Here is a 72,089-nt window from a genome sequence, read left to right on the forward strand (position 1 = left end):
GTGATGTGTGGTAGCATCTCCCTTGAGTTTCGAGTGACAGGATGAGGCTCTGCGAGTCTAGAGTAAATTTTTATATAATTTAAATGCTGAAATCAAGAAATCTGTATCCTGCAGGTGCTGACTACCCCTATCAGTGAATTTATTCAATAGAAATTGTGTAGTTTTCTGCTTGTGGTAAAGAAGACATTGTACAGTACCTGACAAAAAACATTAAAGTTATAAAATGCTGCCTTAAATGCATAGTAGAGATTTTCTTAGGGTTGATAATTTTATCTCACTATTTCCTTTCATTACATGGAATCAATCATTTCCAGGGGGTTGGTTTTAGACAGTTCAGAAATTTCTGTTTTCAGAAGTAAACTGAATATTTTATAGGGTTTTAATCTGCATGAGTGGGTGATCCTTTCCCTTTGTTTTGTTTGAGTTTTGGAATAGAAAATAAAAAAGCTTGTCAAAGCCTTTTTTTTTTTTCTGGCTTCGTGTCAAACCTATCTAAAATTCTGCATTCAGGGTATATTTTCATAAAATGACCTGGATTTCATGAAATTAAAAAGATTTGTCAGTTTTCAGAAGATGTGCAGCTGAGATATCAGTTTGTAATTATATCTGAAATGTGGTTATCAGTTTAGCTCACATTTCATTGGAAACATTATTCTCAGCATTCTGTCTTTAAAACAGTATGTTTTGCCAAAGAATGCTACAAATGATCTGTTTGAGACTAATAAGCAAACCAAAACACATTAAATGAAAAACCCAACACAACTACCCAGCCTAATCAAACTCTATTCTCAGTGCTATTTTTCATGGGACTGAAAATATTCAATAGTTTTCTACAATGGCACCAGTCACCTCTTCAACCGTTAGTTTTTCACCAAATCTCTCAAGAAAGCTAACTGTTAGAAGGAAAAATGCAATTGAGAATAGTATTTAAAAAACCCCAACAAACCAGGCACGCTTTTCCAGTGATGAGTTTTTGGGTGATGGGATAAAGAATGATTATAGATTGGGTAAACAACTAGGAAACACTATGATCATTTGATATGAACTCTCAGAGTGAAAATTTCTTTCTTTAAAAGGGCATAAATCCTACTGATAATGAATCAAATTCGGTTCAGTGTTTTGTTTTTCTTCTATTTATGTTTGTTGGTTTTTTTAAGCTCTTCAGAGGAGATATAGATAGAAATCTCTGATTATTTTGGTATAAATAATTAAATTATAAAAACTTGATTTCATAGAAATATTTGTTATAGCAATGAGATACAGAGAGTCATGGTGACTAAAACATTTCTAAAGTTCTGAAGATAGACCACATAGGTTTGAGGCAGTAAGGAGAGAGTTTGTGTTTATTGTATGCTACCAAAGAACAAAGGACTTTTCACTTAGTTGTAACAGATTTTCCAGGGTTTATAGGAGCATATTTGTGTCAAATCCAAGTCCACCTATAATTGCTATAACCCAAAATTTCCGTATTTGGAGAAGTTAATTAGTTATATTTAACAGGAAGCAAAGCTTAAAAGGATTGTTGATTACATGGACACTAAGTGACTCACAGCTATAAACAATGGAGTGTTTTAAAGCTGATGTGATGAGATTCCTTAACTATTAATGAAATACCCATTTTAAAGTATTTTGTACATGAATTCTGTGTGGTGGGAATCTCTATATTCTAGAGAAAACTAATCAGGATTGAGTTAAACATACACATACATATTTTAAACAGAAATGCATACATATGTATTACAATATATATATATATATATATATATATATATATATGTATGTATATATCAGTTTTCTGATGGATAAGAGGAAGCCAAAATGTAACTTTTGGCACAGAGATCATGTCAGCCCAAACAGACTAATATTAGTTGATGATTTTCCAAGTATAGATTTACATATAAAAAAGAACAAAGCAGTTCAATTCTACATTTTTTGACTGGAGACCAATTTACGCCAGAGGGAAGAGAAATTCTTGAGCATGGCTGGCTGTTGTCCAAAACCATTTGAAGAAACTAAATGAGACCTTGCTGTGGTCATGCAAAAAGACCTACTTTTGTTTTGACTTTTACCTGATGAGTAGGTTGACAATTCAGTATCCAGTCAACTTAAAATAGTAAGGATCCACTAACAAGATTTAGAGTGGGAAAACATCCTAAAATGGTGTTATCAGGAAACTTATTTGGGATTGATTTAAATTCTGGTTTAGTCATTAAGCTGGCTAGTAATTGTGAGAGCAAGTTACGTTTGACATCCTATAACACAGTTTCACATTGTCCTTAAAGAGACCTTTCTTCATCACTGGATATGTCATACAACCTAAATGTTGTGTGCTTTGGTCAGGTATATAGCAAGGTACAGTGTTCAGCCTTTTTTCCATTTTGTGAAAAATAGTTTGCAAAGGAAAAAAAAGCTAAAAAACAAGACCTAAACACAAAAATTGTTCGCCTGCTTTAGACAAAAACAAAATGAAGAGTGAAAGAAAGGGTCATGTTAGTTTTTCTTTGGAAGAGCTTCATATAGTTTCAGGCAAATCCTTCCCACAGCAGAAATGGATTATGAAATTCTAAGTTAAGAGTGCTTTTTAAGGACCAGCCTGCATTCTGCAGCACCCTTGAATCAAAAGATTAAAATAGCAAATGACTTGCAATAAGAAGGAACAATTTTGGATGTCCCACTTTATCCACGCTAGACATTAATTGTAAATCCTCTCATTGAAAGTAAGTGTCTGATCTGACTGAAGTATGAGAAAGAGCTTCCAATTACTTTAAAAGTTATTAAATGAACATATAGCGGTAGCACATGACAAGGAAAGAGTAGACTTCAGATACCACTTTTTTATTAATATGGGAAGATAATTAGCCTTTTCACTCCCAAGCCTACAATGATAAAATTCAAAGGATTTGAATCAATCTTCCCCTGTTAAAAATGACATTTCTTCTATTCCTAATTCTTAGGAGAGGAAACACGCTCTCCTATTCCCTTCTTCTACTCTGACTTAATATATTTTCTTGTGGAAGTACTTTAGTGTGTTTCACCTTGGTTTGTTATTTAAGAAATGACGCACTATGCTCTTACATACCTTATGTGTGAGTGTCATGAAATCTTTGGCTGAAAATCCTACTTAAATGTAAAACAAGAAAACAAGCCTTCTTGGAGTTGTACCAGCAATATGTCAAAAGCAGAGGACAGCTGAGGAAAAGGGTGTTGTGTATGTGAAGAAGAAACTACAGTTTGGCACACGAAAACACACATGCACAAACACGGACTGTGGAGGCCATCACAGAGGAAGTGGGAGAACTTACGTTTGCTATATCTCATCACGATCTAATGTTGGTTGGCCAAGTCAGAGTAATTTAAAATGGAAAAAAGTCCATGACATAGTCAATAAGCCCTTTTGTAAGTCCATTCTAGAGAATAGGTAAATTCAAGTCAAGGGAAAAACTGTTAGGCTGGAAACCCTTGAATGCAAAGTGCTTGCTTCTGAGTTACTTAAATAGATATTTAGAGTATTTCCTTTTACTCTTTAATATGAAGTTCACTCAGAAGCATTGTACAAATAGAGAATTCTTCCTGACCTCAGTGTTACAAATAAAACATTATTTCACCGCAGACAGTAATTAGACAGAGAATCATTAGTAAAATCCCACTGTAAACTGTATGCTTGCTGGAGGAACAATCAAAGAGTCTCTACAGTGCTTTGCAGAATTGCTGTTTCCTGTCCCTTTTGAATAAGCATTACCCATTTTCTTCATCCATCTATCAGAACGATTCCCATGCACATACTGAGTGAATGTTTACCATAATCTGTCAAACCTCTGTGCTCAGCTCATGGGAAGTGCACATCTGCTTGCTGAATCTGAGGATGCTCAAGCGATAATGGAGTTCTTGACACAGGGAAATAAAATAGTGATCTGCTTTTTCAAAGCATCCCATAAATGTGATGTTACCAGCAAAGGAGCACTGTCCTAATAAGAGAATTAAGGAAAGACTGTACACAATTTTTCCCTCATTCCAGACTTTGAGTGCAAGTATGTAATTTTGGCTGTATTACACAATAAAAATACATTGATTTATGCAAACTTTTGCCTCCCAAACCCCAAGGCACTTTATGAGCTGTGCAACATATACAGAAACATTTTCACTTATGACTAAATGCAGCAATCTCTGCACCGTAGCTCTGCGTCTGTTAATTAAGGTTCATGTGTAGCCCAAATTTCTTTTTACAATACCCTCGTGTACCATCTCCATACTTCAGGCTGGGAACTAAAACAGTGAGGTTGCCATTAATCTCTCCAGATTTAGGAATTCTCCCAGAGAGATTATGAAACTAGATTAAATATATAGATAAATCTCATAGGGAGTGCAAATAGTAGATACAGGTCAAAGTCCTGTATTGAGAAAACTCCCATTGCATATCACAGAACCATAGAATGGTTTGGGTTTAAGGGACCTTACAGATCATCTAGTTCCAGCTCCTCTTAGACTTACGTTAGACCAGTTGCTCAAAGCCCCATCCAACCTGGCCTTGAACATTTCCAGGGATGGGTCAACCACAGCTTCTCTGGGCAACCTGTTCCAGTGCCTCACCACCCTCACAAAAAATTTTATTCCTAATATCTAATCTAAACCTACCCTCTTTCTGTTTGAAGACATTACCCTTTGTTCTACCAATTCCCCCTTGTCCTGTCAGGACACCAAAAAAGGTGAGTGGTATTAAACTTGCAAACTGCAACAAAGATTATACCTCTAGGAGATAAGAGTGGCATTAGGACTGTGAAATGTTCATTGAGTAGGAGGTAGGGCTTTTCAAGCATCATAATTGATAGATTTGTAATTAAAAAGCTATGCAGCAGGAAGAAAATGATTGCATGATGACTAGATTACAAACCCCGTCCTTTCATCCTGCTGCTTGTGATTTTGCAATGGCTCTGATTGTAGCTTCTCTGACATTTGCATATCTTCCTAAGCATTTGAGGTGCATGCTGATTTTATGTTTTATCTCCTTTTGATGTGTTGCAGGTGCTTGTCAGTGACTACTAGAATTTCTATTACCGTCAGCTTTTATTTTATTGAAATATTTGTGCAGAATAATACAACACCAAAGCGTGACATGAGTCCATCTTAAAACCACTGTGTGGAGAGACTTACAAAAGGCACTGAATGCGCTACAGAAGAGAGGTATTTTGGTCTGATCGTTATGGGTAGATGGATTGGGAAATTTTTTTACTGCATACAACAAATGGGAGAGAATTTAAGGATGGTTTTGCACCCATTTGTATTCAGCAGGCTATCTATGCATACAATTAATGTTGCCTCCCCTTTCCCATCAGTTGCTGCCTTTGCCTCATGATTAACACCAGTCTAATATTTTGTCACCACTGAGGTATCAGTGGGATTTCAGAGTGACAGATGTCCTCATGGCAAGTACACTCAAAAGTGACTGGAGCTAAAAGCCCAGTCTGCAAAAACAGGACCTGTTGACAGCTGTGGAAAGGTATCATAGGGTACCATATGCTATAAGGTTATTTGATCTTGTGCTTTGAGGTAAGATTTTGGGCAGATGACTTAGGACTATTACTCCAACTCATTATTTGTCAGCTTTCTTCACTTCTGGAACCTGCATTTCTTCACCAACACTGATGATAAGATCAAAATATTCAACCATTTGATGTATGAAGGTTTATTAATTCAGGTGTTTGTAGAAATTTAGGATCTTTCCATGATGATACTTGTAGAAAATGACTAGCAGGTGTGTAAGATTATTTTCACATAACTGTAAGTACGGCAAGTATCACATAATATTTTTAATGTCTCTTCCAGTCATTCATTCATTTCTATTTGTTATTTTAGGCCTCAGTTCTGCAATGACAAATAGGTATGCAAATCACTCAGACAAAATTCCTACAGAATGACCTCTTTTGGCACAGAACTTGTTACAGAGTGATGATAAGTGGGCATTGATATAATATAAAAGAATCTGTATGAAAGAAATTCTTCATTATGATTGGGAAAAAAAGATTAAGAAAAGTGTGCTCAAAAATTTGATTGCCCAGGTTATCTCATGACAATAAGAAATGTTGCTAGCATAGTCTTCAGTTTAGAGGAGTCATGGAAGTACTCAAACTCCCGTTTTTCTACCCTTTTGACTAATAACATGGAACAAAATGCGAATTATCAACCCCCAGCACTGTATTTTTGTTCTTTTCCTCAGTCTTAGAAGGCTTTTAGGATAGCAACAGGGCTGTACCCTCAAAAAGGAATGAGATTAAAGTCACCCTCCTCCATCTCAAACTCTAGTTTGTGGTTGGTGCATATGGAGGGATCATGGTAATTAATTACACGTGGATTATGCTACTGTATGCAGTAGTCAATGATATATGATACCATTGTATTTTTACTGTTTCAGTACTTTTTGAGACTGGGAGAGGGTTGTATTTATTTTTCCATCTGTGATGGCTAGCTGTAAAGACACTGGTTTGACACACAGGTATGGTTGGATATTTGGTGTGCTTTTTTTCATTTATTTTTAATAGCAACTCCTTTTGGTAACCACAGTGAGGAGACTTGAATAAAGCCTGGTATTATCAGATTATTATTTTTTACATTAAAAAGAAAGGTCTTTCAGTATTTTGAAAGATTTTTCTTGGGCTTCAGTACCAAGTTATATTCAAATCAGCAGTTCAAATCAGCAATCACTTTTAGTAATATTAGTCTTTTTTTTTTTACTGTGCTTCCTGGCCACAATGGAGAAGGTATTTACTTATAATTATGCCATTTTTATTACTAACCAAGTAGAAGACACTGAATATTCATATTTCAAATGTAAAACCAACCTCCGGAAATAAGTAATACTTAAATCTTTTTTATTTCAGTAATGATAACAGATATATTAGAAATATGACTTCTTTATAAGAAATGGCTAAATTTAAAATAACGGGTTTATGTGTTTTTCCTGAAGAAACTCTCTGTGATTTGAAAATAAACCTTTGCTTTTTTATGTTCTGCATTAATAACTGCACCCAGAAATAATACAGACAGTTGATGTAGAATATACACCACACAAACTCATTTATAAATAAATCTAACTTTATATATGAGAATAATGTCAAATGGGAGGTGTTTTGGAAGATAACTCATTTTTATAGAGGAAATGGCTCAGCTGCACTTGACAGTTTTTTTGAAAACAAAAGAATCAGACTCTGACCATCAGCTCAACAGGGATTTTTGGCAAGGCTGACATCATAGTTTGTGAGGGCCAGCTACTCTCTCTGCCACATGCACTGCACGAGGAACAGTAAATGAGTTGAGGAGGGCTTTTATTTGAAGGAAGGAATGACAGTGCCAGGACCACTGAATTTTTAAAAAGACAAAGATAAAAAATGTGCTTTCTCTGCCCCTGCTTTAATGTACTGACATGCCAATGTCACTTTAACAGATTAACAAAATAGTGTTCACAGATATTGAACCTGCCTTTTACATTCTCAGCGATACATTTTCAAACACCCACTCCTAGCATTCCCCTTCATTTCCTTGCAGAATTTAATCTCACACAGATACAGTAAACTTGATGGACAATTTATGCTGGATTCCCTCCCTAACAGGGTATTGCACCTGCCAGTAAGATTCAGAGTATTAGGATCTCTTGTCCTGCTTCTCACAAAGAATCATTATACCCACAGAAATGCTTTCACAGGCTGTGCTACTCATAATGTCTTGGAGTAACATTTCTGTCCTTTCTCCTCATTTGACTGACCCATACTCATCACTTGCCACTTTCCTTCTGACATTTTCCCTCCTCTTTTGTTTCCCTGTAGATACTTTCCTCTGGACTAAATGACCCTTTGTAAATGTTTCTGTCTTTATATTTTGAGTGTAAAATGACGTGTATGAGGGGGTTCACTCTTACATTTGAGAGTAAATTCATAGCCTGCCTTATTACTGACAACAACAATACAGTATTTCTCCCCTTCCTATTGTTCTCTCTCTTCGGCTGTGTTTTCCAGGAGGCTCATCTTTATTAGCTACTCAGTTTCTACTACTAATAAGACTTAACTTAGAGATACTGCTACTCATCTCAGTGCTTTAGGCTTAGTCCTCTGAGGCAGAAAATCATCATAGTCCCATTTACTGATGAACTTTGGGCACCAGGTTTGAATGTCTTGTCAAATGCTATAGAAATGTTCCCTGCAAAAACATGGTTAATATTCAGAGGTGTATGACCTCTGGTTTTGCAGTCAGACAAAACTTGACTTCTTTTTTTCCTGTCTAAGATTACAAAGGTAAGGAAATAAGAAGATGAGGTAAATTGCATATTTATGCTAATTTCCATCTCCCACAAGGAATCTGAGAGGTACTTAAAATGCAATTATTTGGTTCAGATATTCTGTCCAGGAAAATGTTTCCACAAGCATTTTACAGACTTACTGTAAACAATACAATCACACACTTCAATCATAAATAAGTGAGGAGGAGCAGAAGAGAGAGAACTGAGGCATAAACAGAGATTTGAAGCCTGCTGCTGAATCTGCGAGGCAGCAGAACACAGACTGATTGCTCCAGGTGACAGAGGAGAAACCAGAACTACCAAGGATGACAAGGCTGGGTTAAAGACAGAATGGAGAAGCTGAAAGTGTAGACAAAGCCTGTACAGGAACTTCTGGCAGCTCTATTTTAAATTAGTTTATGGAGGGTATTTTTGTGGTGGGGAAAATTTTGCAAGTTTTTTCCTACTCTTCAGCAATGCCTTAAAGGAATATGCCAGACTACAACTTCTTTGTTTAGTGGTTTTTTTTGGTTTTGGTTTTGGTTTTGGTTTTGGTTTTGGTTTTGTTTTGTTTTGTTTTGTTGTAGTTGATGGTGAAGTGAAGATGGGTCACTTCACAGTAAAAAAACCTAAAAAAATTTCAGTACACTCTAGGGCCATGGATGTGTTTCTTGTTATAGAAAAAGAAAACAAGTACCAGCAGACCACAGCTGGACGAATAGGAACAAATGAGTATGTTCATGACTTTTATAGGGTAAAAGGATACTGAATCATGGTGTCTAGGGAGCTGCCTCTTATTGTGGTCCTGGTGATGGAGATGGGTGAAGAATCTCTGGAGAACAAGATGGGTGGCTGTTCTAGAGTGAGGGTTAAGGGAAGCAGGAAGATTTGTTCAGTAAAGGTATAGATGTACATAATTACACAACAGTAAGTCCTGATGAAACTAAGTACTTTCAAGAACAGAGAAAAGCTGTTCTGTTACTCTCCTTGTGTTGACTGAACCATAATGGTCATTGCCAGAAAAAAAAAAAAAGAGAGCTGTGGAGATATATGCACTGCCCCAGTCACACATCAGAAGTCTTCTATATATATATCCAAGAGTGATCCTTGTTTCAGATGCCAACTGACACATAAGAGAACATGTTTGTGAGGAAAATAGCTATATGTAAACTGCTTGTGATCCCAGTTGCATAATAAATCCTGAACTATACCCAGAAACAATTTGGGGAACAACAGTGTACTTAGATCCCAGTCAAACTGTTGTACCATAGGACAAATGAAATCCAGTGCCTGTTTCTCCTTTACGGTTTATTGGTATACACATAGTTATTATCATCAGCCCTCATGAAAGATCTTAGATGAATTTTGAAAGCAGGTACTCCTGTAGCTCCAAACCAGCTACTGACGTGGATTTCCATATCCTTAGAGCTTTTTTATGTCATGAGCAAAGCGTTATCTACTGACCTCAGACCAAGACACTGAGAACTACAAACTTCAACTCACTGCGCAACACAAATACGTTTCTAACCTCTGATCAGTCTCTGACTCAGTTTCTCTCTTTATGGGTGTTTGTAAAGATTAAATCACTGCAAAAAACCTTTTTGAAGATAAGAATTCTTTGATTCTGCTTAAAATAAGAAAGCATAATTGTCCAAGACCATTACAAAGACCCTCTGCCTATAAGCCTGCCAAGTGAACCTGGTTACAGCAAGGAATGTCTTGGCCCAATTACAACCTTTTACCCAACTGCAAAAGATGTAAAAAAAAAAAAAAAAGTGTCAAACTGAATTTTGGTGACTATTACATGTAATGACTTTGAGATTTCTGTTATAATTATGCTTTCATAAAAATTTGAAACATTAAGATTTAAGTTTTGTATTTAAATGAACTGTTGAAAAGGCTCCAGATGATATATCCTGACATCTTTTTAAGTATTTTACAGGCTTCTGGCCACAGATGGCTTATATAGGCCATCACTTTTTCTTAGATGACAGCCTTTTCTATGTCTTCCTTGACTTACTCTCCTATCCTTCAGTTTCCCATTTATCTGCCTGTCTCAGTTCTTGGCTACACCATAACTTTTTCCTACTGAATCCTTCAAAGCCTGAAGACACAATATGGATAGAGTTATTGCTGTCCCATGTCTCTAACTCTGTGATTGTCATCTTTACTTTGTTTTCAGGAATAGAAATTCCAAGATTTGCCCTTGACTCTGAGGTTATTTTTTTCCTCTCACAGCTTTTCAGCCTGTTTCCATGCATAGAGCTTTCTCTGGAGTGCTGCCAAAAGTTATCTTTATCCCATCACCCTCCTGCTGTTGCCAAAACCCTTACTCATACGCCAATTGCAATTCAGTCATTTATTATCTCTTTTAATTTCTTATACACACACTTTACAGAGTAATGCCAAGCTACTGTCAAAGAACATCCATTTCCAGTCCATAAGTACCATCAATGCTATCCCCATGACCTTATAGCCACTCTCTTGCTGTCATATAATAACCAGACTCTCCACTGACTAGAATTCAGGAATAGGACACAAAAGTTAAACAGGGGAAATTAAAGGAACTTTTCAACCAAATACTAAACTAGTGGTCTTTATGCCTTCATAAGTTTCTTACGTTGTCCACAAATTAGTTGTCTTGAAGATCACCAGGTTTGGGTCCCTACCTCCTCCTAGAAACCATTTTCAGTTTGAATGCATATATCATAGTTTAAAACCACAACAAAAATCTTGTGCAAGTTGAAAATGTGAGAGTTAAAAATAGCAATGCCTGATGTTGAGATCATCCCAGTATCTGACACTACCTGCCACCTGGTGGAAAGGTTTTCTGATTGCACTTTTCTCTCGATTGAGTTGGTTACAGGATTTCTGGGAGAGTTCCTAGTTTTTCATGTACAGTGCAACCCAGAAAGGCTAGATCTTGACTAACTGAGAAAGGTTAGAACTGTCTTTCTGAATTCCTATCCAGACACAGCATGACAACACGGACTGGGAAATCTGCACAAGATAACTCTGATGGTTACTCACAGTAGGCTTCATGGTGCCACTGCTACTCTGAAGCCTGGGTTGTCTTAAAGCTGGATTGAGCTTGTTTCCACGAGTCAGTCACTGCATTTTAGGTTTACTATAAAATCTGTCATGTGCTAATTTAAAACAGATTGTCCTGTGGCTGTTTAAATTGTGACAACAGTGGGTGTTATGTCCTCATCGATTTGAGCTCTCTTCACCCTGTTTGTGCTCTATTCCATAAAATGGGCAGGATGGTAATATCAGTGAAGGCTCCTTTCAGTGTATGCAGTATATTTTCTTCTGTGTTTGCTCTGCAGTGAATATCATGGTGAACAATTGCACTGCTATGTAAAGATGCTGCGTAAAGATGAAGATCTATTGAGAATGAAGGTCACGCTCCATCTTGAAAAGTTGAATTCAGGCCTTCAGGCAGATGAGGGGCTTAGAGATTTCAGGCTCCAGTTACTATGTTCCATTATGTCTAAAAAAAGGTTTTGTAGCTGATTGTGAGCCATACAGATATGAGAGGGATACAGCTCAAGGCAAGGGCATTTTTAGTTTCTGGATTGTGGTAAGGACGTTTTTAGCAACATGCTAAATATACAAATTCTACATTTCATCCAGTGACTCCTGAAAGTAAAACAAGCAAACTATTCTGAGAGCAGATACAAAACCTCAGGACTGACATTTCCCAGGTAAGTATTTCCTATCTTTGGGATGCAAAGCTGTGCTTCATCTTGACTTCTTTTTTTGACCTATTACATTTCTGATTGCACTGTTGTACAGATTAAACAGCAGAGATAGAAGGTGTTCCTCTTTTCTCACATCAGTCTAAACTCAGTTTTATCTCTAACTTACCTAAAATGAATGCTCCCTTTTGGACTGGAAGGATATGAGATATATTTTGCAAATGAATTCACTAAGCCATAATGAAAAATATGAGAAACACCTCTTTTTCTTGATATCACCCTACTACTACTACTACTGGTATCAATGACAGTGACACTAATGACTGCTACTAGAAGTTTCTTGTTTGTGTGTCTGAATCACTGGAAAACTTGGTGCTTTCAATTTGCAGTGACTGAAGGAAGGTGTTGTACTGCCTAAACTTCAGACATTTAAACAAACAAATGGATGTAAGACTCATTACAGAATAACTCAAAGTAGCTAATAAACTTCACTGAATTCCGGAATTTCACTTCAGACGATATTATGGGCACTCCAGATCATCTTATCAGAGCCAGTAGCCAAGTTTATAGGTATTAAAACAATTAGTAGACCTAGGAGTCTTAAAAAAAATGTTTCTACTAGGACTTAAGAATGAAAATTAAAATTACGCAGCTAAATTCCATGGAAGATCTGAGCTGAAAGTGGTGAGAATGCTGTGTTGAAGAGCAGAATTGGATCTTGACCTGAATTTCAGGCCAGAGACATAACAAGCTACCTCTCTTCCCAGATACTTTCTAAGGTGAAGACATCCAATGTCTGTCACAACACTGCAACCCATAAGGTAAAAGCACAGCTTTTTTAATATTGCACCCACTCAAATGTCAGTCAGGGAGCCTCATGCAAAACAGCTCTATCATCCTACACGGAAAAGAGGTGTCAACCAGCAGTACCTTGCTACAAAGGGTTGTTCATTTTTTTCAGCAAATTTCCTTGATTGTGAACAAATAAAAAACCTTTTTAACTTCCTGATTTGTTGCAACTGTACTACAAGTAAAATAAAAATTTTCCTCTTCAACCTGTGAATGTTGAAATATTTATAAGATTATTCATGTGGCAAAGTGAGGAGCTCCAGCCTGAATGTTCTTTAGCTGAGATATATGCCATCTATGCTTCCTTTGTATTTTAATTTTTTAAGGAAAAATTAGGGGAAGAAAACCTTATATGGAAAAAAAATATCCACAACCAATTTACAGTATTACCTAGAACTGCCCTGTCCTTGCTAACATTATAAATATCTGTCAGCCAAAGAGAATTTTATTTTTTTTCAGCAAAATGGCTCAACATCTATACCGGTAATTAGCCTCGTCATGAGAAGTAAAATTTGCTTCTGAAAATCAGCTGGGTTCACCTAGTCTAAACTGTCCCTACATTTTAAGTTATATTTTTACTGATGTTTAAAATTCTTATCAGAAAAAAAAAAATCAAAGGGAAGAAGGAACACTCAAATAAGTTCATCCTGATAGAAGTTCCATAAAGCATTTTTTAATCGATAAATCTGACCTTCTGTTTACTTGCCTCTTTACTTAACCTTACGTAGGAGATGGCCTAAATTACCCTGTTTACTTAGTGGATGGTTTAAATTTACCATTTGCATGCTACATTTAAGGGCAAGTGCATAAGTTCCTTTTGTTCTCTGTAAATCAGATGTTCTAAAGCTGGGACAATTTAGTGCAATTTTTCCGTGTTAATTATGTATTGAGGTAAGCGCCTAATAGTGCAGCATGGCCATTTTTCTGCCATGGATGTGCACTGAGGTCTTGGGAGTTCAAATTTTCATCTTTAGTCTTTCTGGAAGGACAGTTTCCCCATCGAAAGAGCTGTGTGTACCGTCACTGGCAAAGTCAAAAGCTTCAGGTAAACACAGACAGATTTTCCCTTGCCTTTATCATGCTTGTGCAGGTACGAATTTACAGCAAGATTTTCACAGCAGTGTACCTTCAGTACACAAATAGAAAACTCTCCAAAAATGAAATGAGGGAGATGCCTAGTGAAAATGGAAGTTTTCGGAGGTATATGTTAGCTTCCATTGACTTTTCAAAGTAGTTAACCTCGATTCCTATTTCATTTACATTAAGAGTTATCTAAAGTTCAGCTGAACTCTAAATAGAGGAAAGGATAAAGGATAGGAAGAGAGATGCAAGAAGCAGAAATGCAGAGAATGTATCTTGGAACTACCTTAAACAAGAATTGTAAAATTCCTTTGCAAATGGCTGCTGTACTTATTCAGGAAGCCAACAGCTGTAGAACCAGGCCGGTTATTAAGCTGTATCTAAGGCTGAAAAGATGAAGTCAAAGGAAAGCTCAGTGTGACTTAGGTCTTTGTGTTTGGGATGACAGATATAAAGAAGCAAAAGATCACAGAAGAAAGAACTACTTGATTGTCAGGAGTGATGCCTGACAACAAAACAGACAGGACTTATGCATTTAAGTCAATTGAACTGCCTGCACCTTGAAAATTAGGACAAGGAAGAGAGCAGCTCTGGGGGAAATCTGCAGATGCTGACCTCCCAAAGAAGGAGAAAACAGAAGGGACAAGAACAGATAAAATGAAAACACAGGAGAATGCAGAATTGAAGACAAGTTCAAAGTTAATTATATTAAAACTGTCTTGGCATTCTATTTTAATCTCAACAAATGTTGACCATGTTTGCTATTGCTGAGTTTCACCTACTGTCTCCTTTGGGAGACAACTCCTTGGAGAAAACACTGTATTTATGTTATATTGCATAGAGTCTAACTCAGCAAGGTAACAACAGTAAAGACTGCTAGAGGCTACTGCAGTATAGGTGATGAGTGTTAATGCATTTATATTTTTAAGGGTACCATATTATTCTCTTCATATCAAGATAGCCTAGTGTCATATGCTAATATTTCTCTCTCAGTCTTATTCCATTCCTCACATCACCTGGACTTATGAAAGTGACCCAGGGTGACTGAGACAGAAGAATCCTTCACAACCATTCATTATGTTTTATTTGACTTAAGTGATTTTTAATTCACTAAAAGACTATGCTCCCTACCCTGTGAAGATTTATTCTCTCTGAGAATTCCTTATGAAGAAGTATCAAAGTAAGTTATGTCCATTGAGTCACCTTTATATACTGTTTTATTAACTTTTTCAAGAAATCTGAACAGGTCAGAGGTGCACTTTGGTGCACTTTTTTTTCTTTTAGGAACTTATGAGGCTATTCTCCAAATACTGTTCTACTCTCTCCCTAATTAAGACCCTGTCATTTCCTTGTTTCCAATTTGTGCCTTAGCTGAGGTAGTTTATGTTCCAGTGTATTTGCAGGTAGGATTTTGTAGTGTCAAACCATGACAGATTTCCAAATATTTAACCAAACTTTGTGGTTTGCCTTCGTTTCCTCACTCAAAGGTATGACATAATTTATATGCATTAAAAATGTAAAAGATCTAATTTCACAGCAGAAAAATTCCAGTTTAAAAGCAATTATTGGCTTGACCAATTTTTCCACTGGGAATCACTGTATTCACTGGAGAAACATGACCCCAGATTCATAGACCAACAGATTCATAGAAAGGATATCTGAAGGAGACTTCTGAGTTCACATTCCTGCTTGAAACAGTGCCAGTGTCCCCATCACTAAGTGTGACACACCCCATGACTTTGTCTAGTAGATTCTTGAAGTCCTCCAAGGATGGAGAGTTCACAGCCTCTATAGGTAACTTATGTTACCCAGTTATGTACTACCTTCCCAGTGACTTTTTTTTTTCAAACTAATATCTGATCTGAACCTCTTAAGCCACAATGAGTGGCTATGATTTCATTTTACTTTGTTTTGCCATCTTTCAAGAAGAGTCTGGGTCTCTGAAACTCCCCTCCATGTAGTTCTTGGTTAGTATTAGATTCACTTTTTTGCCTCTATTTTCTATTGAACCAAAGAAGCCTGGGTGTTGCTACCTGTGGACCAGCCATATGCCCTTGGCCTCTGCTGAACTTTACAACTGCTCTCCACATTCCATCAATGTGGAATCTCACCAGTGCTGGGAAGAGAATGATAGCTTGCTTTGATCTGCTGGCCATGCATTTCAGTACGCAGAATATAGAATTTCTGATGAAAACACATTCAGTGGCTCATATTCCACCTTGGAGACCACTGCAATCACCAAACTCTTTTCAGTAGGGCTACTATTCTGTCAGACTCTTGCCATCCTGTCCTGATGCTTAGGATTATTCTGCCATATATGTAGAACTTTCCTCTTTTTCTTGCTGAATCTAATAATACTTTTGTTACATCACCCCTTAAGTGATGTAAGGCCACTCTGACTGGAAGCTCTGACATTTGTTGTAACCCTCTTTTCATTTTTATAGTCACCTGCAAATTTGTTGAAGGTACATTGTTGTCAAGGTCTTTGATGAAGATGTTGAACAGTATGGGTCCTAGTACTGAACTGTGGGAGGCTCTAGTCATTGCCGTCAGCCAGCTGCATGGTGAGCCATTGATCTCCATTTTTTAACTCTAGTGATCCAACCAATTTTTTCCTCATCTTACAATCTGTTCATCCATCCTATATTTCCTTAGCCTCCAAAAGAAAATACAGTGGGAAACAACATCAAAGAAAGCTTTTGACTTGCATGCTTGAAATAAAACAGAGTTCAATACAAGATAGTTCCCTTGCATCACTTCCTATAAACCTCAATAGCTGACATTTCTTTTCATTATTCTATCTCAGGAAACCGTTAACTACATTTCCCAGCTTAATACCTTGGAACAATCTTTTTTTTTTTTCTTTGTGAGAATCAGGTCCTGGTCACCACAGATTTTTGGCTCTTCTTGTGTGCTGACTCTTGTGGGATGATTTACACAAGTTTCTCTGTGAACAATGAGGCTAATGAAATGTGTATTGCTATGAATGTGTGCCCAGAAACTCTCAATATGCCAATCCCTCAGCTGCCTTCCTTATACTTTCAGAGAAGTATTGCAGAATACAGAGTTTTAGTTCCTCACTTTGTGTCTTCTCACTATGATCAAAACTCCCTTCCCCTTCCATGCTGCTGGGGCAGGAGGAAAGTGCTGTGGCTAGTTCAGATATGTTTGTAGATGGGTGTCCACATTGCACATGTAACAGACATTCACCAAAGTCATCCCAGAGCTTTTCTTTGATAAGGACCTTTTTAAAGTTTCCTTTCTATACCCAGTCACTAGATTTCACTGAAACTTAAGACTTGGTATCTATTTCTTCCTCTCTAGACTTATCACTGGGTTTGGAATTAGCCTGGTGAGGTTGGGGGTAGCGGGAAATACAAATATGGGCATACAAGAAAACTTATTCTTCTAAGTACACACAGTGAAACACTTTTAAGCTGCACAAAAATACAAACAGCAATTGACTAAATTGTCTTCACTTTGGGTTTGTTTGGTTGTTTTTTTTTCTCCTAATACAAACCATTTAAACTTCTGCTTAAACATAGGAGTCACATCCACTAATCTAGATAAAAAATATTTACATTATGCTTTACTTGCTCTCTTGGCCGTATCTCTGACCTTGAAACTTTAATATTAATATGTGAGTCAGGCAGACACCATTTCGGATTTTCTGCAATAGTTGGCAAAGTACTACTTATGCTGAACACTGAATCCTCCCTTCATATGCTAGGCCACCTTGCTCCTAAATGGTACCAAGATTTCTATAAAGGATGTCTCAGTCATGGCCACTATGTTATCCCTGTTTCAGGATGTTGTGAATTCACCCAGTTTTCTCAGGTGAATGCAATTTTACAGGAAAAAAAGATACCAAGACCAGGTATCTGAGACCAAACTAGTTTTTTTTCCAGGAACTTTATTAAAGTGCAAACATTAGTAGATATCACATCCATTTTAATAAACTGCCTAGCATGTAACAGCTGACAAACTAAGACTATCACTCATCCTCCACCAAAATGCAAGCATGATGATATGATTTCTGTACAATGTCTTCAAATTTTGTGGCTCTGTAGGTAAAAAGAAGTAAAGAGATTGTTAGAGGCATGAAACACATCTCCTATGAGGAAAGACTGAGACAGGGTTATTCAGCCCCGTGAAGAGAAGACTCTGGAAAGACCTTATAGCACCTTCCAGTATCTAAAGAGGCTACAAGAGAGTTAGAGAGGGACTTTTGAGCAAGGCATGTAGTGATAGGACAAGGGTTAATGATTTTAAACTAAAAGAGGTTAAGTTTAGATTGGATATTAGGAAGAAATTCTTCACTCTGTGGGTAGTGAGACACAGGAACCAGTTGTGTGGACAAGCTGTGGATGACCCAGCCCTGGAAGTGTTCAAGGACAGGTTGGATGGGGCTTAGGAAAGCCTGGTCTAGTGGAAGATGTCCCTGCTGATGGCAGGGGGTGTTGACACTAAGTGATCTTTAGGGTCTCTTCCGACATAAAATGTTATATGATCCGATGTTTCTATAAAGTACACATATAACCACAAAAACTGAGTCCAAACCAGTGGCAGTGTTATCTCTGAGAGCTGGAGCACAGCTTAGTATTCCAGCATTTGCAAGTGAAAAGTAGTGAGCGTAATTAGTCAGAACAATACTTAACAAATGACCTGTACATTCATAATCCTGTGCAAACACCCAGATGACTGTCTCCCCACAGTAACTCTGATGACTTTAGTATACTTAAAATGGATTTAGCTCATCAGGAGAAATGCTAGACATGTCTCACTCTTTAAATATATTCATTTCCCTTTGAAATTGATTTAATGAGGAGTCTGATTTGGCCTATACAGAATCAACAGAATCAGACTTTAAAATTGCATATTATATTACCTTATATATATGTATACATATGCATGCACAAGCACATACACATCTATATTTGTTTATAGACGTATATATAGACAGACACTGGTTCTACTCTTTTGGCACTTCTGGTCATCTTTCCACAGAAGACAGTTAAGACAAGAAGCCAAGAACCCTATGTTTCCTTAAAAAAAAAAAGACTATAATGTGGCTTTCCTATTAATGGCTTATAATACCTGAGGCCCTGAATGTTAGCAGGGATTTCTGTAGAAAAAAAGTAGAGAGTAGTTGCAAAAGGCAGCAGTAGGTTTTGTATTTTTATCAGATTATATATTATATTATAAATTCACCCTCACCAAGCAAGCAAAAGGAATACTCTCCAATTGGTTTCAATGATACATCCCATTCTGCATTTGAAAGAAAAGCAGGTTAGGATCTACTGCAATGTGCCTGCAGAGTGTTTAGAAACTGCTTGCATTGTAGGCAAAATTGTAGTAGCTTGTTTTCTCTACTTACTTAATTTTGAATTTTATGTGCTAAGACTGAATGATTTTTATTTCCTTCTGGGGAATAAGAAATTTGTGGCAATAGTAGATTGTGAAGCAAAGTAATTTAAATGCCATGATTACCAGGTAGTAAGAAGAAGGGCAAAAGTTCAGGAAGTCTTTGTTTGAGGTAGTGTGTGCCGTTTAAGTCAGGAAAAAATTGCTAAGAGATATTAGCTGGTTTCTATGGAATGTGTGCAAATTTTATGCAGAAAATGTGCAAAATGCAATTTTTCATACTGTTACTGTATAAATCACTTTTGTAAGCAATTCATTATCTCTATTCTCATTTTTTGCATAAGCCATGTCTTGTTTACAACGCTAGTTTACATGTAGTAACCTAAAAAAACCAATCCAATACCAGCGATCTATAGTCATTAAATGTCACCTTTCTGTTCCCGTTCTATTCACTGTTTTTAAGAAAATAGCAACATACCTAGAGATGTGGAGAGGAAAATGATAACTGCCTGAAGTTATTTGAAAGGTTTTAGTTAAAAAAAAAAAAAAGTATGAATTAATTTAGTGTAATACTGGATATGGCTGTGAGTTATTGCATAAAGCTGAGAAATGGAAAATAATGGCTGACTGTTGAAAGGAGAAGTGGGAAAAGAAGATGAAGAAAGAGAGTGAGACCTATTAATCTGTAGAGTCCTCTCCAAAGCGGAATAATATAAGCCCTATTTCTTGACATTTAAAAGTAGACTGAACAAAAAGTGAATAAAAGTACATTAGGGAACAATACTGCATTATCAAAGAGATTAATGGAGTGATCTAACAGAGCTTTGCTACCTGAGTGACTGTCCACTGATACACACCAATAAACTCTTATGGAATGATCTCTTTCCATGCAGATATAAGACAGTTAGGACTTTTCTTATCTGTGTTCAGAGATACAGACCCATCATTTTAATGAAAAAATATTATAACCTTCTCCCAGTTCTTTTCTCCAACTCCTCTCTTTCCTCTGTCTGTTAGGACATGAGCTGTATTGCAATGCATCAGGGGTAGAAAGAGGAGCCCAGAGCCCCGGGGAGTCAACAACATCAACCATCCTTCTGGTGAATCCCAAAATCATAACCAGAGCTCAAAACTAGAAGAGGCCATGCAGATGGTAAAGGAGCATTGATGACCTTACTAATAAAATCTTTGTAAATATATTTATCTCACAAGAATTATCATGTGAGTTTAGTGAATGGGCCATTTATGCTGTATTCTTCAAACCAACTGACAGGACATCTTACAAGAAGGATACCAAAATCTTCAAGGAACTGCCAAAAGTAACATTATCTTCAGTGAGATATTTGATCAATTGTTCTCAAAAGCATAAGAGATGGGACTGGATTATCAATTTCTTTTTTTTTTCCCCTGCCCTATCAAGCTGCTGTACAATTATTATTGTAAATTGCTCAAACTTCTTAGATAAAACAGTTCATGGTATCATAGAATCATAGAATGGTATCGTTGGAAAGGTCATTTAAAGGTCATCTAGTCCAATCCCTCCTACGATAAGATGGAATGCCTTCCAGTAGACCAGGTTCCTCAGGCCCCAGTCCATCCTGATCTGGAATGTTTCTGAGGATGCGGCATCTACCACCTCTCTGGGAAAACAGTTCCAGTGACTCACCACCTTCATTGTGAAAGCTTCTTCCTTATATTTAGGCTAAACCAACCCTCTTATAGTTTAACCATTACCCCTTGTCCTATCACACCAGACCTTGCTAAAAAGTGTGTCCCCATCTTTCTCATAAACCTTCTCTAAGAACTGAAAGGTTGCAATAAGGTCCCTTCCAGAGTGCTCTGTTCTCTGGGCTGAATAAACTCAACTCTCTCAGTTTGTCTTTACAGTAGAGGCTTTCAAGCCCTCTGATCATTTTTGTGGCCCTCCTCTGGATCTGCTCCAACAAGTGCATGTCTTTCCTTTGCTGAGGATCCCAGAACTAGACATAGTACTCCAGGTGGGGCCTCATGAAAGTGGAACCCTTTGACCTGGCTACACTTCTTTTGCTGCAGCCCAGGCTTTTTGGGCTCTAAGTACACATTTTCCAACTTTTCATCTTACAGCCTGTATTGATACTGGGGGTTGCCTTGACTCAGGTTCAAAACCTTGCACTTGTCCTTGTTAAACCTCATGAGGTTCCCATGAGTCCACTTCTCAAGCTTGTGGAAGTCCTTGTGGATGACATCACATCCTTCAAGTGTGTCAACCACACAACTTGGCTGCATGTCATCTGCAAACTGATGGAGATATTAAACATTTGTGGTCCCAGTACAGACCCGTGAGGGACATCATTTTCACTGACATCCATCTGGACGTTGAGCCATTGACCACAACCCTCTGGATGTGACCATCCAACCAACCCCTCATTCACTGAACAGTCCTTTCATCAAATCCCCCTCTCCAATTTAGAGAGAAGGATGTTGTGGGGGACCTTTTCAAAGGCCTCACAGAAGTACAGGGAGATGACAGCCACAACTCATTCCTTGTTCACTGATATAGTCACTCCATTCTAGAATGCCACTATGTCGGTCAGGCCGGACTTGTCCTTGGCAAAGCCACATTTGCTGTCTCAAATCACCCCCCTGCTCTGAATGTGCCTTAACAGAACTTCTAGGAGGATCTGTTCCACTATCTTCCAAGGCACAGAGGTGGGGCTGACAGGTTTGTATTTCCAAGGGTCTTCCTCTCTATCCTTTTATAAAATGTGTGCAGTGTTTCCCCTTTTATAGTCACCAGGGACTTTACCTGGCTGCCATGACTTATTGAATATCATGGAGAGTGGTTTGGCAACTATATCAGCCAATTCCCTCAGGACTCTGGGATGCATCTTCTCAAGTTTCATACACTTATGTATATTCATGTTCCTCAGCTGGTCACAAACTTGATACTCTCTTGCAGTAGGAGAGATTTTGTTCCCCTAGCTCCTGTCTTGTGGTTCATCCACTGGGAAGTGTGGGAAGAGAGTGTGCCATTGAAGACTGAGTTAAGTATTTTGGTTTTCTACTCTGTTTGGATGCTCTTCTAAGAACTATCTTTTTCCTAAAGTTTAGTGTAAGTTTCTTCATAAGCAAAGGATATTTATATATTCTCTTATCTTTCTCTGGTACTTTTTACATATTTGTAGGTAGAAAACATGCCCTCTGTCAGCTTTCATTTTGGCAGACCAAACGAATCTAACTAATGTTTTCTCAGTTCCACATATTGTTTGCTTAGCCATTTCTTCATCAGTTCCAATTTGCATTGAAAATTATTAAATATGAATGTCCTAACTGAGAACTAGGCACAATATTCTAGAAGAGGAATACCTGCTGCAAATGCGTGAATATTTTCAAATGATGGTGGTGTTAGTACTTTCCTTAGTGTGGCTATAGAATCACGTTTGGTATTTTTCACAGTAGTATTGCACAAATTACTGAAGGGTATTCTGTCATTGACTGGTAGAAACATAACTCTCCTTACCAATTCCAGATAATAACATCCAGTTTAAACTGGACTTTATGTTCCAAGTTCCTAAAGGTCTGAATCTCAATTTTTACTATTAAATGTCCTCTGTCTTCCTTTTTTTCCATCCTCAAAATGATCCAATTTACCCTGTATGATATTCTGCCTGATGACTGGTCTTGCAATCAATTTATTCATGAAATGAAAACCCCTTAACCACCTGCTCCTTTAATATCTTTCAGCCTACAGCTCTTTCTCCAACACACCTCTTATAACTATGCCAGCAGCCTGTTCCTTACCCACCCTAGTACTGACACTAAACTCATCTTCACTGCTTTAAGTAATGGTTTACTATGTGGTATTACATCCAATCCTTCACAAAGATCTTGATAAATTAAATCGTCCCATGAATCACAAAGTTTTTTAAACTCAATCCAAATTAACTAAATATTGATATGATTTTCTTTTTTTTTTTTAAAGGGAAAATAAAAATTCTTTGATTTACATTCTGAATCATTCATTTGATGTACCCCAACTGAAGTCATCTCAGCTTCAAACTGGGAAACACAACTTGTTTCATTATCTCCACTTCTCTATGATCACGCTAATTGCCAGTTTTTTAATTCTTTTTATAGATCCTGCATTCTCTTGGATGCTGGATACATTGCCTCCAAAGCAAGAAACTAGTATTTAAGCATCTGTATTGGCTTTCAGGATTTTGCACACCAAATCATGTATTCATATCCTAGGTCATAAAATTTATACTGTTGGCTTCCAGTGAGGAGGTGCTGGATTACATAGGGAATCAACTCTGTAGGGAGAAACACCTGAGATGATTGGCTTCCATTTCCAGGATAAGGAGATTGGGGGTAGTCTACACTAATTTATGAAAGTGAAATCCTACTTTACAAGACTAATATTTTTTCATAATGTCATGATTGGCTCAATGGATGAGAATGGTGGTTGCTGTTTCTCTTAATTTTAATAAATTTTTTGGCATTATATCCCATTAAAAACCTCATGGAAAAGCTAATGAAGCATAGTGTAGGTAAGTGGACACTGAGAAGGATCAGAAACTGGCTGAATGGCCAGGCTCAGAGGGTTGAAATCAGAGGCACAAAGTCTAGTTGGAAACCAGTCACTACTGGTGTGTTCCAGATGTTGATACTGGCACCAGGGTCATTCAACATCTTTATTAATGACCTGGATGAGGCTGAAGTACACGTAATTCCATTTAAACACTAGAAACCACAATTTTTATTATGACAATGGTTAAACATTGAAACAAAGAAGCTGTGGGGTGTACAAACTTGGATATATTCAAACCAGAACCGGACACAGTCCCCGAACGACCTGCTCTGGCCATCCTTGCTTTGAGCAAGTGGGCTGGATTATGCCATCTCCACAGGTTCCTCAGAATAACATCAACAACAACAACATCAGTTCTGTGATTCATGATTTTGTGGTTCAAATAATTCACATCTGCATTGTTGAGAAAGGAAGTTTCCTGTCAAAATGTTATTAGCCAGGGTAAGTGTGAAGTTCTCCTTTCATTTTGCCCTGCAAGTGGCTCTAACTTTTACAGCAAGTGACTATAAGACTTTTATAGTGTTGTCATTTTGAGCTACTCTTTGTGGAGTTCTGAAATTTCTAGGAGATTTTTATGTAAAATATGCCTTCTTCCCCTCTGCAGTCCTCTCAGAGAAATGCAGATGGGTAAATTCAGTATTCTAGACATGTGTTCTTCTACAGAGAGAGCAAAGCAGCCTTTCTGCTCTACTTTTGGTAGAATCTGAGACAGTTTGAACAAAAACAAAAGGTAGTAAAATAGAGTTTTCTTGTTAACAGTGTTTGTTTAAATAGATAAGGTTTTTTTGTGCAGTTTTGCAGACAATGTAGTTAAGTTTCTACCCTTACCCCTTCCTAAGACAGAGGGTGACATTTCAAGGTAATACTCACACTGAATAGCCTTTCCACATTTTTTTTTTTCATTCTTACTATTAGTTAAGAAATATTTTCTTGAGTTCTTGAGATTTTAAAAATTTTTTCCTTATTGCATCCATGATCTGGAATACCCAAAATGTATAACAAATGGTCACATAATTCTGATTTAATGGGATGTTTTTGGTAAAATTTGTTTCATGTCTAGGACTGGTTTGGTTGGTTTAGAGAACTGCATTTTTAATACACTTTGAGGAAGGAAAGAAAAGTTATCTCAGAGACAGACAAACAGGTGATCACAAGTGTACACATGCACACACACAAATTAGAGTCAAAGATGAAACAACTCCTTTTTTGTTTTCTCATGTAATTATAGCTATCTATATTTTGGTAAGGAGACAGGTCTTTTACACAGAGGTCTGCAACAGGATAATGACTTTTAAAAAATGTGACTGACAGTTACTGCACTACCTCTTTAATCATGCTTTTACTTCTATCAACAATGCTTTATACTTTTCAAACATGTGTTAGAGATGAATCTGCTACTGAAACTTCAAAGGAATGAATAAACAGAGTGTTTCAGTAGAGCTAAATGGGCCTATATGTTCAGTGAACACATGACAAAGGGAACAATGCTGTATCATACAGTCACACTGTAAAGGGCTGCTTTACCTTCTGGACCTGGTGTTCACACAGACTGCACTAGAAATGATATTTTAGGCTGAATTTATTGCTAGTGGATTTCTGTGCTGAATATCTGTAGCAATTATTTACCTCATTGTGTTTGACAATGCTCATAAAATCACAGATTGTTTGAGTTGGAAGGGACCTTAAAGCTCATCTGGTTCCAACTCCCTTGCCATGGGAAAGGAATCTTCCACCAGACCAGGGTGCTCAAAGCCCAATCCAGCATGGCCTTGAACAGTTTCAGGGATAGGGCACCCCCAGCTTCTCTGACAATCTCTGCCAGCGTCTCAGCACTCTCACAGTAAAGAATTTCTTCCTAGTCTAAATCTACCTTCTTTAAGTTTAAAGCCATTCCCTCTTGTGCTATCACTGCTTGCCCTTGCCAGAAGTCCCTCTCCAGCCTTCCTTGTATGCCTCTTTAAGGTACTGGAAGGCTGCTCTTGCCATACCTGTTCTTACCCTAACTGGTGTGATATGTTTTCCTGGAAAATAGCAGTTTCAGACTCCAGGGTATCTTTCTCTCGTGTTCAAGAAAATAGGAAATAAATAAGACTGATGGGAACTTGGAACTATTACTGTACATGGATATCACAGGTTTGGTAGCAAACTCTAAAGTTCATCAAGCTTTGGGGTCATACAGTTCCAATCCTCAGGAAATTATCATCCCATCATATTTCTATTTCATTGATATTCATTGTAGAAATGTGAAGCAGAGTTACAGTAGGCACAAGTGCATTAGTGGCTCCTTAATTGTCCAGTCCAGCTTCTGTAGAGGACAGAGGAGTTTTAAGCCTTATTAACTCTAATTTCCTACAATGGAATTGCTTTCAACCCACCACTTCTGTCACTTGTACATGATCTACTACCCAAGATTTCTCCTTGCATTGAAGGGACAAGAGAGCCCTCTCTGGAACTAGGATTTCAAGTCCTTCAGTTGAAAATGGTAATATAATTATATTTGCAGGTTTGGCTTAACAAAAGTTTGGATTTTGGGATTCAAAATTAAAATCAACTTGAATCTCGTTATTTTGCAAGTATGGAAATGTACATATAAATCCTCTAAATAACTGCTTGCTCCTGCTTTACGGTGTGAGTGCATGAAAACTTAAATTGATACTAGAAGTGATGCCTCTTCACAACAATCATTCACAATCATTATATGTTAATGATTCCACAAGGACAGATTTAACTGAACATTCATCAAGAGTTTGCAAGAGATTAGAACTTACCAAAATTTGCTTTGATGATGGCAGTGAAATAGAACAGTCCAAGCTGGAAGACTGTATTGAATTTTAGGAACTTCACATTTTTAGAAAAATCATTTTAGCTGAGCAGTGGCCATCTTGAAGGTGGGGTCTTGTGTTCAGTTGTGTTACCTTCATTTACTATATAATTTTTGATCCTGATCCCTACACCTTCTGGTCTGCAGATCACACTTAAAATTATTTCCTAGATGTGCACTCACTTTTTTTCAAAGGAAGGTAGGAATATGAAACAAAGTTCGTGTATCCAGGTCTCATCCTACAGGGAGTTAGACTATGAACAGCAACATAGTCATTAAAGATAAGAAAAAATAACAGAAATTCTGAAGAGGTTGTTCATCATGAAATTCTCTCTAACAATGTTATCCATCATGCTCTGTCAAAGGCCCAAGAGTAATGGCAAAAAAATACTATCCACCTTAAAACAATTTATTCAAATGCGAACGCCGCACAAAGTACTGTATTTTAGCTACATGGGAAATTGAAAGGGCCCACATTATTGCAATGATAGAAGACAAGATATAAAACATGGATGTGCTTTGTAAAGATTAATTTGCAGATTTACTCAAGGCTTATTGTATATATGAATTTTGTGGTCTAACTTCAGTCTGCAACTAAGCCTTTTGCTCACTACTCATTGCAATAGGATGGGGGGAAAAGAATTCAAAGGGCAAGAGTGAGAGAACTCCTGAGTTAAAATAAGAGCAGTTTAATAATTGAATAGTAGTAGTAGTAATAATAATAATAATAATCACAATAAATTGTGATGAAAAGAAAAATAGCACAGAGGCTTCAGATCCCCTACATTCTTGGCTCCAAAACCCTACAGTTATTAACCCTAACTAGCATTTTACATATCTCACAGCTCACTTAGGGAAAGGGATTAGGGGTTTTCTGTCACATTCATGATTTCAGGCTCTTCCTCCTGTTCTTGTGACTGCTCTGCAGCAGAACTGTCTGCCATTTCTGGTTCTTTCTCCTGCTTCCTCTTAGAAAAAGCTTCTTCATGTCTTATTAAACGTGTTGACTTCCACTTCTTCTTCACAGGAGATATTCAAGAACCATCCAGAAGCAATCTTGTGAAGTGTGCTGCAGGTGCCCTGCTTGAGCAAGGATGTTGGACCAGATGATTCCACCATGGTCCTTTCCAGCCTTACCCATTCTCTGATTCCATTGTGTTTGTCTAGTTATAAGGGTGACTGATTTAGCATGTGGTTTAGCCTTAGCATTTGTTAGTTTGTTTCCCCTCTCTTCTAACTGAGGGTGATGCATAATATTGAGCAGTGTTGGTAGATGCTGGAGAGGGCTGAGCACACTATGATAAGTTGTGCCTCTTTGGAACAGCAATGGCATTCTATTTTCAAATATTCTATCACTACATCCAGGATCCTGTAGCTTTTGGGAGTGAAGTTCCAGACCATTTGAGCTAAGAAATTCTCTAGATATCTGCCCATATTCTCCCACATGTTAGAGAAAAGCAAAGCAATGTTTCTAAAGAATATTAATAGAAGTATTTTAACTACTGAAGGTAGTTCAAGATACTGAGAAGTTACTGCGGCATTTGCAGAATAGGGTAGCAAAGGTTCCATTCTGTATTTCCCCCAACAAACAAGAACTCATAAAGGAGAAGGTATAATTGTTAATTTTCTCCATGAGATTGTACCTACAATTCAGAGCCCAAATACCAGATTAAGCTCAAGGTCAGTTTTTTCATAATGAATCTCCCTGGCAAAACATCACTAATCACTACAAAACATAGCAAAGTGCAAAAGCCAACACCAACTTTTAACATGTGCAGCAAGAAAAAGAGCATGGTACAGATCATATAAAGTAATATCAAGAACGAAAAAATCAACGCTGTGACCCAAAACTGTTAACAACAGTTAATACACTCTGGTCAATCTGTTATTATCTCAAAGCCTTTGAGAATCACATTGGGTGTCAGAAAAGACTGTCATGGTTTAACCCCAGCTGGCAACTAAGCACCCTACCACCACTTACTCGCTCCCTACTCCAGCAGAAGGGAGGGTGAAGAAAATTCAAAATGTAAAGAGAAAACTCATGCATTGAGATAAGAACTGATTAGTAGTGGAAATAAAATGAAATAAGAAATAATACAATAAAATACTTCTACTATTACTACTGCTGCTACTACTACTACTTTTATTGTAATGAAAATTAAAATGAAAATAACAGAAATAAATAAAATCCAAGAAAGACAAGTGATGAAAATGAAACCCATCAATTGACCGATGCCCAACCAGTCCCCAGGCAGCAGCCCCTTGACCAATCTTTCCCTAATTTATTGCTGATCATAACAATATACACTAGAAATATTCCTTTAGTCAGCTGTGGTCAGCTTTCCCAGCTCTGTCCCCTCCAAACTACTTGTGCATCCCCAGCCTCCTTGCTGGCAGGGTGGGATAGGAGCAGAAAAGGCCTTGACTCTGTGTGAGCACTGCTCAACAATAATGAAACCATACCTGTATTGTCAACACTGTTTCCAACACAAATTCAAAACTTAGCCCCATATCAGCTACTACAAAGAAAATTAACTTTACTCTAGTAAAAACCAGCAGAATAGAAAAAAAAAACCCAACAACATTTTTCACTTTGGGAAGATACACTACATTTTTCATTTCTCCCACACCTTTTGCATTTCAAAGCCTAAAATTCAAATCCAATCTAAGTATAGAACTCTGAACTATGCTTATGGCAGAAAATAATTCTCCCTCTGAAATTTATTTATAAGTAGAAAGTTTTGGAGAATGTGTTCTTTGCCAATTTCTTCTAATGGAACAGTAAATGAACATAATGGTGAGTGTTTCAAAAGGAAGGCAGCATTAATTTCTACAGTGGAGAATGAGTGTCCATCATACCATACTTATACTGGAGGTATAAAAATAGAGCAGATTCATCTTATATTTTGGACTCATCCCCCAATAAGCTTCTAATCCAGCAATTTGCTGTTCAGGGACTTTTGAGACCTCTATGCCCCTGCAACATGGTCAAGGATTCTTAGAAAAATTAGGACAATCAAGTAGTTCCTTTGGAGGTTATCAAAAGACAAAGGTAATTTTCTCCCTGTGCTCCAAATTTTAAAAGAGAAAAACTTGTGTTAGCAGGTTCATCTTCTAGGGTTTTTTTGAAATCTTCATTTCTATACTTCATCCCTTAAATAATAAGAAAGACTAGTTTCAAGCATTGGTACATATTTAATACTTTTACACTAATGGAGACTGGTTCATATATTGTGTTGAAGGTATCATTTTCTCTCACCAGTTCATTCCTTATTTAGCATGCTTATGAATGTAACTAAACCAGCTGGCCAAATATAATAGTAAGAGCTCTCTTCATGGCAATTTCTTTCTTCCTTAGATGTTTTCTTGGATATTCATAGATATTCACAGAGAATTAGAGTAAATAAAACTTGTAATATTATATTGACTATAACATTCATTTAGTCAACAACCAGACCAACCAGCCTGTATCTACTCACTGGTAAGATGCAACTGTCTTATATTCTTTCCAGATAAATATAGTAATTCCTGATACATATGAAAATACTGTAATATACTGTTTTTTGAAATGGTCACATTAAATTAAAAGCCTTGATTTGGTTTGTTGTTTTTGTTTGTTTTGTTTTTTTTTCCTTAAGGTCAGGCAAACTTTGTGAATGCATCAAAGACACAATGTAAAAGATAGTAGAATCACACATTTATATCTGTGTATGAAAATCTTTTGTAAACTTTTTTAGTTCAGCATATGCCAAAATTCTCCTCTCCTTCCTAGTCTTTATTGTCTTGACACATTTTATACATGCTTAAAGACATGCAAAATTATGTGTAAAATAATGATTATTTTGTACACAAGTCCTACTGTCTAACTACAGAAATGTAGCTCAGTGTGAAGCAGATTGGTCTTTTTCTATCTGATTTGATTTCTTTTCCAGGTTTGATTGTTGACTGTAATTTGCAGATATGTAGATGTGTAGAAGTGCATGATATATAAATTAGTAAAACCAGAAAACAACAGACTCATTTGGAACTCTTTTACTCTTACAAATCAGCAATTTAAAATCTCCAGCCTAGGAGACATACAGGAGTTCAAGCAGCATATTACTCTATATAAACACCTTTTTACTACATTCTGACAGCTTTTGACAAATGTAACACAGAGCAAAATCATTTGCAATGGCTGCATCTGCCTCTTTAGAATCCATGATGAGAACTCCAAAGACTAGTTATTTATTTAAAAGTCAAGTCTATGTTCAGCAGATTCTGTGAAGTGTGAACAGTGAGAGCACTTCAGTGCCATCTTTTCCTGTGTCTAAGTGGAATGCAAGCAATTTCTAATTTTTTAACTTTTACCTTTGTTATTTTAGCTTATTACCAAAGAACGTTTGGCAAATAACTTTTGGTAACAAAAAACTTGTGAATTAATTCACAGCATCACCTCTGAAATGAGAATGTACTGGCTTGTTTTACCTGAGTAACATTGTTATACCCTGACTGCATAATAGTTCTCAGGATCACTTGGATGGTGAATACTTCAATCAGTGCTAGTGTTTCATTATTTATTCTAAAGTCACTATTTGACTGAACATTTCTTCCCAAGATACCTCAACACAGAACTTAGGATCTCCTGGTGCTGAAAAATTGTAAAAAATATTTGCACTGGTTGACCAGCTCCAGTGTTCAGTGTGGCTTATGATGGTGAAATTAGCAGGAGTCAGTTACAGGAAGAAAATCAATGGATTCAAACTTCCAGGCTTTGATGAAAAACTAAGTATAGGGATGTCTCTAGTAAGGCAAATGAATCAAGTTTTCATGAATGATCTGATTTTTCTCTATGTAAGGGTCTTTTACCAATAATCATTTTTATCATCTCACAAGTAATCAATTCTAGAAATAAAAAAAATCAGGCTCTTTTAATTATGTTGCTGAGATATGAAATCAAAACAGATTTTATTCAGACTCCTAGTGTTAACCTAGTTATTTCCCTTTTCTCCATTTCCAAAAGGTACTTTAAACTGTAAGAAAAAAATAATATTATGTATCCAATATCCTCAGTCAAGTTGCTATTAGAGACACAACAATAGAATTATCTCAATTATCTGCTAATTTAATCCACTGACCTTCTTTCCCCCAGCTTCTTGCCAAGGGTTCTAGCATTTAAGAGTTTGCAGGAGTATAGATGCCTGTATCTCTTGCGCAACACTTCCCAGCTTCAGGGGCTATACCTGGGTGAGATGATTCCTTATTATCTGTCCCCAGGAGATTACCTCCTTCACAGCCTTAAGATTAGTTTTTTTCTGATGCTGAATTTCTGAGTATACTGCAGGCATCATTCTTTGCATTTTATACTACCTGCAAAAAAACCCCAACCCAACTTATTCTTCCTCATAGGCAGAAATGCAAACCCTTATTCATTATCTCCAAAGACAACGTTTACCTCTGGAGTCTGCTCTTCCATATATTTTGTAGCTCTCAAGGCAGTAAATAGTAAGAGTTTCTCCTCTACCTGAAAGCAGAAAGTAGTCTTTTACTAATATTTTCAATTTTTTTTTTTCTGGAAAGAATGCAAGTCTTTCTAATTGTCTGGGTTTTGATCCTGTAATAAAAATCACACATTTTACAGAACAGATAAGAAGAAGCCTTGAGTTTAATGTAGAGGAAAGAAATTTGGCTAATGGATAGGACGTGGGACCGGAAGGTAGGAGATTTGGGATTAATTCTTATCATTACTGTTTGCTTTTACGTGATCATTGTCAAGTCATTTAACCTCTGTGTCTCATGTTTCTCTGTATGCAGAATAAAAAAATATCATTTCTCTATTCCAGGCAGATATTGCATGGTGTGAGGCCTAATTAAAGCCAGTAAAGTGTTTTGAGATCCTTGGATAAAAGGTACTATAAAAAGTTCCAACTATTAATTGCTTCATGCTCCCTAGAAGATTTTAAGTCACATATCTCTTTGAATCATGGATCTCTGTTAAGTGAAGATTGCTAACTGCACAATCATGCAGTTGTTGGCTTTTTAATTTCAGAAACAGATGTCTTGTGAGACTGAACCATCCTTGCTTATGAACTAATCCAAAATCTCAGCTAATACCTACAGACTTCTGATATAATGCAGGAAAACAATGCACCAATAATCCACTTTATTGTCTTTCATAAGTTTCTGCATATTCTTCTGACTTTCTGTATTATTTCCCCCACTGTAGAATATATGTTTTTTCCCAGGAAGATCAGATCTAATCTGAAGTAGGTTTCTGTTTTGTTTTGTTTAATTTCCTCCCTCTCATTCTGAATAGAGAATCTTCAGGAGGAGATGGAGTGTGTATTGAATGAAATCTTCTGCTTCTCAGATTACCAAGCTGTAGGCTATGATCCACACAATGGTAGCATTTGAACCAGCACAGTCTTGCATGAATTTGAGCAGTCAAAGAATTTCTTCTAAACATGTGCATGGATGTAAACCACTCTGTAACACAATCACCACTCCTTTGATTACTTTTTCTTTCTACAGGGTTGAAATGGGAAAAAACGCTTAGCAGACACCCAAAAGCTGTGTTATTTCACTTTAAGGAATGCTCTGATTTCTTGCAACTCTGTCAAAACCTGACCAATTCTTTTTATGAAAACTAAGAAATTTACAGACTCTCACCTTACATGTAACTTCCTAGACTCTGCTGGAAGGTATCTGGTTAACTGCTGTATTGCTTTGAGATGAATGAGCTTTTTAAGAAGAACAAATGCAAATTAAAACACACCTTTAAAAAAGCAAGCATTCTGGAATTATACCATACACCTATCATCTCAGACTAACGATAGCTGGGGTTTTTCAGTACATATGTCCAAAACCAGTTAGCTTCACAATCACTTAGCAAAAAAGTTTCCGCTGAAATATATGAAAGCCTGATTTTCTACAATTTTTAGAAGTCTTTGATGAACTGGATTTGTGTGATTAAATGTGAAGCTGGTAAAATATAGATGGTACAAGAAACATTTCTTTGAAAAAAAAGGTGAAACCACATTACTACTCAGTTTCGAATACAACATTGATGCTGCCAGCTCTCTTTACTTGAACATAATTTAGAATCATAGAATCATAGAATGACATGTACTGGAAGGGACCTTTAAGAATCATCTAGTTCCAACCCTCTGCCATGGGTAGAGACACATTTCAGTAGACCAGGGTGCTCAGAGCCCCATCCAACCTGGTCTTGAACATTTCCAGGGATGGAGCAGCAACAGCTTCTCTGGGCAACTGTGCCAGTGCCAGAATTTCTTCCTAATATCTAATCTAGACTTACCCTTTTTCAGTTTGAATCCATTCTCTCTTGTCCTGTCACTACCTGCTCTGCTAAAAAGTCTCTCCCCATCTTTTTGTAGGCTCCCTTCGGGTACTGGAATGCCCCTGTTAGGTCACCCCTAAGCCTTCTCTTTTCCAGGCTGAACAATCCCAACTCACTTGGACTTTCATCAAGTCATCTTGGTGGCCCTCCTCTGGACTTGCTCCAACAGGTCAGTGTTCTTAGTGTGCTGAGTACCCCAGAACTGCATGCAGTACTCAAGGCAGGGTCTCATGAGATCTAAACAACTGCATTGTTTCTGCAAGGGAGCTGTGAAGAGTCAAATCCCAAACAAATTTTCACATAAAAATTGACATCTACGGGTGATCCTGGACTGGAGAAAGAGATCGTTTGTCACCAGACAGTAAATGTCCATAGATGTCAGAAAAACTGCAGTGCTGATGAATGTAAATTTTCTGAAGTAAAACTGCCTTTTTTAAGGTAAACTACAAGTTTTTCTCAGTCAGAAGCAGGACTAATTACTTCTCCTTGACCTGGGTTCTGCAATAAAACAGGAAATATCTTGTAGTGTTCAAGTTCTGGATAGAGCTCCCAAACTCTGCTCTGGGTTGTATTTAACTCTTTATTTATTGAAAATGCTCCAGCTGCAGCTGGACTCTCTTGGTTCAATATTTATTATTATTTAACCCATGAGGAAATGGGAATGATAAAAGCATTTTTGATCAACGAATTCAGTTCCAAAAGGCTTTCAGGTGTGGCTTCCTATGATTTCTGCAGAGGGAATCTCTACTTCTAACTCCACTCTCCAATAATTTGCAACTCAAAAAAATGTTTCCGAATGGATATTTGAAATTTCATTGTCTTTTTCATTACTATAGCAACTGTTTTGGTCATCAGACAGTGAAAGACTAGAACAGGATACATGTTCAATCTTGCAACTGCCTTTACCTAATGCAGTGGTAATATTTTCAAGGTTACCAGTCCTATTTCAGTGTTTTATTTCAAGCTGTTTCCAGTAATTACATAGTAGAGCACCTGTGCTGGATGAGTATCAAAGATATGAAGGCCAGAAATTTTTACAGACAAAAAGAACACTTGTTTTTATCTTAAATTGATTTTTTTTTTAATTCAAACAATCCATCAGAACAGTCAACACCCAAATTTCTGAGTATGTTAAGGCATAAGAGGCGGAAAATTAAAAGGTGACTATACAGCAGCAGCTCTAATTGGCATTATTCAAGCTGGTGAAGTGCAGATAAAGAGTACAAAACATGAAAAGTTGGAGTTCAGTTCTAAAGAGACCTTTTCAAAAGATTTTAGATTCTACTAGTTATACAGAAAAGGACTATTATAACTACTTATATTTCTATACGGTTAAGATATACAGAGAAGTGTGTCATCTACCAATTCATATACCCAAAAGTAAGGCATATAAACAACATGATTATTTGCTAAAAAGGTTACAATTCCCAGTGTTTGGAAACAGGGCTATTATTTCTTGTAATTGTCTATTGAGTTCATAATAATTTTATTTCCAGCCACAGTACTAATTTCTTGTACATTCCAAGCAATATTATGCCCACACATGTGATACAATTTCTGTGTATGTCCATCATAGCTATTTTGTGGTGTGTTTTGAAGCCTTCACATCCCCAATATTGCAGTGGTTTGCTGCCAAAACCATCAGTAAGTGTGTCAAGTCTGATCAGGTGTGGAATATAGGGGCTGTTGATTTTAGATAGGGTATCTAAACCACATCTTAAAGCAAACAGGGCAACCAGATATTGTCTTTATGTTTTTCAACACATTTAGAGTGCAACTTGGGATGATTACAGATGAAAATCTGTCAGGGATTCAGCTTCCACTGAGCTGAAATTGGTGCTGTTTACTCCTGATATAGACAATACAGATTTTACCTGGTGCAGATTGCTTTCATGGTCCACTATAACATACAGAACTCACAGAGGTGAGTTTATCTACACTTTCCTTTTCCTCCTCATTTACCCCCTTCCCCTCTCCCCTTCCTCTTTCTACACAACTCTTTCCTTGAGGAAGGGCAATTTTGCATCTGGTAATTTCTGCTCTGGATCCAGGGGCAGCCTATTAGAGACAAGCAAGGCTGGGAGAGACCCTGGGATGTGACTTAATCCACATTTTTATCCCAACAAGGATTAGTTATATCTGACAGAAGATTCTTCAACCTATTCTGAAAATCCTCCACAACACATCCAAGCAGTGTGTTCTGGCACTTTGTTTTCCCAACCTGTCTAAGCTCTCTGCTCATACCTGCCTTGAATTATCTTCAGTTTAATTTCCCTACCTTTTTTCTCTCTTTAGTATGAATATAGTGAAGAGAATAAAGCACTAGTTCTTTTTTTAAAAGCCTGTTGTATATTTGAAACTCATCACTGTAAGCCATATCAAACTTTCACCTTTCTTTTCATTCTTGCTCATGAACCTCTCATACTCATCCTTGTTTCTCCTTGGAGGTCTATGTCCTTCAGGTCCATAGCTTTTTTTTTAAAGTGTCCCAGGATTGTATCAATAGTAAACTGAGCAGGGCAGAAGGTTTATTTTGCATTTTTCAGGCTGTACTTTTATCCACACTGCAAAACAGCATTTTCCCTTTTTGCAGAAATGCAGTATTCTTCACTCATATTCCCCTGTGGTGTTTCATAGCACCCTGCTAGGGAGACTGGACAGAGTTCCCTCTGTAAAATCAGTCACAATTCCCAAAGTGAGCTTAAGTTTTACCCAGCATGTAAAAATCTGTGCCCTCCAGTGATCAAAGGAGTCAGTGATCACACAGACTTCTAAGAACAAGTCATACTCTAAAACAAAAGCATTTAAAAGAAAATCTTAAAACCACAGGACAAATTATGTGCACATCTATGGTATTAGGTACCTAATTATCTCCCGCAGTTGGATCCTAACCTTACTAAAGAAATCCTTCTTACGCTTTTCTGGCTCCCCATCTTCCCTCAGCATCTTTAAAGTTGCTCTCATCCATTGAATATTAAGTCATGTAATTTCTCTTGGAGATTAAGTAGACTACCTTACTGTGTCTATATAATATAATATAACATGTCACATATCTCGCTTAACTACACAGATTCCCAGACCCTTGGAATAAGTTAGATTGGAAGGAACTCCGGGATGTTGAGTCCATCCTTACTCAAAAGCAAGTCTAACTGGATGAGGTTGCTGTGGAATTTGTACAGTTGACAACACTACCTATGGAAATAACCTCCTTGTTGCCAAGGAAAGATTTTTATTCCCTCCTCCTGGTACATATCCAGATAACATGTGAAAATACAGCACAAATATATTTCCTAGATATTTTCTTTCTTCTTGATAAAGACATAACAGAGAAAACCAATTTGTTTTTAACTATTGACATTTCAAAGTGACAAATATTTCAGCTACTGTGGCTAGCAACAAATGATATGTCCTTTGTGTTTCATTAGTCTGTAGAACAGGTATATCTTTATATAGCAACCTAGCAACTCAAATATGGTGATTTTACCTCTGGTTTTTTTACTTTAAATCCATAAAAATGTTGCACATTGTAGATACAAAATCCCCGACAACATTTCAAGTGAAGATTTGACACCAAGTGGATGAAAGTAGCAATCAGCATTGAGGACAGTATTGGAAACATAAGAGTTAAAGAAACTCCATTAGAAACTAAAAGTTATATTTTATATTATTTCACTTTTGGTAAGTTTTTAGGAATAAATAAATCTTATCAGGCTTAATGGAGTTTAGTCATTCTTAACAGCTACCTAATGAGCTCTCCAATTATGTAAAGAAGAGTAATTCATTTCACAAGCTACTGTACATACACTACTGAATCCCCTCATAGAAAGGAGGATACAGTAGTCATTCAGAAATGACTCACTTAAGGTCATACAATAAACCAGAGGCAGCAACAGGACTAGAGCTCAGACGGTTCTGGCTAGTGACCTTATCACTAATCTTTTACATGGTGTGTGATTTTCTTGATACTCTCTATTCAAATACTTTTAATATCTGACGTATATTTAGCAGCTGTGAATAAAAGCTACTCTGATGTTTATTGCCCCACAAATACTCTTTAGCATCAACAATAAACCAAAAGCAAACCTACAGTACATACAATCAGAACAATCCAAATATTAAAAAACCCACAACCAAACAACAGAGAAAAAAATAATTAAAACTCTATGACTCCTGCATAAGTCTATGAAACTGAATTTTGCACATTTTTGATGAGGGAGTACCTGTAGATAAAACAACCTATAAAGCCTCATGATACACAATGGCATAAAGGGGAAACTGAAAAAGCTTTTCTCAAGGGAGGGAGGAAAGATAATATACTAATACTGAAGTTATTTGGTAAAAGGAAAGGGGACTGTAAATATTTAAACCATATTATTAGACTGTACTTTTTTATTTTAGTAAACATCTAACTGGACATGATATAAGCCTTTCTCTTCATTGCTTGACATGAAATGTTGTAAAAGAGAAGAAAGAATACACAAACTACTTACCAGCAATGCTGTTTGCTAGGTAAATATTTCATCCAATACTTGTATGATACTTTATCTTCAGAATCTATATACTATTACCAATGTCCTGTAAAATGATAAAGACAAAAAAAAAATCATAATTCTTTGAGGAATATTGTAAATAAGAAATACAAGTACAGTGTCAGTAAGAAATACCATATGCTACTGAAATTTCATATCATATTTACTAGGAGAGTAAAGCTATTATTACAAGGCATTTTAACTAAGATCACTATTGAAAATAATTAGATTTGAAAATAATTCAGTAAAATACTGACAGATGGGTAAGTTTTGCTTCTTCAAAAAAGGTTGGTAATCTACATTGTAAAAAACCCATTCATGATACAAAATGGATAAAAACTAAATTGGGTTCTACTTAAATGAAGAGATTTTTCTGGTGCTGCTTGAAAATCCAATGGCAATCTCACTAGAAAACAAAATTGTTGAAAAAAAAGTATAAGTTTTTGTTGCTTTGATTTACCTCACCTCCTTAAAGCTTAGTCTAAGCTAGTTAGACTCTCCTCTGAAGCTGGTAGAAAAAGACAAGTACCTCTGAAACCAAGGGCCTGTACAGATGTTTTTCTCTTCACACAGGTTGTTTAGATGGTCAGTTCAGCCTGCACTACCAGCTAGTACAGTTAGACAACACGAATCCCACCCAGAAAATGCAGGGGAAACAAGAATTGTCTCTTTTTATTTCAACAATGTTTAGCTGTCTCCCGCTCCTGCAGTCTGCAAACTGGCTCGGAAGGCAGACTTCTCCAAGGTTGTGAAGTTCTCTTAGATGAGATTTCAGGCTCTGATAAAATTAACTCTCTCTGAACAAAACCATGGTGTTAGGGTCAGAAAAGTAGTGCAGATTAGACTTCAGACACCTTTCTCAAGGTCTCCCCTGAGATGATGAGAAATGTCAATGGAGCAACCTTAAGGCTCTTGTTTCGGAGTGAAGGATCAGAGTGCACAAATCCCTGTACAGGACCCCTGTTTGAATACACTTTTCATCTCCTAACCATTAGAAAGATGCATAAAGCTCAATGCTTACAAAGAAACTGCAGTATATGCAGGGTACAACATAAATATTTTACAAGTGTGCAGAACCTGCTAAAAAAGATCTTTTCTCACTTTTACTAATGCATCCTTCATACCAATAACAGCCTTAGTACATTTAACCGCTTTATATAAAAGGAATAATCTTGCCAAATATGAAATGGTTGCTGAGATACAGCCTGATCTGCCCAGTGAAAAACAAATATTACATTTCAATCTGCTTTTAGTGAGTCCAGGAGCATCCTCGTCTTAAATGCTCTTTAAGAATATTTTCTCTCTTAACACACACCAATTAGAAGGAGGAAAGGCAGATGGTCAAACTAAATTAGAGACAGCATACCAGCCCTGCCTGAGATCATCACCATTGGCAGATCTAAGCAGCATCACCATCCAGTCACTAGTTAGGAAGAGAAGTATATGTGCTTTTTTTCCTCTATCTCTTTCCGGAACAAAACTGGAGAGGCATTGCAGCTGTCAGAGTACTCAGTTTGCAGATCTGAAGGAAGCAGAAATCTGGCTGGGGATACACAAATCCTTTTGGTGAAGGAATTTATTTAATATCCAATCTAAACCTCCCCTGTCACAACTTGGATCCAATTCCTCTTGTCCTATTGCTTGTTACTTGGGAAATCAACCATCGCCTTGCTGCAACCTCCTTTTAAGTACTTGTTGAGAGTGAGAAGCCCCCCTAAGCCTCCTTTTCTCCAGACTAAACACCCCCAACTCCCTCAGCCACTCCTCATGAGACTTGTGCCCCAGACCCCTCACCAGCTCTGCTGCCCTTCCCTGAATAAGCGGAATAACATGTCTAACATGATGTCTGTGTTACTTATCAAAAGGAGTCCAAAGGAGAGTAATTTAAAGTTTGGGTTTTTTGTTTGTTTTATGATGGTGGCTCCAGCTCCTCCATGGTGATGTCGTTAATGGACAGTCATTCTAGACTGTAACACAGCATCATGGACTAAACACTTGAAGACACTGAGGCACAGTGGAGAGGGGTAAAATTTCCTGCATGAGAGGAATAAAAGACTCAAACACTAAAATGACACCCAATCCTAATAAATCCTCTACAGGATTACCTCACCAAAAAAAGAGAACCCTCTTGGAGGAACCTGTTCAAGCAGAAGTTTTGAACAGAACCTGGAACAGTCCTTGAAGTCTCGTTCAAGAATTCTAGATCAGTATCTTTGAACCAAGTAGAATATTTTTCAGGTCTTTCCTGTCACTAAATTTAAATGAATGACTAGATGGATGTATCACTTCAAAATACATATTAATCCAACTTCCTGAACTGACTAAAGAATTCAGTTCTGCCTTCCCTGAGATACTGGCTTCTCTACGCTTCAGACACAAGCCTTCTTTCCTTAAGTAAGAATATGTGAAAGATTATATAAAATAAATAATGAGTACTAAGAAATTTAAGGAAGTTCTTTCAAACTAAAAAAGTTCCCTCCCAGGCTGGCTAGAAAGTGCAAAAAATTCTCACAATCCTCGCACAAAACAAGTGTGCCTCACTTTGACCATATGATTGATGAAGCATATACACAGATGGGAATGTGAAAGAAAAAAAAGAAAGGTGGTAAAAAGGGTTACAACAGTGAGCGGTGGAAAAGACTCACTACAATGGTGCAAGGTGAATTGCTCTCTATGCTCAAGTCAAAAAAGACTTCATAAGGCAAGGAGTAATGACAGCTTTAGATGGAAAAAAGGAAGGCAAAAGTAAAACAAATTAAGATTTAAAATGAATGAGGATAGCTCATTCTTCTCTCCTCCTTAAGCCCATTTGTACATCAAACACAAGCCCAAAGGAGTGAAACAAACTAAGGACTTCTTAGGATGTGCTTTTGTCAGGTAATCTGTGGCAGGCCTTAAGGAAAAAAATGGGATGTTAGGGTTTTACGTCATCCTGTATGTTAGAACACCTGAAGCTGAGCTAAATGATCTGCTTCTGCGTTTGTAGAAATTAGTCACAACAAACACAAATTTCAGCACCCCCAAATTACTTTTTGAAAGCCTTTTGCCTTTCTGGTGAGAAAGTAAGAGTTCGAAGAAAGATATAAATGCATAGTTTCATTATTGGACCAAAATAACAGATCCACATCTACCAACTTGGAAAAGTTATTGTTTGCTTTATATATTTACATAAAAATCACCTCAACAAGCTATGAAGAGTATTAAGTAGTCTGAATGCTGAGTGACTCAAGAGAGTGATCTTTGCAGTTGCAGAGCAATGCAAGCATGCCTGTAAGGTTTTGGATTGTTTTGTTTTGGTTCTTATTCTACCTTTTAAATTGAAGATAAATTGTAGGCCACAAATGTACACAAATTATCAGCTGTTTTACATTTTCATACTGACAATCTTATTTTTTGCAGGTTTTTTTTCCCAGTTGTACTACTAGAAAGTGTAAGTATTATAAGCTGCATCTAACTGACACAGCTGCATTTCTAATTAAAAAACTTCAGGCATTTTGCAGTATCTGACATGTCATGAGCATTATAAGATATCATTTGTTTCCAGTCTGAATTGCATAAGTTGGGTAACCCAGTCCCTGCACTACTAGGGGCTATTATGCCTTGCCATGTCATTTTGAATGCTTTTTATGTATGATAAATAATTATTGTTAGTGTTTCCACTGCTGCTGGAGGGTTCTCTACCTCTTTATATTCTATTTTTCTTGCCATTCTAAAAGCTTTTTTTTTTCAAAAACCTTAACTTCTGAATACATTACTCTTGTCCCTTAGACCTTGTATTTATGACTGTATTTTATAGTTGGGTCAGATTTATAGTAGATAGAATTTTACTTGGGATAAAGATGTATCAAAAGCATGTTTGCCAGAGCTTTGGGAAAACCTTGTATATGGGAACCTGCACTGCATATCGCAAAAGAATAGATTCATGCAATTCAAACATTTCCAGATATTCACTTTTGTTAGAAATAACTTTTTATAGCATTTGAGCTTTTTCAGGCTTGCTCAAATCTGGGAATCACAGAACTGTGGAAATATCATATCATGGCATATAACACCATTTGAATTAGAGTCCTGCTGTGTTAGGCATTGAACACAAATTACATCCAGATTGCCCTTTAGTCCTAATTGCTCTCAGTTTTTATTTATAGTTTTAAAAGAGGAGACAATCAGCCATACCAAGTTCTAGTCTTTCTTAATAATTACTTACAGACACATCCCACTGAGAACAAAACCAGCTGCCATTTTCCATTATCTATGACAATCATTCACAAAAGAATACAAATCTGCCATCCTAAAATAGTACCTCTGACCTTCAGAGAAAGTGGAGATTTGCACCAACAGCCTAAAGTACAAACTAATATAGCCAACTGGAATCTGAGAAGGGGTAGAAGTGAGTTTTGAGTCAAAACTAAGCAATAAAATCAAGTTTTGTCATGAATTTCAATAGTTGCAGGAATATGGCTTCAAGAAACATAAGGATTTGTTTTATGGAATGTGTTTATTGATTATTTTGCGCTGAATTTTCAGGACTTGCAGTGCACTACTGAAGATGTTTTGTTTTGCCACATGGACAAGAATAGAAGGCAGAGCAGGACTGGAAAGAAGGATAGCTAAGTCCACATCATGATATCACTGCTAAAAGAAACATGGCAAGAGAGGCTGAAACTAGATGACCTTCAAGGTCCCTTTCAACCAAAACCATTCTATGATGCTGTATGACTATGACTTGCTGTGACAAGTGGCTGCTTGGAAATGTCATTTCGACTGGAAGTCAGCTTAGAGTTAGGCAATGTATATTCTATAGAGATTTTTCCTAAACCAAAAAGTCAACAGCATATGACTTCCAGAGTTCAGTTGACTGGACAGTAAAGACTCAGCCTAGTTACTGCAGAATACTGGCCTCTGCCACTAGAAATATAATAGGGTAATTCACCTCACTTTCAGATTCTAGAGAGCATGTCAGTTCCTAAAGGGCATGTGTCTCAGAGGTTTTGCATTGTATCTCCCAGCAACGTGTAAATGGTCTAGATTTACCTGCAGTGCCCTTGGAATGGCAGAACACTCCTTTACTCAAACCCCTATATCATACCTTAAATGTCTGTTTTAGGGAGAGTTAAATAGTTGTTTAAAATCACATGACTGCATTGATCAGAGGCAGGATCCAGATGACCAGCCATAGGTAGATATGAGATACCCAAGTATATTACATTTGGCTTCCAGATACTGCTTCAGAAGGCTATAAGGCTTCTGAGAATGTCCTAGATACAGGTACAGGAGTCAAGTGGTACCAGAAAACTGAATTTAGGCAACTGAACTGTGTTTGGAGCTCAGACATATAGCTCACAAGCAGATACTCACAAGTAGGCACGTGCATTTGCTATATAGGGAAACTAAATCCCACTTGAAGAGCTTGATTTATGTTTACCTTAATAAAAACACTTAGAACACACTGAGAGATTTTAAAGTATCTAGTAAACTCACAGAAGGGGCAGATACAACACGAGACCTATAGAAAAACATCCTTTTTGACAAGGCAGCTAGCTGAGAGCCAAGGCATGTCACATGGTTGGGACACCCTAAGGTAACTACATCAAACTTTCACATCCACGTCAATGATGTAACTTAAACCAAAGGAGATTATTTCCTTACTTTGAAAAGCCCCTATTGAACAAACAACTAAGCCTAAAAGACAAAGAAGAGCAACATATTTACTTTTGCACAACCAGTCAATGATGATGTGTGCTAAAAAGGCATCTTTTTTTTCAGATTTTAAGCATTTATTGAACAGAGATTGACCTGCCTTTCATGATGACACACAGACTGTATTTCTCCCTCCTGGGCACAGAAAAAACCCCAACCCAAACCAAAAACCAACCAAAAAACCCCAAATCCAACCAATCTGTTAGAAGAAACTGGATGTTGAAGATGCTGCATTTCAAACAAATAAGACTATGCTGATCAATCTACTGCCTCAATGTATGGTGAGATTCCTCGTTATGCTGAGTTTACAATTTGATGAAAGTTTTTCCCAGAGATCCTGGATTTGCTGTCTGTGCTGTCTTTGACACCTGCAAGGTAATTTATCATCAGTTTTAAAGATTTTTAATTATCTAGGATGGGGTTAAGGCATCAAGATGACTCAGGATTCACAGGGGCTGTTGCAATGTGTAACACTTTTAAATAGTCAGTCATTAATTAGAGAAGTACAGTTGAAAATCAGAAATAGTATTGTAAGCAGAACAGGGCACAACAAAATGTGTGGTCACTGTCCTTCAGTAAGCTGGAAGGACCTCTTCTATGACAGAAGTCCAGCCAATGTAGCTTTGAGCAATATTCGAGATACAAATGATATGTGATAAATCAGACCTGCTTGCAGAAGATGTCAGTTCTCATTTTCCTTTCAGTAATGTTTGTGAAAAAATAAGTGACATTCTGGCTTGTACCAAAATCTCTAATGAAACTAAAAGGCTGTTGAAATAATTACCTGGTAAATCAATGTGCATATATATATATATATATATATATATATATACACACACACACACATACACAGGATTTTACTGCACCTTCTCACTTAGGCTTCTTATTTCTCTTATCCATTTTGCTATTAAATCCCACACATGGGAGACAGATAAAAGGAAGACCAACTAGGAGCGCAGCATGAAAGATGTTAGGGCTTTAAAGTAGATGTGATGAAATGAAAATCTGGCCTTGAATTCCCTTCTTCCACACAACTGTCTATTGTCATTCAAGCTACCTTAGGGACCCAGGTCATCCACACTCTGATTCCTCTTCAGATTTTTTGGCTGACAAAGGGAATATTAGAACTCTATGTACTTCAGAACTAATTTATATTTACATCCATTTTACCTACGTATTACCTTAACTGTGATGTGAAGGGCCAGTCAGTTTAAAGACTGTAACAATAGGTATTTGTATGTATTACTTTGATATATCTCACAGAGGCATATTCACAAAGGGCAGTTTAAGACTAATGTCCCCAAGTCTTCTGCTACAGTCAGTTCAGGGAAGTGATCCTCCATAGAGTGAGGCAGATTAGGAGACTAACTGTTGCTAGTTTCCCTGACGATCCCTCAAATAATATAATTTTATGATTAATTGACATTGTCATTCAATTCTCTTGCAAAGAAGCCCCTACCTCAAACATACAGACAGCATAAAATCGGTCTGTTGCTGTAGTTTTTAGTGATTTTTCAGAGTAGTATTTACTCTTTTCAAGTTATTACAATTATGTTGCAAAATACCATTTTAACAGCAGGGCTGCTGTGTTAAACAACACTCAGCACTTGAACTATCATTGCATCACCTTTTTTAACAACCATGCACCATCTAATTTTCTAAGTGGTCCAAATTTAGAGGCCTCTATGTCTGATCAAAGGCCAGGTTAAGGATGATGCTTCCTGAGCTAACACTTCATGGAAGATAAGTTCTGAAGAAAGCTATAGAGAAAAGTGGGTTGAACAACTCTATGAAACAAGCACTTGCATTCACACATCCACATGGAGATCAAAAGAAGCTTGATTTTTGGGACGGTGAAGAGCAACAGTAGTATACTCTGTTAAACAACTTCACTGTGCTGCTGGTTTTTTACGTGAAAATAAGTTTTCTCCTTGCAGTTTCATATAACATGGTAAAATGCTCGTGAAGCCAGCTCTGTTAAGACAGCTCAAAGCCTGTTATTTAGTAATGTGAAGAATCACGTGTTCCTTTCCAGGATTCATCCGTGCTTTAAACAGAAAGTCTTGAGCTTCTTGTCAGCAGTTCAGTTCTTCTTATGAATGTTGTAGAGATTTTATGGGAAGAGAGAGACTGACAAACTGCATGTGGTGATGTATCTGGTCACTGTAATGATTCAGTTGTGTATTACTAACTGGCACTGCTAATGTTAGTTGAGACCAATTCATTCATAAAATATATTTACTGGTAGCTAGTTTCTAGTTTACAATAGTTAGAAATTTGTCACTCATGCTGCAAAGAGAAGGTAAGCAAGCTTATTATCTTATGTGCTACATATTTACAAAATGAAATCCAAAGTCCTACATTTCTTAAGTTCATAATAATATTTTTATTGTTCCTTTCTGTACTATTTTCCTGTAGATATATCTGTGGTTTATATTTGTATCAAAATTAGTCCCAGAGACCAAGTTTTGACTTAGAGGAAATGGCAACATAAAGATTTTAATTTTAGATATTTGAAAGTATTAGTAGAGGGAGAAGGATGCCTGTGAAGAGTGGAAACTGAACTGAAGCTTTTTGTGATCTAAGAAAATCTCGGCAATTTTACATCTGTCTCTGGGAATATTTGTGTGTTTTTAGCAAACCAAGCATTGAAAGTGTGAAAAGAAGAAAAGAGTAATATTACAAAATTACATTATATCCAAGGTATGAAAAACAGCTCAGGATATCTGAATAGGCCAACAGTGTAAAAGCATACAGCAGTGTGGCTTCCATCTCAAAAGCTGTTTAATCACTACCTGTAAATACTTGAAATGACAAAAGTTTTATAATGGTTTAAAACCATAAAAATATTTGGTTTCCTACAAGACTTATTTCCAAAAGTTTTCAATCTGAAGAAGGATTTTTTCTACATTTAACAAGGAGGGACAGGATAAACCCTAGAGAGAGATTCATCACACCTAAGTTAGACATCTGCATCTGAGCTAGTCACCCTAGGCTTCTTTTCCAATCAAGAAGAGTGAACAGCAGTGCTACAGTACAAGACATCTGTCTCTTTTAGACCTCTTCTTTAATACGACATGTTTTTCACCCTAAACCCCATTGTTTCTCATCTTTGATTTTAACTGTAGTCTGTTGAACTAGCTCAGATAGCCGATGTTTAAAATTGCATACAAAATTCTCCCTCTACTACTATTCCAGAGCGGGCACAAGACATTCCTCAGTATCAGCTGCCACGCTGAGTACATACGAACATGTCACTGAAGTTAAACTCTCTCACAGTATTTAAGAACAGCAAGGAGCTGGAGCTCAATGCTACTGTGTGCTTAATAATAATGTCATGTCATGGCTAGGCTTTGTGAACGAATAACATATAGCTAAATAAATGAAATTCATTTTTCTTGTCATATTCAATAATGATTCTGATGAATAGACACTTAGAGGACTTAATATTTCACAGTTGCTTTTTTTTTTTTTTGAGAGGTCTCATAATGGACCAGAAAAATATATACTTTTAAGCAGGAGATAAATATCAAGATTTCTAATATATATTCTTCAGTAACTACTTTCACATCTTTAACTCCCAGTGAGATTTTCTTTCTCTGTGTTTTGCATGACCTTGGTGGTTCAACCCTTTAGAACACATGACTTCTAAAAATATATCTTATTTTAACTTCTTATGCATACTGTTGTTCTGCATTTAGACTGTTCACAATTATACTTATTTTTAAGAAATGCTGTTTTACATTCAAACCTACATAAGACAAAAAAGTTTGTTTCTTCTGTAAATACCTTCAAGAAAAAAGAAAAATTGTACTTGAAGAAGCATTTGGAAAAACATCTTCTGTGGTTTACTAGATAGCAAATAAACTACAGAGATTCAGGAAATCCCCTCACCACAAGATGGTCAGAGATGGAAAAGTATTAGCAAATTTGCAAGTTCGGTTCATCCTTTTCTCCTGCAGTCTACTTGCAGCCACTGCTGGGGAACAGGAATTATGCTAAATGCGCCCAGGCTCTCCAGCTCAGCTAAGGATGTACAATGTGAAATGATGACTGAATAACACAGAACACTTGTCAGGTCTAATCCAACTCATTTATTTAGCTGGAAAACATTATTGTTATTCATTGCTGTATAAGATTTCATCAGATGTTCTTCAGGTGCGTACTTAAATAGAAATGAAATAAAAATATTAGAAGTTCTATACATTTCTTCCTAACCCAGTTCAGGTCTGACCTTCTTAAAAATGTTTATAACTCATTAGGTGGAATCAATACCCTTAATTAACATTCGATTGTTAAAAAAGGTTAAATCCTTGAACATTTTATATAGCATCTGTAAGAACTGAGTTAGATGTATCTGTTCCTCTATCAAGAGAGTGAGCCTAAAGATGGCTTTTTTTGATGTGCTGCTGAGTATCTAAACTCTCTATACTTTCTGAGAGAAATTAGGAAGGATTAAGTGGGCATAATGTTAATGTATCAATTGAGCTAAAAAAAAATTGTACTGTATTTTTAAACACACAGGTTAGATGGGATTCTGATGAATAGTCCCACAGGAAGAAAAGACCTACTATCTCTTCTACTCTTTAACCCAAACACTGTAAATAAAATCAAGGGAAGCTTCTGATTTTTAAGATCATTGATTCAGTGTTCAGTCTGAGACTGTATATTCAACCAGCATTTCCAACACTAACCTCATGAGTATTTTAATTTTCTTTTAAGATTGGCCAGATTAGGAAAAAAAAGAAGAAAAAATATTTACTGATCCTGGCCTTGTAACAAGAACCTCAGTCACTACTTTCTCTGTCAAATCTATAGTTTCCAATCACAACATTTTTTTCCTCAGAAGGAAAAAAGGAAAATATGGCAATCTAAGACATTACACCAGTGTCCAGGACTAAAGTGGGAGTGGGAAGAAAGTGTTGATTATTTCCACCATTCATCCTCTGTATTATGAAGATTCATATATCTCTGTTACAGTTTGAAGAGTCATTGCCAGAACAGATTTCATTCTAGTGTTCCAGATAACTGTCTTAAAACCTGTTTTAGAAAGCAAGCTCAGGAGGGTAGAAATGTGTCACCTCTTTTGTCTGGTACACTTTGTCTTACACAAAACTGTTGTTTCAATCGCATTATGTGCAGAAATCTTGAGAGTTTCTGAATAATGTAAAGAACGTATCAAAGAACTTTACTCACTAATTCCTGTATCAAAATTATGGATTCTATCACTGAACTATCACAAACTTCAGTCAAGTATATCCAGCCTCAGCTTTTAGACTTCAGGTGATGAGGAACCCATCATACATCCAGGAAAGCTTCTCCAATGTGTAAATAGCTTTACTTAGTATATGTACCTTGTTTCTAGGCTGGGTTTACCTAGCATCAGCTTCTACCCAGTGAAACTCATTATGAATTTCCAGTAAATTAAAAAGTCATTACCATCAGATGGCTTTCCTCACTTAAGTGCTTGTAGACCATGATGAAATCACCTCTTAAACTCCATTATAAAATAAATTGATTGAGAATTTTTACTATACCTACTCAAAAGACATTAACTGCTTCTTGAAGTTATTGGGTAGCAAATATACCGCTATGTTCTCTAAAGACTTTCATAACCTCTCTAGCACATCATAAACCCAGTATTCAAGAATGGTAGTTCTTTGTTTAAACACACCTTGTCAGTGTATACAGGGAATTTCTCAGCCCATAGTACATTTCATAAAAGAGAGGTACGATATTTCATTTTTCAGCTGTGAAATTCTTCCTCTCTTTCTGCCTTCTGAGCCTAGCATTTTATTTTCCAAATTCCCCAAAATGTACCAGTTCTTGTCTTTTGAGAATGGAAGCAGTTAGGGTCTCTCAAAAAAATTTAAAAATCCTGCTTGGAAAATCCATTCTGTGGCTCCCTTCCAGCCAGTCATGCTGAATCTTCTGTTAATAATGGAATTTCCCCTTCTAGTTTTATAGAGAGGAAACATATAGTCTAAATACTAAAGGTTTGACACATCTATATATGAAAAGAATCCAAGTCCTTTACTCTGTAATTTTTTCTCCTCTCTTGTCATCCAAAGCAAGTCATATATATATAAATTTACTATATAAACCTTAGGCAGAACCTCAGTGTTAAACAATTACCTAAAAGCTACATTTACCTTCAATAAGCCCTATAGACTCCATTTCTCTCTCTATCCATTAATTGCTTGTTTTTCTGGAATATCTCCTGCAGCAAGAACATGTTTTAAGAATGAAAAATAATTGTCACTAGTTTTGAGGTCAATTCATGGCAGCAACAATATATTCCAGCTTTGAATGGTGTTCAACTAAGGCTACCCCTTGCTTTCAATGCTTGCTGCTAAAAGCTTTGTTATACACCTGGTTTGGATCGATCTGGCTTGGACTGTAAAAATCTTGTATATATATATATATATACTGTTATATATATATATATATGGCAGCACTTTGTGCCACTTTCTGTAAGAAATGAGGGGATCAATATATCTTTTTCCTTTGTGATAGCATAGCACAATAACAGCTGACTTACAGCAGTCATGATTTGACTCCTGTTAGCTGTTGCTGAAAATAAGAAACCTATAACTCTATTGTTAATGTTGCACATCTGGGTGAGAAACTTCATTTTGAGAAATCCTAGTTGACTTTTATAGGTGGAGTTGAAAATACCAGGTCTGAGAAAAAGAGAAAGTTCTGTAATCGGCAAGGTATTTTCATTTCAGCACTTTATTATCCTTCAGTATTTTTTAAGATGGTTCTGAAATATGAAACTGGAATTGCACCAGCTCCTGCCTTGGCTCCGGAGTGGGGATGGTACAGTGCAGGTTACAGACTGGTGCAGTCACATCAGGGTATGAAGTTTCCAGGTCCGCAGGGAGAAAGAACTTGCTTTTCAATGCATTGTGTTGTCTTGGCATTTTGATATACATGTGGTTCCTAAACCATAGGTTCAGATAAGTAGCATCTTCAATCTCTCCTTCAAACTTGAGGGCAGTTTCCAAATTTGTATTATAATATCATGGGTTGACAACATCCCACAGCTAAATGGAATAAATTATATTTGTATAGGGTTATCCAAATATTCAGTATTTTCACCTTGTTCCTCATCCTTGCTTTTGAGTTGTTTGCTAGGTTATTATATGAGTAATACATCTATTCATGCAGATATGAGAAAGGTAGCACAAATAGTTACTTGTGCTGATTTGACTTGACAATCTCTCTTGCTTCCTTTTTTCTCCTATTTTTTTAAACTATTTCCCTTGACACAACTCCAGCTACTTCTCTCAGTCCCAAAGCTACCATCTGGCCTGTAGCTTGGAAAAGCTGTTGTCAATGTAGAATCTTCTTTATTTGACACTCCAGCTAAGAATTCTTATAATCTCTACTCCCCCTATCCTAGGCTTGCTAATAAAAAACAACAACAAATATTACTAAAAGAAACTGAAGTGAAACTTTTATGGCAGGAAAATAATTCATGCCAATGACACTGAGCAGATTTGAATTCACTTCAAATACTAACAATCTGCTTATTTGGAATAATTAAAAAAAAACCAAAAAACAAAAAACCCTAAAAAACAAAACCCCAAATAAGCAAAAAAACCCAAGCCACAACCAATCCCCAAATACCAAAAATCCCACCTGACATAATTGTGCAGCAGATACTATGGGAAGAAATACCTACTCCATCATGACACTAGAATACTTGAGCTGGCATCCTACTTGCTGCAGTTATACAACTAGAGAGAGACAAAATGGCCAACCAATCTTTTTACTTCTTACAAGAAACAATAAAGCTCTTTAATTTTTCTTTAGAGTGTTTGTATTTTTATGGTAGCATGTCAAAATATCACCTTAGCTTCATTTTTTGTCATTTGGAGAACAGTGAATGAATCATTACTTAGAATGTAATATACTATAGTAACTGTAAAAATTTCCCTGAAGTAAACACTTTCCAAATCTGATTTGCAATACTCACACCCTGGTCTTTGATTTGTCAAGAGCTAACTGCACAGTAGTACACTAGCAAGCAGGGACAGAGCAGCAAATCACACTAATTTAATTGTGACAGACACCAGTTGTATTATTTTGAACAAAAAGAAAAGAAAAAAAGACTCTCAGAAATTGAATCTTCATGGTGAAAACAAGTTTCACAGAATTCTGCAAGAAGAAACCAAATGTAAACTCTACCTGTAGCTTGAAAAAAGCAAAGTTTTTTACTCTGGCTTTTTAGTCTAGCATTTTGCTCTGCCTGTTTTAATAGTTTTATGATTAGGAAACATAAATTTCCAGAAATCAAAGTCCACTGAATCCTCAACTAAATCATATGACCCACGGAGAAGAATTTTGTTGATCATCCTGGTCACTGGTTAATGCTCATGCTCAGAGACTTCTGAACTGGCCAGCACTGAATGAAACAGAAAAATAAGTAAACCTCATACTAATGGGTGTTGTAGGATTAAGGAGTTTGATCACCAGCATGAAGTCAAACAGATTGCTGATTGCTATTGGTGTTTCTCTGGAATCAGACTTGAAGCTAATTCTGCTTAAAGTCAGTGTTAGTGGTCTGGGCAGTGGGACAGAGTGCACCTCGGCAAGGTTTTGGATGAAATCAAATTGATTTGGGGAGTACTCGATAAGCTCAAGGTCAGATCTGCCATTCAGAGGATACTCAGAGGGCTGGAGATATGGATTCAAAGGAACACCGTAATGTACACAAAAAGAAAATGCACAGCCCTAGAACTGAGATGGAATGATCCCATGCAATAACACAGGCTGGGATCTGGTTGTAGAAGACTGAAAGAGCTGGATTTCTTCAATCTGGAGAACAGAAAATTTACTGTTGTTTATAACTGTCTAATCAGAAAATATAATGTGGACGAAACCAGACACTTCTTAGAAATACAGAGCAGAAAAAAAAAAAGACAAAGGCCAAGCTGCATTGTGGGAAATTCTGATTATATATTAGGAGAAATATTTATAAGAAAGGTAATAAAACATTGGATAAAGTAGCATGAAGGGGTTGTGCAATCCAATCTCTATCTTTAATACAGTGGAAATCCAACTGGAAAAGACTCCAAGAAATCTGACTTAAGTTGGCCCTGCTTTGAGGAGTAGATTGGACAAAATGGTCTCCAGAGGTCTCTTCCATTTTAAATTAGTCTATGAAATAATATTTTATTGATCTAAAGTCTAAAAAAAACTGTCATTTTTTTTTTTCTCCCAAATTCTTTTTCTACTTTAGTTGTCATTTCTGGATATTCTTGTAGGCAATAAATGCAGCACAGCTCTTGTCTCCCATCTCTTGATAACAGAATTCTGCTTATGTCAAGAACAAGTTTTCACTAGATGTCTAATCTGATTAATCTGACATCTCAGTAAATATTCAAATGGCTATTAGTTTTGATTGATTTTATGGCCCAGTGGTATTTTTTCTATGGTGGAAATTCTACCTTTTGTTGAGTTTTCCCATGTTCCTTATCTCTTCTTAATCTTTGCTTCTGGAATATTCAGTCTGAGACTAGTGCTCTACTCTACACTTAAGCTGGGACATCACTGGTATGTGGGATTGCATAATCTATGCTGTTGTTCTTTCCTTTCCTTATTTATTAAAAATATTTTGCTCTCCAACAGCAGCTACACTTTAAGCAAAAGGTGCTATATGTAAACATGCTATGCATAAATAAAATATATTAAAGCTGGATTTCTATAGAATAGAAACTTTCATTAGGGAAAACAGGCCATAAAGGGAGGCAGGAAGGGAAGAGATCTCAATTACAAGGTCCATCTGTTAGCTACAGGAAAAGTCACTATTCTGTGGAAATTATTCCTGGCTGAGGAACAGTGTGCAAATCCGCATCACAGTCTTTGCTAACTGAGGGTTCATTTTGCTTAATATGAAGATGCATAAATATAAATCTTTAACTGCTTGAGCTTTAGTTGTGTTCTTGTTTCCAAGCTAGATGATAAGCATTATTCTTCTCTCCAGTATATTAATTTCTCCTAGACTCCAATCCTTATATTTCTATTAACCCTATTAGGAATCCATTTTATGAAGAAAGGACAGGGCGCAAGTTTTAATAACTTATGCACTAACATGGATTTCTGAGAGACTTCGAGACCTGATCAACAACAGCTAAAATACATTTGCATTTTATGAGCTCCTTAGCTGGTCACACGTCCAAATAGAACAAGGCAGTTACATGACCAATTTTGACACCCTAACAATTCTATCAATTGGCTCAAATTACATTAATCTTAACAGTTTAAGCTCTGCAGTTCATAGATGTGCGTGAAAGAGACTTTGAGAGATTGTCAAGCAAAATAATCACATTTGTTTGACCACGGGCCCGGTAACTACAGCTACCTCTGCGAGGTTAATACCAAGGAGTCCTGTATTTCTGTTGGACTACCTCTGTGATCTGCACAATATGTGAAGCTCACTAAACTGAGGAATGCAAGCAGATAGCCAGAAACTAGAGCCACTAGAGTGTCTGTGCCCATGTGGCATGCTGCAATGTGAAGAGGGTGTGTAATTTCCACAGAATTTTGGAAGCGGGATTGCCATACTGAGTTTACTGGTATATGCAAAGAAAAAGAATCTATTGAGTTTAGAAAGCATGAAGCTCTATTATCTTGTTCCCCTCTGAAACTACTCATGGGTTAGAAAAATAAGGCTGAAATAGTTCTGCTGATCTTTTTGGAAGGCGTGTTGGAGGCTCTTACTGGGAATTTTATACATTTATATGTATATGTACAATTGTAAAATATTAATTTTTTTCTTAAATTCTTGTTTTTCTATGTATTACACAAAACAGCACACAATTGTTTTGCATGAGGGAAAAATGCTACATAGGCTGCAATTTAAGACAAAGAGATGATTAATACGATTTCTTTGACAGGCACATACTTTTGCACAGTATTAAAGCAAGGTCAACTCAAATTTTACTGTGCTTTTCCTGGAAAATGAGAAGAGGTAAGAAAGTGTAATGTAGCATCTCTGTTAATTTTATATCCTGGCTCTCATAGAATGAAAGGGAATTAAGAACTCAGTGCAAAATTTTACCATAAATATGTATGTAGAATTTCTATTCACCAAGAACTGTCAAAGGAAGACTTGATTCTCAAGTTGTAAACTTCCATTTGCCTTTATAATTAGGTGATCATGTCCACATACGTCGTGGTTTGAATCTTGTTTTCCCCCAGAGGCTAAATTAAGTGGTAGACCCCAAGGGGTGGAAACCCCTGGAAGTTTTGGAGTTCTGTCCAATGGGCACTCCTGCAGAAATGTAAACATATCACAAGCTCACTGGAAGAGATGGGTTGTAGTTTGGGTTGTTCTAAGAGAGGTGGCCATGTTGTAGAGCCACGAGGAAGGGGCTCTGAGCCCCTTGGGCCCTCTGGGCCCTCCCAGCCCCTGGCTGGGGGGCTACAGGGACCTGGAACAGCATAAAGCTGGGCTAGGTGCCTGTAGTTATGCCGGGAGATGTTTTCTCCATGGGCGCAGAGCAGCAGCCGGGACTGACCAGAGAAACGGTGGCAGAGAGCCAGGAGAGATAACACCTGAACTGAAGGAGCAACAGAAACAACATACAGCACTGCACAGAGAAGACTCCTGGAAAGAGAGCTGAGGAGAAAGAGAGCCAGCAGCCTGAGAGACAGAGTTCTGGGGGTAAGACTGTACCAGATCCCCTAAAACTCCCTTGAGACCCCTCTTGGAGAAGAGGGACATGGACTCCTACTAAGGAGAAGAGTTTTAGACATGCAGCACCAGAGAGAGAGAGGAGCTGAGAAGCTCAGAGCGTCCCGGAGCTGGACCGGGACGGCCAGAGGAATGCGGGGGGAGTTGACCTTGGTTCTCCCCCCCCTTGCACTGCTGCCACGGTGGCAGCCTGAGAGACAGGGCACAGAGGCCCTGCAAGGAGCTGAGTCTCCTGGAGATACCAGACCGTCATGAAGACCCCCCTGTGTCTTCGTGATATGACGTGGTGATACGACCTTGTCTGGGGTTACGAAGCCCACGGAAGACCCCTCGGTTGGAGGCGATGGGGCCGAGAGAGGCTTGGATACCTCCCTCGTGGATGCTGGCAGAAATCCAGCTATCAGCTTCTGCATGTGAAGAAGACAGACTGCTGCCTCAGAAGATGCTGCTGTTCAGAGACTGAAAGGGATCTGTCCTTCTTTCCCTCCTGGACTTTTATTTGGAGGGGAGAAGAGATCTGATCCACTGTAAATACATATGTTATGGTAGAGATAGTTTGTGATCATGTGTATAATGTGATATGGTATTTATTTGTACAGTCATTGTAATATATTCCCTTTCCCCCACTTTGAGTCTGGTGTGTGTTTTGTCTGGAAAAACCCATCTCATATTAAGTTGAGATGTGGGAGGGGGAATGGAGCTAGGGGATTGGATTTTGGGACTATCTCAAACCATGACAACATAGTAATAAACCAGCACACAGTATTTTACTAAAAACCCACCTGAAATTATTTAGGGAAGACAATATTACTTTTTTTCATTAAAACTCACAAAATTTAGAAACATTCAAAGCTACAAAAAATAGACCTACCTTTTACCCTTCTTTCTCTCCTTTTTTTTGTAATGTTACTTTATCACTTGGGTCAAATTGTCACTAGCTAGTCCAGACAGGTATCTTTATTAGTTTTAGGTGCCTATTGTTAATATCCTAGTGCATTAAATTACCAAGCTGAGAAGTTTAGTCCCTTTGGCTGGGCTGATGTTAATGGCCATACATACAGAGTTACTTTAAGTATTCTCCAGAAGTCAGTTAAAGAGGTATCAAGATACTTTTTGAAGAAATGGAAGAGAGGAAGCTGGGGTTGTTCAAGAGAGCGGGGGTTGTTCAGCCTGGAGAAGAGGAGGCTCCAGGGAGGCCTTAGAGTATCTTCCAGTACTTAAAGGGAGTTTATAAAAAGAGGGAGAGTAACTTTTTATGTGGGAAGATAGTTATAGGACAAGGGGGAAAGGTTTTAAACTAAAAGAGGAGAGATTTAAATTGATGTTAGGAAGAAATTCTTTACTGTGAGGGTGGTGAGGCACTGGAACAGGTTGCCCAGAGAAGCTGTGGATGCCCCATCCCTGGAAGTATTCAAGATCATGTTGGATGGGGCTTTGAGCAACCTGGTCTAGCAGAAGGTGTGCGTGCACAGGTCAGGGAATTGGAACTAGATGGTCTTTAAAGGCCCCTTCTAATCCAAACCATTCTATGATTCTACAAAACACGGAGTACCCTACTCTAGTCATGTTGATCTTGGAAGTGCCCACAACCATAGGATAAGATCAAGAGACAGGGTGGGATTTTGTCGCGATAAACAGGTAGAAGTCTGAGTATGTTATATCTCATCATAGTGGGAAGCAAATTTATGTTAAATGTTATGTCCCAGAAGAAAATGTAGAAGAAAAGTAGAGACAAAAAAATAGAATTTTGCAGATGACTAGAAGGAAAAAAACAAACAAGAAAAAGTTAGGAAGAGAAAAAGGAAGAGCTCAGCACTGTGATAAAAACATAAGTAACCATTTGTCAAGTGAACGAGTAGTTCAGTGAGGGGGAATGAGCAATAAAGAGAAATAACATCCAAGCGGTGGTTTATAGTAAGGAATCTGAATACATTGCAATTAAACATGGAGTCTAAAAAGTGAGATTCAGAGGAGATGCTTTTGCTCCTAAATAATAGTTCATATGTTCATGCATAGAGGAAACAGTTTTTAACGAGAAATTCCTTCAACTCCTTCCATTAGGAAATGACAAGTTTCATTAGAGGGATATTTGGTGATATTTTTTCTTCTCTCCCTCCCTTTGGTAATTCATCCCCACTCATGTCACATTCCATTTTTGTCTTTGGTGAATTTTCCTATTTATCATAAAAGGAGCAAGGCTTTGGGTCCATATTTTGCTAATATGGAGGGAAAGAGCAAGAAAGTATTAATGAAACTTCCCTCAAAAGAGAAGAAAGTCCAACAGTGTCCAAGAGCTAATAAACAAGTATTCTACTCAGTTATGGGGAGATATTTCATTTAGGTTTGGGTTCTTTTGTATGGTTTCTATTTGCAAAGGACATATATGCTAAAATATATTTTTTAAAAAGGTCATGATTTGATATTTTTCCAGACAAGATGTAAAAGACATGAAAATATAGTTTTTGAACTGGAAAGAGCCATAAGGTCAGCAATCAGAGAGTGAACGCATGATAATACAGCAAATAAGCGAAGAAGTCAGAGCTAGATTAATGTTATTTCTACATTAAATATTCAGATTTTTGACAAATAATGTTTATATCAAAAGAGTATATTGAAATACAATACTGGCTGCTGTACATGATCAAATCCTGGGGAGCTTTTAGGGTTTTTTGCAGGGGCTACTTTTTTCTCTCCACAGGTTTTATATCACACATTTCCAGGTATAAGAGAGAAAGCTAATCCTCAGAGGGCGTCATGAGAAAACCAGACAATACTGGCATGGGCACAGTGACTCTGATCACACTGAAGATTGCAACTCAGCAGCTAATCTAATGGTTAGGAGACTAAGGTAGTAGCTCTAGTCAAAGGGGTGGTAAGGCTTGAATAAAATTAAAATCAACATATACATGATATTTTGAATTAATCTTTATAAACGGAGTACAGTTTATGAACCAAGACCAAAAGAAAAAGGAAACCTCTTAAAAGTATTAGAGAAAAAAAATCACCAACAGTGATTTGAGGTTGTGTTGTTTATGTGTTTATATTTAATTCAAATATTACTTATAAGGCAACAGTAGCTAATGGCCACATTTTTTCCTTTGGAATGTGTTAAACTATAGAAGCCAAAAAGACTGCCTGGCTTGTCAATCAGGTGGAAATTTGGATGATTTATTTGTTTCTGGTCTAATCCTCATCAGTAATAACTCACTGAATTCTGACAGCACCTGCATAGTAAAATACGTAAATATAAGGATCTCCACTGTGTCCTATGAGGAAAAAAAACCTGAATGAGCAAGCATTTCAACTAATACTTTTATGTTGTTTAATCTAGTACAAATTCTGTGTCTTACATTTTAAAACAGGCTGGGTTAAAAAATATAAATTAAAGTCACAATACTTAAATGAATATCCCGGAATAATTTTTAAAAATATTATCAGAGCTATCTTTCAAACTCCAAATTCACAACTATTTGTCTACCCTATTTGTCTTCCCTAATCATGTACCTTCATCTACCCAAATTCACAACTCCTCATCTATTATAAGAACTTGAATCGGCTAAGTAGCATAGATTTCAATAAAGTAGCAGAATTTGAACAGTGTTTCGAAAAAGGCTATACAGCTTTTTGGGGAAAACAAATGAATTATGCATCTTAAATATCAACAAATATTTATACAGCTAACAATCTGCAGCTTAACTGGTCTCTAGAAATTTAAAGAAAGGGCATATTGTAGTACTTCATGATAAACTCAATAATAATTAGAATTCCTACCAGGCTGTTAACTAATGCAGACATATTAATGCTTATTTTTAGTTGAGCTTATTATGTTCTAATAAAATTTAAAGAAGCATAGCTGAAGGGTAAGAAGTAGCAGCATCTGCTCTACTACCAGCACTGCATTCTGCTGTGCCATTTAGACAGTGCCAGTGTGTATGTTTTCGAAATACTGAAATGAAGTCCTAGTTTGATCTGCTATAACTGCTTTAAAGTAGTCTGTGTATAAGCCTCTGCTTTTAAATTCTGTGATACAGTTTTTTGCAATCTCAAAAGTAGCAGTCTAAAATAGAGACCCGGCTCGACAGAAATGATGGCACTTGATCCTCATGTCAGTCTCTCAGAAACCAACTTCCACTACCTGTATCCCTAAACATAGCTGTGACCCTTTCTTTGATGTCCAGGCTCAATAAAAGGAAAAAAAAATGTAATTTTTACAATTATTTTTGTACATATAACCTCTAACTTCTACAAGGCTGGTGTCTGTTTCATGGCTGGGAATTGTGCTGAATGGGGGTGGCAAAAATGTTAAAGGAAAGATGCTTAGTCTTATAGTACTAATGTTTCTTAAGTGATACAGATTGGTCTGAAGGACAACAAATTTCAAGGCAAAGAATAATCTGAGCCTTTACACATAATTTTGTAGAATTAATGTTGCATGAAAAACAGTCCTTTAACTTTTTGTTAATATATTAGTCATTTGCAAGCTTTCACGCTACCCTTCAAATCTGCTTGCAGGCTGATAGAGTCAGGGAGTCTTGTCAATGGCACATCTAAGTTATAATGGGTTAATTCTCATCTCTCTGGGTAACACTGGTGCTTGATAAGGCCTGAGGTCTGAGGGCACATGAGCAATGTGGAACATGCTGAGTACCTCAGACAGCGTCATTCAGACACTTCAAGGAATGTCTCCTGCAGGTTGTACCACAGAAATGATGTTATAATCTGAGAAGTTGTTCCACTAGATTTGCTTTCCTTTAGGAATCGTGTAGAAATAATTTAGTTTACTTCAGGCAACAGGACAAAGCTCTTTGGAGTTCTGGTATTAGGCAGGCAGAATGAAACAACAGTCCTAGTCCCATTGAATGAGTATTGCTTGATTTAGGGAGCAAAGTAGCATTAGAAGTAGTGTAGTCGCTTGTGGGAAGACAAGTATACAAGTATCAGTTTAATAATTTGTGAAGTAATAAAAATAAATTATTTCCTTTTTTTTCCTTTTTTTTAATATGTAATCTATGATGTAGTTCTGTTAATGCAGTCCTCTTTCCTGAAGTATGTACTCTAGGGATTTCAGTACATAAGCATCTTTTATTGCAATGTAATTTGCATGCAATAGCAAAAAGAGAAGGGAAGAGGAGGGAAGGGAAAGGAAAGGGAGGGAAGAGGAGGGAAGGACGGACAGATGAACCAAGGCAGTAATCATCAAGTTACAACCAGGTACTGATAAGGGCACCTCTGAAGTGAAGCTGGGAATCCTCTTTGTTATGAGACTGACTGCCCTTTATAGACTTCTCAAGGGCACATAAAGCACACGTGTGAATGTGGGTTAGAAAAGGAGCAGGGTCAGAAGGAAACTTTTTAAGCTCCCTTTGTCAGCCTGTTTCGAATGCCTGACCAAGAGACGCATCCTAAGCCATCATTAGTAAAAATAAACAAGAGCCTAGCAGAAATGTGATACATGCCATAATACAACTAATTTGTGTCTAGAGAGTAAAAAAGTGTTTAAGTAAAAAAAATAAATGGGAAGGTTATGGATGACTCCCTTCTCTCCAGAGATAGGAATTTCAACATTCAGTTTTCAGCACCTTGCTCGTTTTTCCAGCAGGGACGTGGGTCACCTTATCATAAAGGTAAGTCTGGTGCCAATAGGCTTGCTTTTTAATTGACTTTTATGGGGTTTGTAGAAGTAGTAAAGAGATCTCAGGAGACATCCAAGAGCACAGGATGAAGAGCATGGAAGTAGTGCTGTCTGCCCACAGATCACAGTAAGAGACCAAATATCCCATATAAGAAATCCAAGAAAGATTGCACTGCACTTACAGTTTCTTGATATCATTACACTGCTACTCAATGCAAGAAAAGAATTTCACAACTGTTAGCTTTCAAGTGAGAGTATCTCTCCCAAGGAACTCTAAGTTCCCTTCACTCTTTCTTCTCCTATGCTCCTTTCTCACCATGCTCACTAACCACTTTCAGTGGTAAATCCTTTCTCAGCATCTGATAACTGCATAAACCGAGAAATTATTACTTTTTAATTTTTAAATGTCTAAATATTAGTGCAGAAAATTATTATAGTACTCCTTTCTTTTCTTTAGTTAAATGAAAAATTTGAACACAGTTTCTGTGTGGCTACACCAAGTGACAAATAATATATAAGTAATATATAGGTGTAATAAATTATTTTGTATCTCTCAAGCAAAAGTTTATATAGATTGTTTAGAGATTACGGTGTACTTTATAAACAACTTTACTGCTTATATTAAATTTTTATCTATTCCACATACTTACAAAATTACTGTAATACCTTGGGACTTCAAAACCCTCTGAAATGCGGATCTTGGTAAGACTGGAGAAGGAAACAACACTGCTATTATACTTAGGTAACAAAGGAGGATCAGCAGCCCCAGATCCTCCAACTTAGACATCTACATCTCAGTTTAAATTCTGTGCATCTGCATCTGTAAGGATCTAGAAGAGCAAGTGGAGACATGTTATCAGGGTATATGAACAGCTAACTATACATGTTTGAATTTGAAGGAATTTTCAGAAACCACTACATTGGTTTAAATTTGTGATGACCATCAATGACAGAGACCAGAGCAGTTTAAAAAATATCCACCAAGGTTCTCTCTGTAGCTCTGATTTCCTAACAAGTTTAAAAAAATTGAGCCCTTTTGGCTTTTTGTTTTTCTTTTTAAGACTGTTTCATAAAACTTAGGTAAATCAGTTAACCTTGGGATTCTACTTTCTAGACTGCTGGATTACCTTCTAGTACAATATTCACTATTGTTTGAATGTGAAATATTTTTCTTTGTCTGAGGCAATTTTAACCAGTCTCAAAACTTCAGAGATTCAAAGAACATACTTTTTCCCTAAATGCTAATTAACATGATAACTTTGTTTATTCAAAGCTTATTAAGCAACCTGTTAAATTAATATGTAGCATCATAATATATCTTTCAGGTTTCTTGCAGCTGATTTCTTGGAGGGTTTTTTAACAGAGGAGCCCTGGCTGATGGAATGCTGGTCTCATGGGATTTGCAACTTACTGAAGGAGCAGATTTTTTTTGCTCAAGTTGTGGCTCACTGAATTGTTTTAGAAGTGAGATGTTAATTGTATCAATAAACATAGCCATAGTGCCTTTCACAGGTCCCACAATAGCCACTTTTGCCTCAGCTGGGGTTCTTAAAATGTTTTTTGACTGTATTATTCCACAGCTGACTTGTACCACACAGCTAGTATTTCTCCCTGACTCATGCAGTAAGAAATTTGAAACTGCTGGTGAAACATCTGCAGGCTCGCTCTGCACCAGGCATATGAGGAGTTTCAAAAGAAAATCATTAATTTTTCCTACAGACCACCAATCAGTAATAAAATGGCATTTTTATCAATAATAACAGAACACATTTGTATTCATGCAAACTCCACCATTGTTTCAATTTCAATTAGCTCTGCTATTCCTTGTTAAAATATTTTAAAAATTGTAAAAGTGTATTTTAATTTGTGCAGCCTCAGTTTAATGACTGGAGGGAAAAGACAAAGAGACAAAGGCATTTCTACATATATGTAAGGTTTTATAAGGAATTTCTCTTGAAATAAACTCTGAAATACTCTATTTTGCTTTATGTTCTTTAGCACTGCATTACAGTTTCAACCACTTGCAAGATCTCCCATTATTGGTTATATTGAATCAAGGCTATATCTCAGAAGAGCTTAACTTTTTATCTATTTTAGGGAAAGCACTCTAATAAGTGGAATCTGAAAGGAAATACTATTGGTTATTGTAGAGCACACTTTAAATATTTTGAAATGTCATATTTCAGTTCCTTATTATGCAGTAATTAACAAAAACTTGGAAAAGATTCTCTGCAATACACCTGATCATTTTACAGCTAGATAGATGACATTGACTTAAAATACATAGTAATAAAGTTTATAAACCATTATACAGAAAAAAACATAATCATTACAAATGGAGTGCTGCATAAGAGCTAAATTCTTCTCAGTCACCAGCATAATGCAGAGAATAACAAAACAGATGAGTCAAATATCAGATGAAGCACCAACTACAATAATTTCTATTAGAAATTATTTAGATTATTTAATTTTTTTTTTTTTAGAATTATAGAAAGTTTTGGGTTGGAATTGACCTTCAAGATCATCTCATTCCAACTCCCCACCATTGGGGAGATTTTTTTTTCTTGTTTTATTCTCCTACTTTAAAAAATGCACTGATACTTAGCACAAGGGTTTTTTTAATCTTTGGGGTTTTTTTGTTTTGTTTTGTTTTGTTTTGGGGATTTTTTGGTTTTTTGTTTGTTTGTTTGTTTGGGTTTTTGTTTATGTTTATTTAGCCAGAGTAAAGAAGACAGTGCCACCATCCTGGAGCCCAGAATATTTGCCTTTATCTGAGCCTGAAGTATTATGGCTAAACAAAACCCTTGCTGCATTCATCCAGTGCTGGCCATGGTCCCCTCTGAGCTTGGAGATGGCTTCCGCAGTCCCTTCCAGCCATCCTTTCTATGACCCTCTGATGCTCTGACAGGAGTGGGAATGACCCATATTTTAAATCTTGGGGTTTATGGAGGTGGTTTTGCATTGATTTATCCTTTATATTTATTTTAAAATCCCCTTTTGTCTGTTTGTTGATATTACCTATTAGTTATCACCTGCCAGAGAACCCTGTCAGTCCTCCCAGCATGGGAACTCAATAGCTTTTCAATGTGACTTTTCCCATGGCAGAACAAAATGGAATTAATCTGTTAAAAACACAGTCAATTGAACAGCAGATTGGCTACTTTGAGTTCACTATTTCTTTTCTTAATGTTACAAAAGTCAGGGTAGGAGTCATGGTTTAATTCACTCTGGATTACAGTCCAATAAGAACTTGTTAAAATTGCTCCCATGTGGAACAATAATCCATAAACAAAGAAAGAGAGGAGTTGAGCCTGCATTTCAAGGACAACCACCTACTACTTTGAAAACCAAGGTAAAAAAACTCTGTTTTTCTTGTCATCAGTAGGAAAGCTTGCAATATACATAAGTGATGCACAACTTGGAGAAAGTCTGTTCAAATGGCATTACGAATATTACATTAAACGAAAAGAGAATGGTGGCATTTTTTTGCTCCCCCTGCCTCCATAAGGAAGGCTTGCAAGATATGGTATAATGAAGGACTTAGAAAAAGTCTGTTCAAATGGTATGATGAATACTGTGCTAATAGAGAATCCACTTTCCATGTTTACATGGAAATAAACCAGCTCCTTCACTAGAAATGGATGGGGCTTATTGTTATTCTGTCCTGATTCAGAGAATCTTGACATTACCTTTATGGTAGAATTTCAAATATCTATATACTGAAAAAAAAACCACAACAAAAGAAAAAAGGAACCCACAAAACATTTTTAAACAAAAACAACAATAACCAACCAAACCCAAACAAAAAACCACCTTAGGTAAAGAAAGTAGAAATTCCTCTGCTTTATTTTCAAAAATCTGTTCCTCACAAACAGTTTTAAAACTGATTATTTAGTGCAACCCTGGACACCTGATGTTTTTTAACATAACATAAAACATTTTTGTTCTGTTCAAAAAGAGAAACCATCTCCATGGGCTTGAAGACAAATACCAATCAACATGACAGGCGGAAACAATCACATGCTTTGCTGTATGCTAATGTGTTCTAATTCCCTCTTCTTCCAAACTGGTGAATATTCAAAAAAACCCACAGAAATGTATACTGTTTTTTAAATTATAAATATAGGTCTCAGGTTATCCCAGAAGTGTGTAGTTCAGCAACTGGTGCATTCAGTAGGTGGACAGAAGACTAAATAATGAATTTTAATTTGCTTAGATTATATGCAGTTAGTTGCATTTTATATAATGCTGTAAGTTTACTGTTTGCAATAAGCAGTATATACTGCTCAGTAACTCTTATTTTTCCCTTCAACTCAGATTCTGTATTATTAGCAATATTAGCTATTTCTATGTATTCACATTCTAGCACCCTCTTCAGGTATCAGCATACAAAATTAGCTCAAAAATATAAGATAAATCTATCCATAAACTATATATGGTCTGGAAAAAAATCACAGAGACTGAGAAACCAGATATTACAGGGCATTTAGTTATAGCGTAATAGAGACTAACACCGTAATTCTGCTTCTAATGAACACCATGGGCATTCTGTGAATGACTTCTGCAAGAATAGGACTTTGCATAAGAAAGATATCATTGTATGGTCGCCCACCATAATCTGCATAAACATGCCATAGAAATCAATCTAGTAATATCTTCACTGAGTGACTTCTCATTATACTGGAGTATGTCCTTTAAATCCAATTTGGGCATAGCATTCTTAGAATTATAAATTGAATTCCATATTAAATATATTTTATTTCTTTCTACTTTGAATTTGCGTACTTTTAACTTCCAGGCACTTTGTCCACTCCTAATATTTTTCTGCTGTGAGAAACCTTCCACAGTCTTACACCATAATTATTGTCTTTTAATATTCTTTAGGACATATTTGTTACAGGGATATGGTTTTCCACGGCTACTTTTCCACCTTAAGGCTGATTCCTATTTGCATTATATCTACTTTCAACGACTGAGTAACACAAAGGGATTTTAAGGATAATGAGTATCCTCATGGTCACCCTCACACAATAAATACTTTTATGATATAGGTACAGCCAGAGAAAATTAATAACAAACACTGGTTTTCTATGTTAATTAAACTCTTAGTGGATTTCGATAGGTAAGATTGCCCTTTTTTCTCCCATAGGCCAGAAAGACATTCCCAAGCTTAGGAGATCCAGAAAAATAGCACTATGTGTAGCCATAGGTCTCTGTGTAACACCTTGCCTAATGTGAGATATGTGCAGTGTATATAGCTGCATTTGAGCCAGTAACCCCAGACAGCTTTTCCCATCAGAGGGAAAATCAGACCTTGCTAAAGTGCAATTTTTCTCTCCTAAAACAGACATCTGAACTCAGCCAGATGAGTTGTGCCCTGAAAGGACCTCCGTTGGCTGTAAGTAGTAGCCAGGGCAATAATCTTGGATGGAGGCATACTTAGAGGGGTTACATACAGTTAAGTTAAATTAATTCCAACCTCACTGTACTGCTTTTGAAAAGAAAAATAGGTTTAGAAAAAAAATATGTCAAATTCAAAACTTTTTTCTGGTGCAGAGAACAGGGATGTTTAATGAACAGTCCCTGCTCCCTTAGGAAACAAAATTCCTGGCTCCTCAACAGATTTTGTTGGAAAGAATGGGGCGTCTCAGCGTTTAGACAGGGAATTCATAATGACATAAAGGGTCAAAATGCTCGCATAACTAGATGTTCTAAAAACATTTTTTCTAGGTGAAATTGTATAGAGTTATCAGATTTATTAAAAATGTGATCAATTCTCTAATAAGTATTCTTTAATTCACACTTTAGCATTGAAAATATTTAGATTCAGTTAATGGGGTATGAATATAGACAAAATACTCAGGTATTTAGGATTCTGAAAGTAATCACTATTTTCTTGCAGAAAATCTGTTTTCATAGGTACAAACTTATTGCTAGATACAAACAACTCATATCAAAATCTTATATAATTTATAGTTTGTTTTTATTTGCTTTTCGGTTCTTTCAATACTTCATTTTCATTTTAGGAGTAATTTTTCAGAGTTACTTTATGCAATTAGGTTTTGAGGTATTTTTTCCAAGACAAAACAATGGACAAGTAAAAGAAAACACTTTTTCTCGCAGGATCAGTAGCATACCTGGGTTAAGTATATCTAGAGTTATTGTAAGAATTATTTGAAAACAATAATGATTTTATCTAATCGACACATTTGTTTGGAAATTAAGTAAAAACAAAGCAAAATGTCACTTGGGATGCAACAGATCTTCTAATAACAACTCTTTCCTTATAAAGGGAAAGATGTAAATCCAAATCAGAAAAAAATACTATATTGCAGTGAACAAAGAGACTGAATGGCAGATGTAGAACTGAACTAATAAATAACTTATTAAAAACCCACAACCCCAAACAAGCAACTACTTGGCATGTGTTACAGCAAATGGATTTTGTCATTATACTTAGATGTTGATTTTGATAGGTTTACATATTGTTAGTGCAATGTGTTGTATCTCTACAAGACATTTGAGCCGGTATCACGAGAAATCCTGTTTCATGAATTCGAATGACAAAAGCTTCAAAGCCAAAAAAAAAAAATGCACATTATATTAAAAAATGCTTTACCTATAATTAAGAAAACATCATTACTAATAAGAAATTGTATCTGAGTACCTCTGTTTCCCCTCAGTTCATCAGAGGACTTTCTTGTTCTATGTTATTTGGAAATTTTAAGAATGACTGGGACAATTACATTAGTGCTGAGAAAAATCTGTTTGTGACAGAAGAGGGGTGGAAGCAGTTAACGAAAAACTTATAGAGAGTTTGGTTTCAGTGAAACAGTATCTATTTCATTATGGCCAAGGACCATGTATTTAGGAAGAGAGAATGCAAGCTACAGTAATGATGTAGGTTTGCTAACCTGGGAAACAGTGACTCTGAAAAGTACTTAGGGCCATGGTGGATAATCAACTAATAATGAGATCCCAGGTGACACTGTAGTAAAAAGAAATAATGCATAGAAATATGGAGTAGTGAGTAGGAGTTGTGAGATTATAATATATCTGCATTTGACAATAATGAAGCCATTCATGGAATAATTTGTCCATTTCTGCCATCAGTGCATTGCGAGATGCTATAAAGCTGCAAAGAATTGAGTGTGGAGCAGCGGAAGTAACTAAAACCTGGATAGCATTGTGGTGTCCTGGGAGGCAGGAGGTATTTCATCTTTCCAAGGAGAAAACTACAGGGTCACTTGATGATGTCTCTATGTATCTGTGTGGACAACAGAAATTCAACAGAAGTCTTTTCAATCTGGAATACTGAGGCAAAATATTATTATATTGCAAAATATTATTATATTGCAAAGCCAAGAAGACTGACACGTAGGGATGGGACAAGGAAAATTGTTAAGAAAACTTTCCAGTCTGACCATTCATGAGATTCTCTGGTAGTTGCATTCCCAACACCAGAGACTTTCACTGCTGAGACTGGAGCCCCTTCACAGTGGGTGGCTCCAGTGACTCGATGGGTGCCCCACTGAATCTCTGCACACCCCACACTCACATGCAGGCAGACCAAGTTTCCTTACTGGTTCGATCTCAGGTTTCCCCTAGTGCAGCCCTGATGTCATGTTCCATAAAGCAAATTATTCCTGACATAATAACACAGAAACTGCCCAAGCTGGTGCCAAAGAGGAGGGACCCTGAACAAAGGAACTCCTAGGCTTTTATACCCTCACCATTCAAGCATGTTGAAAGTCTCGCTCCTCATCACAAATCTTTGGCTCCTGACCATCTCTGATGTCCGGTCACCTGGCCAATGACACAGGTACCCATGCCCTTTGTTATCCAAAGGCTGTTCATGGCCTATTGTCTTGGGCTCCAGTCTCCCAGAGCTCAACCTGCAGCTGGCACTGCAGCTGCACCCCGAGCTATCTGCACTGAATATATTCCTCAACAGTAATGGCTTGAAGCTGACAGAGGACAAGTTTAGATTTCATATTAGGTAAAAGTTATTTACGGTGAGGTGGGGAGACACTGGCAGAGGTTTCCCAGAGAAGCTGTGGATGCTCCATCCCCGGAAGTGTTCAGCGCTAGGCTGGATGGCGTTTTGAGCAATCTCGTCTAGTAGGTCGCATTTCTGCCCTTAGCAAGATGATTTTTAAGAACCCTTCCAACCCAAATCATTCTATGATTCTATGACTTAAATTTAGCACAGAAAAAAAAGAGAAATTAATAAAGATGATTAGTCAGTCAAATCGCTTTCTAAATTTCATGGTGAAGTTTCCGTCATTAGAAACTGCAAAGCCAGGACTGAATGTTTGTTTTACAGGACACCACACACTTTTGTAATTTCTGGCTAAAAAATCATTTGAACTTTTATTAAAGACTACAGTTTACAGCTTATGTATGCTTAACTTAAGATATTACGGAGACTGAGGTCTCTCTACCACAGACAGTAGATCACAGGCATGACTTGATCTTACCGATGCTGCACACATGGAAGCACATATCAAACTGAGAGCATGGTAGATTTGCATGATAGATGCTCTCAGCTTAGAGGATGCAAAATTTGTGCAGCTCTGGTCCTGGTGTTCTGTACTCACACTGGGAGGAACCTGTGACTAAGCCACGAACTTTTAAAACAAGAATATTACAGTGGAAATGGAAACTACTGTGTGGTATTGCCAGTTGGTAGTTTACGATGCAGATTTCAAGAGCAAAGAAGGGAGACACTGAAGCTGGTGACATTACACAGGAAACTATCACCTGGTTCCCCTTACTGTACAGAAACACTAGGACTGACTCCAATATCTTCTGCTCTTGGCACTTGGGACGCAGAATCTGGCCCCTTTGTAGGAATCCACAGTCTACAATAAAGAAAATTATAGCAAACACAGTTTGAAGGAGAACACTCCTACCTTAAGCCTTGACCATTTAGAAAGACCAGTCTGATTTTACAAATTATTATTGTCCTTCTTGTTTTGTACACCAGTGGTTTGTCCCAACACCTTTTCCCAGGAGGCTGAGCCTGAATTGTATTCCAGAGGCAATTCAGAAACTAGAAGGCAAGCTGGGTCTCGTTTTTGAAAATTAACATTTAACTTTAATTGTTCCTTCCCACACTGCTTTGGAAATTATTCCTCTGTGCAAAGTGAATGAAAATGGAAAAGGTCATGTTCAAATGTAGATTTAAAAAACCCCTGAATTTATGCTCTAGTTTACCACCTTGTATTCATCTTAAATATAGCAATAAAACCAAAACAAACCTTGTCTGCATGCCTGCTTTACATTAGAGCCTTACAAAGGAAGTTATATGGTGTCTGTTGCTCTGTTGAAAACAAAAATAACCAATTTGCTCTTGTGTGGTTCAGGGCAAAATAGCCTTGAGAAAATGTTATTGATGTAGTGTATTTATGTAAGGTTACAAGACAAATTATGCCATCAGCAAATAAGGTCAGTGTGGCAGAGTGAATTACTAGCAAAAATAGGTTCCTTGCAAAGGACAAAGGTTGTTTTAAATGCATATAAACCTTGAAGCCAGATGAGAAGGAATAATAACAGACTCTGTGTGGAATGCAGTATTTTAAAGCTCTCCAAAACTCCATATGATTTTTTTTTCTGTGGATGACTACTACCTTTTTAGGAAGGATGAAGATGGATGCATGGCAGAATATCTGCCTGTGATTATCGGGAGGCAGTTTAAGGGCTCCCGTGAAGTACGATGTAGCTGCATCAGTTAGACTTGGGACCCTGCCTTCAGAATGGAAAACATTCCATTTAAGGATGAGTTCCTACTGCCTTTCATGGAGTCCTAAGGAAGTTAATGTAGTTTTCTACAGCAGGGAAGAAGTAAAACATCAAAAATGCCAAACAGCCTACTTAACAACTACACTGCAGAGAAGAACACACTATTTAGTTTTTATCAAAGCAGAATTCTGTTCCACAATTCTGGATATTTCATATGATTTCTCATCTGTCTGAAACATGTTTATCACAGGTTCTGCTAAATTATTCCTAGTGCACTTCAAGTTTTTTTGCCAGTCATAAAAATGAGCTTTGAAGGTTTACTTCTGGACAGGTTCTGGGCTGGCTGGATTATGGGATCAGTTCTTTAAGAAAAAAAACTTCATAGTCATATCAATTTGATAAACAATCTTTAAATAAAGCAGCATTAACCATGTCAACACTGATTTGAATTGGCAATAGGTATTGAATTTTTTAAAAGAACAAAATCACTGCTTATCGCATACACCTGGGCATCGTTTGCCCTCATGCTATATATTTCGCATTAGTCATTCAGGACAAATTTTGGAGAAGATATCAGAAAGAAGATCTTCCCCTTTTTAGGGATGCCCTAACATTTGTGATAGAGCATCACACAGGATGAGTGTACAGGTACAGCCAAAGAGAGGGATGTATTTACACCACTGATGCTACCTCAAGACCATCTGCCCATGGTGAACACCACCTTAAGAGGACTTATACTGGAGTGGCCCAGAGCTGAGTCTGTGAATGAGCTATCACCATCCTTGCAGGTGGT

The sequence above is a fragment of the Manacus vitellinus genome, unplaced genomic scaffold (assembly GCF_001715985.3).
Source record: "Manacus vitellinus isolate BGI_N305 unplaced genomic scaffold, ASM171598v3 scaffold_2_pilon, whole genome shotgun sequence".
Lineage (NCBI taxonomy): Eukaryota > Metazoa > Chordata > Aves > Passeriformes > Pipridae > Manacus > Manacus vitellinus.